The 62,288-nt window shown below is 40.8% G+C and overlaps 3 protein-coding genes, 1 non-coding gene and 1 pseudogene across 5 annotated transcripts; 1 reads left to right on the forward strand and 4 right to left on the reverse strand.

Moving 5' to 3' along the window:
• Positions 1–7,266: 7,266 nt before the first annotated feature.
• On the forward strand, positions 7,267–7,339 carry TRNAR-CCU (transfer RNA arginine (anticodon CCU)). Its single transcript has one exon. It is a non-coding gene; the product is annotated as a tRNA-Arg (tRNA).
• Positions 7,340–16,573: 9,234 nt separating this feature from the next.
• LOC148855031 (multicopper oxidase LPR1 homolog 1-like) lies at positions 16,574–18,980 on the reverse strand. The gene is made up of 3 exons (XM_088986185.1): positions 18,485–18,980; positions 16,928–18,391; positions 16,574–16,808 (listed from the first exon to the last, which is right to left on the reverse strand). The coding sequence occupies exons 1-3, from the start codon at positions 18,707–18,709 to the stop codon at positions 16,758–16,760; spliced, it is 1,740 nt and encodes a 579-aa protein (XP_088842311.1). The 5' UTR covers positions 18,710–18,980; the 3' UTR covers positions 16,574–16,757.
• A 14,543-nt stretch (positions 18,981–33,523) lies between these two features.
• Positions 33,524–40,425, reverse strand: LOC148855032 (multicopper oxidase LPR1 homolog 1-like; annotated as a pseudogene).
• A 9,496-nt stretch (positions 40,426–49,921) lies between these two features.
• On the reverse strand, positions 49,922–52,098 carry LOC148855033 (multicopper oxidase LPR1 homolog 1-like). The gene is made up of 3 exons (XM_088941617.1): positions 51,865–52,098; positions 50,119–51,579; positions 49,922–49,975 (listed from the first exon to the last, which is right to left on the reverse strand). The coding sequence occupies exons 1-3, from the start codon at positions 52,096–52,098 to the stop codon at positions 49,922–49,924; spliced, it is 1,749 nt and encodes a 582-aa protein (XP_088797743.1).
• A 4,227-nt stretch (positions 52,099–56,325) lies between these two features.
• LOC148855034 (multicopper oxidase LPR1 homolog 1-like) lies at positions 56,326–59,781 on the reverse strand. 2 transcript variants are annotated; one of them, XM_088982886.1, is made up of 4 exons: positions 59,591–59,781; positions 58,802–59,060; positions 56,864–58,324; positions 56,326–56,778 (listed from the first exon to the last, which is right to left on the reverse strand). In XM_088982886.1, the coding sequence occupies exons 2-4, from the start codon at positions 59,033–59,035 to the stop codon at positions 56,728–56,730; spliced, it is 1,746 nt and encodes a 581-aa protein (XP_088839012.1). In that variant the 5' UTR covers positions 59,036–59,060; positions 59,591–59,781; the 3' UTR covers positions 56,326–56,727. The 2 variants fall into 2 exon arrangements, with proteins under 2 accessions (XP_088839012.1, XP_088839013.1); XM_088982887.1 differs by having other exon boundaries at positions 59,398–59,669.
• Positions 59,782–62,288: the final 2,507 nt, after the last annotated feature.

Genomic DNA, 62,288 nt, shown 5'->3' on the forward strand with positions numbered 1-62,288 from the left:
GCAAGGCAAACCTGCCCCAGGTGGTTCAGTGCACGGTAGCTCGACAGACTGCAGGGAGATTTTCCTGACATCCGTACTTGCCAGATCTGATGGCAGTGCTCGGATCCCTTGCCAGGCGGCGTTCTGCCTGCCGTTTCTAAAAGGCATGGCCCGCTTGACGTTCGTGCCCTGCAGTAGCAGCCTGCACCTGCCATCTCTGCCCAGTCAGTAACGACTAGGGCAATGACAATTACGCTTGATGTGACCAAGCTCTAGTATAAAATGACCTCGACCCTTACAAAGCAAAGGTATTGAAGCTTAAGCATCGGAGTGTTCCCACCAGGAGAGCTCCCTGGGAATCCTTCACCTTCTTCTTCCTCTCAGGTGCTGCCCGTCCGAGCTAGAAGCCAAGTCACAACTAACTAGGAGTGCCCAGATTGTGCAGCATCAGAGAGCGAGGAGAGCATGAGAACGACTGAGAGAGAGAGAGAGAGAGAGAGAGGACTGAGAGAGATTGAGATAGAGAGCGAGCAAATGACTAAGAGAGAGAGATTCGACTGAGATAGAGATCTCAGGAGAGAGATAGAGAGAGCGTGAGAGGTGAAGAGTGTGAGAGAGAGGACTGAGAGAGAGACTACTAGGAGAGGAGAGAAACAAAGAGTGCGTGAAGGAAATGCGCGGGGGAGGAAAAGGTCACCCCGCGCCTTTTCTCTTTTCTGTAGCGGCAGTCGTGGGTCTTTAGTGTCCGTTTTAATTGACCGCCACTGAAAACAATATGTGTACAGATGAAAAATCATGATAGACGTGAATACACTTAAAATCCAAAAAAATATACATATTTTAATGATTTATATAAAGTATAGGACATAATTAGTAACTATTGAAAAAAATGGAAGAACTAAAAGGTGTAATGATATTTATTAATTATAGATTTAAATTATATACACATACAAACCTTACTTTTTAATAAACAAATATAATTCACATTAATATTTATTAGTATATAAATTTTAAAATCATACTATCTAACAGAAGAAAGATGACTAAATAATCAAAATATATACATATTATTAAGACAAGTAATTAAGGTATGGAGTAGTGGTGGACTTATGGGTGTTGTAAATAAATGATTAAGGTTTAAAACATTTTACCTTCAACTTATGTTTTTTAACAAGTTTGTTAAAAGTAATTAAATTAGCATTCAATGATGTTTCAAAGATCTCCATGTACCATGGGGTTTGTGACAAAAACCCCTTACATTGTTTTGCAACAAAGACCCCCCTATATTATGAGTGTAAGACAAATATCCCCTTCCGTTAACTTTTCATCGAAATGTGACTTATAATATTTTTTTAATCCCTATACTACCCTTGTAATAAATATTTGGACAATTGAAAGAAAAACATTGTTCATCCCTGACGATACATGAACAGCATCGGCAATAATCCTTTCTACCTCATATTTCTTCACATTTCTCTCTCTCTCCACTAACCTCTCTTCTTTCCCTTCCCCTTTCTCTCCTCCCCTTTTTTCTTCCCGCTTTCCTCTATTTTCCTTTACTCTTTCTCAATCAACAATCAACACCGTTACCATCAACAACACAACACCAGCGACGACAACCACCACGATCACTAGAAACCCTACAGAGGTCAACATGGTTTCCTCTGGTACCGAAATCCTGGATAATTTGTCCCCTACAACTTCCAACCCTTCATTTGAAACCATTAACCTCGAAAATCAAGCCCCAGAACAGGTCTCAAAACCCTCTATCAACAACGAAACCCTAGAAGGTCAAAACCCAGAAGTTTTGCATGTCCCAGAAGTGAAGGAGAAGGCAAAGAGGAAAAAGAAGAAGGTGAAGAAGATGAGGGAGAATGTGGGTTCTGCCTGTTCATGAAGGGAGGTGGATGTAAAGAAAGCTTCATTGCCTAGGAAAAATGCGACGAAGATACCGAGAAAAGCAAAGAAGATGTTGTCGAAGTGCTTCGAGGTGATGGGATTGCTTAAAAAGTGTATGGACGCCCACGCTGACTACTATGAACCAATACTTCAGGCGGAGAAGGCCATGGAGGAAGAGGCGTCCATGGAATTGGAGCGAGAATCAGATCGAGAAATCGCACCGAAGGAGGATAAATAGGAAAGCTAGAGTTTTTTTTTTTTAATTCACGTTTTATTCCCAAATGCTGTATATTCATAATGATAATGTCTTGAGTAAGCTAGAGTGAAGAAAATTCAAGGGGAGTTTCGGCGGTGTCAGATTATCGGATCTTTAGTGAGGTAACTAAAACTACAGAGATCTCGAGCTTTTCAAGGTTTCGGTTAAGTGAAACAATGGAGTAGGCCTTGTGGTTTGTTTCCAACAATCGAATTAGCCGCTACGATTTTATAATAGTCCGTTACAAATGAAAGAAGCCTTATAACCTTAATAGCTTCTTCCATTTGAGTCACAACCTTTCAAGTTAAACAATCATTATATTTCTTCTACTTTTCCAGAAATCAAATAATAATATATAGTTAACTCAGCTGGTCTATAAACCTCCACTAGCAAGTTCAAAAAACTCATTTTCAATGCTAAAATAAATGAGTCAAGGAACCTGTTCTCATGGTAATGTATACACTCTACTTTCATAATAAACAATTCCAACAATAAATAAAATTTATATATATTTTTTATAACAAGTAAAATAAAATATTTGTATTTATTATTTATATAACAATCATAACATATAAATACGATCAGGTTTGATCAACATGACGAAGGACTAAAGAAAATTCAGATACTGTGCCAAAATCTTTGGCACATATAATTTTTATTATACATAATACATACACACATATATACATATATATGATAAATAATTTTATTATATAATAATTTTTTATGTTTATGTATAATAGTAAATATTTTTAAATTATTTTTGGAATATATAATATTAAATAATTTTTATAGTTCTTAATTTTTTGTCTAAAAAATAAAAAAAATTATACATATAATTTTTATTTTTCAAAAAAACTTGACTTATAGTCAAGCTCGAACTGGTGAGCTATGAATCGAACCAAACTCAAACTCACATCTCTAGCTCGAATTGAACTCAAGCCTAATACTATTCCTGAGAGCCAAGCTCAAATAGCCACGTATTTAAATCGGCTCGGCTGGGCTTGAATCCACCACTAGTTTCAAGGAACTTCACTAGATTAGCTTCCTCTAATACAGGAACACAACAACCTCCACAATCACTACCATGCTCAGCATGGGTTACTTTGCTAGTTCTTTTTATACTTGTCCATAATTGCAGTATTGATTGTTTTCTGATAAATTTCTAAAACCTCACTTAAAAGTTTTAGGTGTGACAGATGACTCCATTGAATTTTTGACACTATTGCATCCACACCCCTCCTATTTAGGCCTGTCAATGAACACTACGGATTTCCTACTAACTTCCCTATACTTCCTTCCCTACTAACCCAATAAAATGAATGCAACTGTTTTTAATCATGTTAGAGGAGTCCAACTTTAGTGTAACGACTAACCAAGAGCTTAACCCCTCCATTAAAATACGCTTTCTAAAATATACCAATTCTTCAAACATTAGTTAACCCTTTCTTAAAAAAATAACTATTTCATTTAAGCCCAAATTCATCTTCTCCATTCTCTCTCTTCTAAGAAATTTTCTATTCTGTGTTTGATTGTTAATATACAAAAAGCCCATTTCAGATTTCTTCAAGGATCAAGAAAAAAATTTCTTTGTAGCTCTAGCCGCAAAATTTGAATCTTCCGTCTCAATTGTTTGCCTTGCCTCTATAGACTATTTGCTTGATCTGAAGGTTTACTATTTTACCACAAGTAATTCAAAATTTTCCTAAAAATCTTATCAATGTTCATAGAAACATAAAAGTTATACTCCTCCCAATATCTTCATCGGCAACAACAAGAAAAACAAGTCCAATGTTTAGGAGGAAATTGAATGTGTACAGTCTCCTTTGCAACAAACTATATATCAATGCCCAAAAGAACCTCTCTGATTCATGGCTCATATGCGGCGTTAAATGCATTAACTAGTATCTAAAAGAACTCAGTTTGATCTTTATATGTTTTAAACCCACAACTTGAATGCTGAACTAGTTAAGAGTTATTTGTTCATCTTGGGGAAATTGAAAAGGGGGCTTTCATTGAATAGAACAACAATAAAGTTTCAATGAATATTATAATGGAAAAAAGAGAATGGGGAATTTGTGTAGAATTAAAATTAGATCTGTTCACAAGCCAAACCTTGCTTTCTCTATGTATCAATAGAATAAATTTAGGCTCGAGCCCAAGCCTGGCCCGATCATCGGACCTAGGTCTTGAGATTGAGCCTGACCCTCAAATCCAGGCCTGAGTCCAAGCTTGGCTAGAAAATTGAAAACATATTTTTTCTTCTTTTTTATTCAATAAAAAGTGTTTTACTTGTACAAAAAACCTTCAAAACTCAAAAATAATAAACATCTCATAATTATTTGTAAAAAAAAGGAAATGAACAAATAAATAAATATATATCTATATATATTTATTTATTAAATAAAGTATGTTTTTTATTATTTAAATCAAGTCAGGCTCGGGCTAGGCCTTTTTTGAGAAAGCCTGAGCCCAGTTAGAAAAAAGTTGGGCTTGGTGTTCTAGGCTCAAGTCCAAGCCCGCAGGCCTAAAATTATGACCAAACCTGACTTAGAATGGGCTGGGCCAGGCTAGCCTGTTGGGCTACCCGACCCATGAACATGTCTAATTTTATTTTTATTTCTTTTTTAAGCTTAGTAAGGCAAATTCATGCATTGACAAAAGATTTACAGATCATCCAAGATTTTTTTTTTCATTTTTGGAAATATTTAATTAATGCATAGAAATAGGTATTTCTTTAAAAGAGTATCTAACGGAGGGATTAAGCCGTTGGCCAATCGTTACACTAGGTAGGACTTAGGGACAACTGGAATCATTTTATTGGGTTAGTAGAGAGGGGAGTATAGGGAAGTTAGTAGGAAATCCATATTGGTCAATGATACCCAAAAATCTGAGGCATAATCCGATTATCTCGGATTTAGATGATGTGCTCATGTATTTGGATTGGATTTGGATTTTGTAATCTACATCCGATTGATAATTGGATGGAATTAAAAAAAAAATAAAAAGGAATCAGATTTTAATATTTTTTGTATTTAAAAAATATAATTAATCTTTTAAAAAATTCCAAGTATGTTAGATTTGAATTCGAATATGAGGCCTAGTTAGGTGATTGTTTAAAAAATTCCACCATTTGGACTAGGTCAATGGTTTGAGTGGTTTCTCACTAGGTCCAGGGAAAACAACACACCTAGGGGTGCCCACGAGCTGAGCTTTTCCAGAGTTGTTCAAGCTCAGCTCGATCTAAACCGAGTTTTGAGCTGAACTCAAGCTTAATATATAGGCTCTTTTGCTAATTGATCCAAGCTCAAACCTAGTAAAACTCAGCTCGTGAGGTTCATGAACCTAATTGAGCTTTTACATGTATACATATGTATATATGTACATAGGGTGTCACCTCAGCAATTAAGGGAGACCTCGACAATTGAGGGAGACCTACAAACAAAGGCAGCCAAGTTCGGCTTGTGAAAAGCTTGGCTCGGTCTAAACTGAGCTTTGAGCCGAATTTGAGCATAATATATAGCATGGTTTTTAAAACCGACCCAGTGACCAAACTGGTTAGGGGTCTAGTTACCAGGTCAAACGGTCCGATTGTTCGAACCGAATGCTCAGCCCATTCTGATAGAAAAATAATAAAAATAAAAATAATTTCAAATAAATGAAAAAATGGTCAAAACCGTTCGAACGGTTAACCGCTCAGTTCAGCGGTTCGCTAACCAAAATCAACGATTTTGGGGAGAAATCTAATTTTTGGGGAAAACGGAACCGATTAATTGACCTGCTCCTAGTTTTTCCAGTCCGACCGTCTGATTTTGAAAACCATGATATATAGTCTTATTTGCTAACCAAATCGAACTCAAGTTTAATAAAATTTGGTTTGTAAGACTTGCGATCCTAATCGAACTTTTAGTTAAAATGATCTAAAACTTCTAAGCTTTTGACTCAAGCTCGAACTCAACTCTCTAGCTCCCGAATAGATCCTAATAGTTTAATAACAAGATCAAGATATTCAGGTAAGCTCAAATCCACCCCCTAAACACAAAGAATAGAGAGAACCTTATGTTAAACGTTGGCTGCTCCGTAATTAGAAGACAAGAAAGGAAAGCTTCAACCGTACTTTTTGTTACTTTGCTTGAAAGCTGCCAAGAAAAGTTCCTCTCTTTCTTACCTGTCAGGTTCTCTGGCCCATAATCCATGTAATAATACAAAAGTAAAGAGGATAGAGAGTAGAGACTTAGTTTTTAACCATCTTAACCTACTAAAATTACTAATTAGAGAAGAAAAGTAAATAACAAAACAGGAATCCGTTAAACCACTTAAACTGAAAAAAGCAATTTCTTAAGTATATTATGTGACATTGTACATAGTAATGCATGCCCGTAGACAAGGTTTTACATATCGATGGGGCACATCGGCTTTGTATCTTTGGCCTCTTATTATTGGGTCGCTGATACGATATGTATCAGCCAATATCCTCCGATATACATTGCGAAGTTTCAATCTTTGGTTCTAGAAATAGCCCAATTCTGAAGAAGATGTTCTCTGATTATTTTGATCTATTTTCAAGTCCTTTCATCACTGTCTTGGATCTTGAAGATAATGTGATGATGAGGCCTTTGAAATTCATCTATTGAATAGTGGGAGTGGGCTGGACCCGCAAAGGGATTGGAGGAAGAGAGAATTAAAAAAAATCAAACTGGATTAGAGTGTATTGGGCCTGAGGCCCATGAATGAGATGCATATCCATATTGGTCTCAACAACAAATTAATAATTTAATCTCTACATAGCTCATAAGTTAGATGTGTCATACACCTCAACATTGTTCTTTGCATTGGCTAAAATAGTAGGGTTTTTTATATGCAAATTTATTGTATGTATAAACTACGGATACATCACATGGTGCCTCGTATTACTAAATCTGCGCTCTGTTTCTTTCAAACGGAACTAGATGGAAAGTTTTTTCATGTTGAATTTTTTATTAGCTTCATTTTCTTCACTTTTACTTTGCAAACAACATTTTTTTTCACTGTCATTTTCATCAAAGCAAATAAAGTAGCTCAAGACAAAGTTTGAATAATATGGGCCGATTCTTGTCTAGTTTTATTTCAAGTCAAATCAAAATAAATGTAAAGCGCCTGTAGCTCAGTGGATAGAGCGTTTGTTTCCTAAGCAGAAGGTCGTAGGTTCGACCCCTACCTGGCGCGTATCTTTTCTTTTTCGTTTTCAACAAAAAAAAGAAAAAAATTCAAAAGTTAGAATAGGGGTTAGGGGCTTGCCTAGAAGCAAGTTATAGCTACACCAACACAATATCTTTGTTATAGATCTCATTAAGTTAATTAAAACCTCAATAGTTTTTGTAAAAAGAAAAAAAAAAAGGGAGAATGACGGTTCAGGTCTGTCCGTACTTCTCCGTAAAAAAGAGTAAAGAATTAAACATCCCTTAAAGTTTCACTTCAATACTCAAACATCTCCTTTTTAAATTGGAAGACCTTTTGTATGAGCGATTTTAGTGGATAAAAAACTAAGGTTTTTTAAATCTGGACCGTCTGCACATGGATGACCCAGAAAACAACCCAACTGGTTTGAACGCAAATGGCCTACTTTGACAAAAAATAAAAATAAAAAAGAAAAACAACCAAAAACTATTGTTCGGGTTGGTTCATCGCCTGGGTCAGTGCCAGTTTAAACATGGACGACCCACTTTGACAAAAAATAAAAAAAATAAAGAAAAAACAAAAAATGGCCAAAAATCGTTGTTCAAGTTGACAATTCGATGATTCGACCGCCCGAGTCAATGAACCAGTCAGATCCGGTTCGTTGTTTCACACCAAAAAGCAGTTTTGGGGTGAAATGGACCGGTTCTCAGTTTTTTCGATTCAGTTTTGAGAACATTGACAAAAACCTCCCATATCATTTCTGTTAGAACATGACATCAGTGCAGTTTAAGTTTTTTAAAAATCCAATTTTGCCCTTGGAGAAAATTTTCCTCTGTAATTCATTGTGTGGCTTGTGTTTTATGTGGATAAAAACGTCCCCTTTCCTGCGAGTTTAGGCCCAATGCTATAAGCACGTTCAATGAGCACTTGAAAATCTTTTTGACACCTATCCCTTAAAATATCATGAGGCCTCAACTCACTCTTGAAAAAGATTAAAAATCACTATTGACAATTGTCAAAATATTTATCAAGTGCTCATTCAACGTGCTTACTTATATTATGCCTACAAGATCAGGCCCCCTTTTCTGCACTTTGCTCTCTATATAGAAAATGTAAGAATAAAAATATTCTGCCTTTCTTTCCTTTACATAGTGAGTCATGACCAAAGATATCGATTGTCGACGTATCAATTTTTGGTGCTGGCCAATTTTTTGTGCTAAGTACCTCGTCATTTGGTCTGCTTCCAAGTGGTTGATGACTTAGAGGCCGAAGTGAACTTTTGCCGGATGAGGACCTGGATGCCAAGCATCAAATGATGTAGCGCAATCCGGCTGCTCCTAGATGGAGGTGACCTAGCTCCCGGTAGACAAGGGACCTGGTGACCTGCAAAAGATGAACTTGAGAACCTGGGGTTGTTTACCTAGCGGGGGGGTCTGATGCTTAAGTTAGCACTTAGTTGTGAGTTGAAAATGATATTGGATTGTGAGAGAGCTAGAGAGCAGAGATTACGCATCTTTTTCTTCTCCCCATCACCCTCGGGGGGTGAAGCCTTTATATACTGGAGTCTTCGCGGGTTTGGTGGAGTAGTTCCTGGATCCCCACTGTGATGGGATCTATTTCCGTGTTAGTTGGGGATAACGCCACCAATCGGTAAGGTTGTCCATTCCCGCTTGAATCGGGGAGTGGGTGAGCTAATACTAGCCGTTACAAGGCATGATCCCGTAAGACGCGAGGTACAATGGTGAGATCCTTGAAATTACCATGCAGTGGTCGGTCTGACTAGGAGTTGAGCTGCTTGTGAAGTGCCGGGTTGCTTGGTGGCGAGCTGCCTGGGAAGTGGCAGGCTGCTTGGTGGCGAGCTACCTAGTGGTGAGCTGCTTGGGAAGTGTCGGGTTGCTTGGTGGCGAGCTACCTAGTGGCGAGTTTCCTGTGAAGTGCTGGGCTACTTGGTGGCGAGTTGCTTGGGAAGTGTCAGGCTGCACCTAGTTGTCATGAGGTGCCATGTGTCACAATATCATTGGAGGGCCAAATTCGCCCTCATCATTTTCCCACGACTACCGATCTGAAAGTAACTCAGCGAAGGGAGTAGATTGCTCCTTTTGGCATGAAATGACTAATTCGATGAGCTCGTAAGCATCGATTCAATTCCTTAGGCTATGTGAGCGACTCGCAGTCCACTCTCCTTACCCTTGATTTTGCCCATGCCGAAGAGGCGACTAGGTCTTATATGGTGCCGAAATCTTTGCCAGTTCAGCACTTTAGCCCTTAGGCTCTAGGAGTGACTCGTAGTCCACTCTCCTTGATCTTTGATTTTTCCCATGCCGAAGAGGCGACTGGGTCTTATGTGGTGCCGAAGTCTTTGCCAGTTCAACACTTTAGCCCTTAGGCTCTGGAAGCGACTTATAGTCCACTCTCGTTGATTTTGTCCATGCCGAAGAGGCAATTGTATCTTATGTGATATTTTAGCCCTTAGGCTGAGGGAGCGACTTGTAGTCCACTCTCCTTGATCTTTGATTTTGCCCATGTCGAAGAGGCGACTGGGTCCTTTGTGAAGCCGAAGTCTTTGCCAGTTCAACACCTTGGCCCTTAGGCTCTATGAGCGACTTGTAGTCTACTCTCATTGATCTTTGATTTTACCCATGCCGAAGAGGCAGCTAGGCCTTATGTGGTGTCGAAGTCTTTGACAGTTCGCGTCTGGGCCAGGCCGCCAGGCCGCGCCTGTGCCAGGCTACTAGGTCGCGCCTGGGCCAGGTCGCCAGGTCGCCACGTTGCGCCTGGGCCAGGCCGCCATGTCACGCCGGAGTTAGGCTGCCAGGTTGCCAAGTTGGTGCCTTAGAGCTATGACTGCGTTGCATCAGCCTCGTGATGCTGGTCACCCGCTCCTACAAGAAGCTACTAGGAGCTCGACCTTCGCCAGCTCGCACGGAAGCCTTGGAAGGCTCGACCAGCAAGGGCGACCATGCAGTCTGTTGGTCGCCAACTCCCGCGGAAGCCACAAAGAGCTCATCTTTGTAGAGGGGACAACGTGAAGAGGACTAACGAGGTTTTATCTGAATTGAAAGTAAAGTCGGTAGAGCTGCTTAGTCTGTTAGCTTCCTGCATAGTCTTTGAGTTCATAAAAAATGGAAACTATAAAGTGAGAACTTTAATTTCTAAAAAGGTGAGAACTTAGCTTTATGGAAGAAGAGGACTTAACCCTTTAGAGGATGAGAACTTGGCTTTTTGTAGCGTTTCCCACAAACGACGCCAAATGATGTATCAATTTTTTGTGATGGGCAATTTTTTGTGCTATGTACCTCGTCAATTTGGTCTGCTTCCAAGTGGCTGATGACTTAGAGGCCGAAGTGAACTTTTGTCGGATGAGGACCTGGATGCCAAGTGTCAAATGATGTAGCGCAATCCGACTGCTCCTAGATGGAGGTGACCTGGCTTCTGGTAGACGATGGACCTGGTGATATATAAGAGATGAACCAGAGAACCCGGGGTTATTTACCCAGTGGTGTTGTTTCGATGCTTAAGTTAGCACTTAGTTGTGAGCTGAAAATGATATTGGATTGTGAGGGAGCTAGAGAGCAGAGATTACGCATCTTTTTCTTCTCCCCTTCACCCTTGGGGGGTGAAGCCTTTATATACTGAAGTTCTCATGGGTTTGGTGGAGTAGTTCCTGGATCCCCGCTGTGATGGGATCTATTTCCGTGTCAGTTGGGGATAATGCCACCAACCAGTAAGGTTGTTCATTCCCGCTTGAATCGGGGAATGGGTGAGCTAATACTAGCTGTTAGAAGGCATGATCCCGTAAGACGTGGGGTACGATGGTGAGATCCTTGAAATTACCATGCGATGGTCGGTCTGACTAAGAGGCGAGCTGCCTGTGAAGTGCCAGGCTGCTTGGTGGCGAACTGCCTGGGAAATGTTGGGTTGCTTGGTGGCGAGCTGCCTGTGAAGTGCCAGGCTACTTGGTGGTGAGTTGCCTAGTGGCGAGCTACTTGTGAAGTGGCGGGCTGTTTGGTGGTGAGCTGCCTAGTGGCAAGCTGCTTGGGAAGTGTCGGGCTGCACCTAGTTGTCATGAGGTGCCATATGTCACAATATCATTGGAGGGCCAAATCTGCCCTCATCATTTGCCATCATGAATGATCAGGCTGATTAACTCTCTGCCAGCAATGGAAGAAAAAATAAAAAAGGAAAACAAGTTGAATAAGAGCACACAAATATAATAATAGAGGAAAGCAAACAGTGATGGAGAGTGAAGCGACTTCTTTACTATTCTCTGACAAATACACAATGCCGTTAAATTATTTTGAAGAGATGAAGGCGAAAGAGAGGAGGGACAAACAGATGGAAGAGAACATAGTGTTGGATATAAATGCAAATGGGATAGCTGATAGGAACACTATTTGGCACTATGGCTCAGTTTGAAAGGAGTACAAATGCAAATTTGTAGAGTGCAAATACATACAAAATACAAGGTTTTACTCTACAAATTTGCATTTGCAAAATATCCGACTCATTCTATCACTCAGAGCTTAATTTCCATAAAGTGACTATATATTAGAGATTTTACGGGTTTTCTCACCTTTTTCTTCTTTTTACTTAAAAGGATATAGTTGAAATTTATTAAAAAAATGAAGATGGATGTACAGATAATTGACAAATTTACAAAAACAATCAAAATGTAATCAAACTCAGAACATATTCTAACTTCCCTAAAAATAGAGAACTGATTTTTTTTTTTTTTGTGGGAAATCCCAAAGAAACACAATAGACTCTGATTTCTCCATATGATTTCCTTATAAATGAACTGATAATGAATCCAAGAGAAATAACAGATTTTTTTTTGTTGGAAAACAAAGAAAATCAAAAGAGATTCTGATTTCTCCGTATGAGTTCCTTGTAAAAGAAATGATAATGAATCCATTATCTTTCGTTAGAGAAACTAAGAAGTAATATAAAAGTCAGTCAAGTTTTCACCATTCCAATGTTGAAGGTGGTGGTTTTTTTTTTTTTTTTTTTAATTTTCTCTAAATTAACTAGACGCATTAAATCTCAAATTTAATGCAGGGTTGTATCAGTCATTTTAATTCTACTATTAGAGAAAACGGTTTATGGATCTGACAGGGGAGGTTTAAGTCCAATACTCAAAATGAGAGAATGTTTCTTAAGAGAGAAATATCAAGGGAGGTTCAAATCTTTTACCCAAAAAAAGCTTCAATAGTTTTAACATTTGAACCTTGAAAAGACTCGAGCTCCTAGAGATTGGGTTTGGATTTAGCCCATCCCAATTGCATACAATGCGGCTAAGATGGATCAGGTGCTCTTCTCGTCTATGAAGCTAAGAACAAGGTTTCTGGGTCTGGTTTGGGGTCAAGGTTTCTGGGTCTGATTTAGCCCATCCCAATTGCATTCAATAGTTTTAAAACTGAACAGAATGTGGAACCGTTTTGGGGTCTGGTTTCTGGGTCGAAAGATTTGATCTTTCAAATCGAACAGATAGCCTGTTCTGACAAAAAATAAATAATAATAATAAAAATAAAAAAGTAAAAAACTGTTATCTGGGTCGACGGTTCGATTGCCTGAATCAGCAATTTGCTGACCAAATCAACAGTTTTTAGTCAAAAAAGTGGTTCTGGGCTGAAACGTGACTGATACCCGATTTTTCTGATCTGGTCCAATTTTGAAAACATTGGATAAAAATATTAAGAAGAACGAGTTAATTAGAAAGCATTGCATACTTGTCGTTTTTGGTTACATCAGATCCATTTGTTCCGTGAAAGATACGAAGAAATATAACTGAAAGAAATTAGATTCAAAAAGTGAAAACAAATGGGACCTTGGTTCCTTAACAAACCAAGCTAAACGTTGTCTATGTATATCTGGGGACTAGGCTTAGTTTAAATTAGCTTCTGCAATTTGCATTCTTTTCACGGGAATATTGGTCTGAAACCAGAACTGGAATGGTCTATTTGGATGTCAATGGTTTGGTGGGGTGAAATCTGAATTCAATTCCAAGTAGAATAGTTTTCCAATTTGAAAAAATGGCCGTTCCCTCTCACTCTGTTGAAAATAAGAATCCATTCCAACTGATCACGATTTCCATCTGAATTAAATAAATAGAAGAATTGACCATTAATTCTGATTCTGATTACAAACCAAACTCGCCTAATACTGAGCACATGTGGGTTTCAACGACTAATATTTTTCATTATCATCGACATCATTACCCTCCCTCGGTGGAATGATTCGCACCGCTACGTGTGTCATTTATTTCTCATGCATGTACGCTGTATGGGTCAACCATGCAATTCAAGCCCCACCTTTTATCTAATCATTACAATTATATAAAATCATTGAATAAATTTAATATATTTTCATTTTTTTTCTTAGGTAGAGAAAGATTCTCTCGTTTAGTAGATATCTCTGATCAATGGATATTATATTTTTATTTGTTTTTTCAACTAAATTGACAAGATTTATCAGAACCCAGTTCGAATCCACGTTTCAGGTCAAGTCTGAAATTGATTTTCTTAATGGGGTTCAGGGGGACATTTATGAACCGGAGGACTCGACCTACCATCACCCTAAGAAAACAATGACAAGCAGTTTCGGGCTAGTTGGAATACAATAAGAAAATACACATCCAAATCAGTTTTGTATTAATTTAAGCTTAGTTTGGAAGGAATATAGATACAAATAAATAGAATTTAAAATCTTGTATTTTATATGTATTTATACTATACATATTTGTGTATTTGTACTGTTTGAGCCTTACATTTTTTTTTTCTACTCTTTCTCATTGTTTGGACTCAAATAATTCCGAAATCCCAATAACTACATTATTTTCAAACTTGGTTACAATTGTTAATCGCAAAGAAGGATTGGTACAATTTGTGCCATCATCAAGCAAGTAAAATTTGTTATTAAAATGAATGAACCAATCTTTATCTCCCGAGTCTTTGTTATCTGCAGTTAAGAAACAAATAATAATTAAGTAATTAATTAGTAATTAACCACAACTGGCCCAAATTAAAATCAAAATTGAGGAAGACTTTACATGACAATGATAGCTAGATATATCATGGAGCCGTAGTAGCGATAAATGAGGCAGCTAGGTCAGAAGAGATGTTGGTACGGAATATAATTAGTCTTCTTCCTTGTGGGATGAGAGCCAACTCTAGCGGACAACAAAGGCTTCATCTTCAAGGTTGCCATCTACAAATCCGATATGCTCTTCGTCCTTAGACTAAGAGTTGTCTGATTGCACCGGAGGGGCTTAGAAGATGTTGGGCTTAATTGGAGTTGGAGTAGGACTGTAGGAGGATTCATTACAGGCTTGGGATTCTACAGCTTCTCCACTTTCCGCGCAATTTGTTCAGCGTCTAGATGTGCGATGCATTGCAGCCAAGAGTTGTGTCAAGCCTGGTTTTAAGTCCCTTAGTGTACTTGGTGACTATGATCCCTTTGGGCTCCTAGAGACTTATTTGTGTTAATAGCCATTGGAACTCAAAGGTATTCATTCATCTACGGTGGCGTAGTAGAGACTGTAACTGGATGAAGAGACTGTGCTGGTAATCCAGCAGTAGGAATTTTCTTTTAATTTTGACCTTCATGGTTCCCACACCCGAATGTTATGCTCGCCTTGCTGGTGACGCATCTGACCTTCATGATTCTCTTGAAGAAGACATGCACAGACGCGCCATTAAACTCTTCTATACTCTAATCATCAAGGAGATCTGGGGATAGACGTTGGGGATTGGCAACCTCACCTAGAAACTCTCCTGTCTCGGAGCTCAAGAACCAGGTTAAGTCACCAATCTGTATTGGTTATTCTTTCTTCAGGATCCTTCCTACATTGAAGGGGGAGTTCCTGTGCATACCTTGAACAGAGCTTTCTTTGGAAGCCATGGAATCTTAGACACTAGATGGTGCTACCGATATTCTGTAATGGAGGAAGTCTCACAGAAAAGGCCAGCAGCAACGATCGATATTGACCCTCTGCTTTTGCAACCCGACAAGGCCCAACAACCTTAATTAACCTGTATGCAAGTAAATGATATTAAGGTTGGAGGCTTTGTGACTCTAGAACAAGACCCTCCAGAGCAAGGTAACGAAGGACTAAAGAAGAGCAGAGAATGAAAAACCCCTTTGGGAGCTTGGTATTCCAAAATATTCAAAGCCGTCTAATACAATATACAAGCAGGCTCATCTTCGCTTATGGAATGCCGAGAGACAAGTCATCCTAAACAGTTAATGACCCAAAATATTTAAACAAAAATCATCAGATGGGTTTGAGATAAAAATGGAAACTGGTGGCTCACGGCGTCAGGGAGTGCAAACATATCTGGCGCTAGAGGCCTCAACAAGATATCCCTTGGATGGTCGGTTATGTAGTTGAGTCACTCTACGTGCCGTGGTGATAACTGATGATAACCCTCTTAGACAACTTCGTGGATATTATTAATTGGAATGAAAAACATGCATGTTAAATCTAATTAAAGATAGAACGCTTAATTTTAAACCCTTCCCTTATGGATGAAGACTTGATCCATCATACACAGCATATTTAGAAACAAATTTTAGGATAGTACAAGATAAATTAAACAAAACTAATTAGCAATAAATTTATGGACTACTCATCAAACAGGAAAAAGCATAAAACCCATTAATTTGAGCCTCTCTGTCGTTAAATGCATGGGTCCCAAGGGAGTTTTATACTGAAGTTGACTGACTAACCAAATTGGGCATACTTAGAACTGACTTAATTATATATTTTTATCATTATCATCAACATCATCATCCTCATCCTCAGTGGAATATGATTCGCACTGTCATTTTTTTCTCATGTACGCTGTATGGATGCAAGCCCTAGCACTACCTTTTATCTTATCATTACAACTACATAAAACAATTGAATAAATTTAGTCTTTTTTTTTTTCCTTTGTAGAGAATGATTCTCTTGTTTAGTAGAGATAATCTCTGATCGATGGCTTATATATTTTTATTTGTTCCTCTGACTAAATTGACAAGATTTACTAGGGGTTCAGGTCAAGCTGGCCTTTCTTAAACCGGTCTGAAATTGATTTCCCTTATTATTTAGGGTTCAAATGGACGCTTATGAACCGGGAGGACTCGACCTACAATCACCCTAAAAAAACAACTACAAGAGTTTCGATCGGCTTCAATTCGTGGAATAGGTACAATAAGAAAATACACTTTCAAACCGGTTTTCATTTACTTACGCATTTCTTTTTCTATTCTTTCTCATTGTTTGGTGGACTCAACCAATTCCAAAATCCCAATAACATTATTATTTTCACACTTGGTTACAATTGCTAATCGCAAATTCGCAATGCAGGATTAAGATACAATTGGTGCCATCATCAAGCTAATACGTAGTACAATTAAAATTTATTACAATGAAAAAAACCAATCTCTATCGATCTCCGAAGCCTCTAGCTTTCTTCTCCTCAAATCAAACCAGCTGCAATGGTCGTATCATTGCGTTATCTTCATGATCCAGAATCTGCATGCAATTACAGAAAGAGATAATTCAGTAGTTAGTAATTGACCACATGCAGCTAGCCCAAATTAAAATCAAAATCCATCCAAATGCATATTTCCGAGAAGCAGAGGAAGGCTTACATGACAATGGTAGACATATCCTGGACCCGTAGTAGCGACGAATGGGTAAGGTGAATTGGTGTCCACCAGATTAAACTTGACGACCACCGTCGTTTGGGTTCCCGGAGTCATCTTCACCACGTTCTTCCATGTCATCTCATTCGCCGGTACGGCGCCCGCTTGCGGTGGCGATAGGTATGAGGCCACGTTGCAGGCAATTGCATCGTTGTTTTGCGTCATGCAGTTGGTGAATTGAGCCTGGTTTGTAAGTGTTCGAACCTGAATCGCTTTAAACGTTGCCAAATGTATGTGCAACGGGTGATTATCGTTGGTTAAGTTGATCACCTCCCATATCTCAGTACTACCCGACTTGGGTGTCTCCGTAACCGGGTCCTCGAATCTTTTACCGTTTATGTACAGGTGTGTGGACGACCCGGATGGTGTCGTATATTCATACAACACAATGTACCTCGTTGTGGTTGCGGGATCCGTCGTTGATGCCTTGTAGCTCACTAGACTCGCCGGGATCGTAGAGGTATCGGGTATGGCCGGGCTTCCGGGTGTGATTATGAACTTCATGACCTTCGAGTTCAGCTTATCCACCGGGTTGCCCGTCGGGAATGGGTAGGCTGCATCATTACCCATAACAATCTCGGGGGTGGTAGAAGTGGAGAAGTCAATGACGACGTCAGCGATCTCGGAAGGGGCCATAAGGATCTTTGACATCTGTACGGGTGCAGGTAGATACGAGGAATCGGATCCAACTTGGGTAAAGGAGAGGCCGTTACTTAGAGAGAGCTGGAAGTAACGGGCGTTTGCAGAGTTGATGATTCTGAGCCGGTACTTGCGTCTCTGGACCCTCATGAAGGGCCAGGCCTTCCCGTTGACGACGATGGCATGGCCGAAGTATTCTGGTTGCCACTGAGGGTGAATGGACGGGGCAATGCCGGTGAAGTTCATGTAGAGGGAACCGTCCCGGCTGAAGCTCCGGTCAAAGATCATGAGGGTCCGGTCGAACTCTGGACCGGATGGAAGGTTTAGGGAGGCATCCAGGGTTGGGTCGCGAATGACATAAGCGCCAACCAAACCGGCCAGCAAATTAACACGTGTCAATCCAATAGCATGGTCATGGTACCAGAGGTTCCCTGAGTGTTGGACATTAGGGTAGGTGTATGTAGATGTGGACCACGAGGACCCGGTCTCTCTAAAACCGGAGGTGAACCAGGCAAGAGCGTGTCCATCATATTGTGATTCATGGACCCCACCGTGCAGATGCACAACTGTTGGGACCCCACCTCTCGTAGCAATGGCGGTGGGGATGGAAGCATCCCAGGGAAGTATGTGGGTTTGGGGAAGATAATTTTGCCACGTCACCGACGTTGGGACTCCTTTGATAGCCTCAATTGTGGGACCGGGTACAGTTGCCGTGAGTTGCGACGTCCCAAATGCGAAGACTGTCGTTGGAGGTAAACTACGATGAAATTTCTGCATGGGAAGAGCAGAGAAACGTCCGTTAATCAGAAGTATTCGAGAGAGAGAGAGAGAGAGAGAGAGAGAGAGAGAGAGAGAGATGAGTACCCATTTCTTCTGATACATGCCAATGGTGAGACTCCCGGGTTTAGGAGAGACGGCTCCATTTGAATACCCCAAGAGTGTCGGTATCTGAGGGAGTTCATCGACGAACATTCGCAGAGAACCAGCCACCTGAGTTAGAATCGCGTCAGTGAGCGGAGGTGGCGGGGCGGCTCCACTACAAATCGTCACGACATAAGATATGAGAACGAAGAACAGTTTAGTCGGCATCTTTTCTTCTTGTTAAGTTGTTATCGACTACTTGTCTGATCAAAAGGTAAGCCGAAGTAACGATATAAATAGAAGGGATGACCCAGGTTGGTGACATGTCTTCCTCTGTGTTGTGTGAAGAAGAAAAACAATGACGTAAACAGAAGAACGCGTGGTCCAAACGGAATCAGCCGGCGACGAAGTTTTCGTCAGATTAGTTCAAACACTGAAATGTCAGTAACGTTTGTTTAATGTTAATTGCTAGCTAGCAGGGAAAAGAACTGCACCAGGCAATTTGATTCCTTGAGGATCAACATATAAATTAACGATGCTTGAGATATTTAGCAGGGGTCAAAGAAAATAAAGTAATTAAGGGATCCCACTGAAGAGGAGAAACGACAAACAATTTCGGTAGAAGGAAAAGAGTGTTGATAAGTATCGCTTTCTTTGGTAGATCAGTTAAATGGTTGGTTTGGTGGTTGAAATTATACCTTGACTTTGTGCGCAGTAAGAGGACCCATCGTCACATTAATAAATCTTCTTTCTTGGTAACGACATTAGTATATGAATTTCTATGTAACAAACATTGAAAACGGGTATGGACTACGGAGTTTAGGAGGATTACTGAAGTTTTGATCTGCAAGAAACCAGCTTGCAAACGAGGATGGACTATGGAATGGTAAACCCATGTGTCATAATTTTTCAATTGGAGCGTAGTTATACCTACCTATACCCTAATGGGTTATCAGGCCCAGCGGCCTTGGCCCATAATGAGATAAATGTTGTTTACCTGGCACTAATAATAAAGGGGCAGAAATATAACTGAAATTTTGTCGATTGAAATTAATTTCTTCAATGTAAACAAGAGCTCAAAGCTCCAATCAAGACTGAAGGAGGCTAAAAAACTAAAACTTGATATTTTTTTTGCTATAATCTGATGCCAAGGCCACTATAGCTAGACTGGCTGGACCACCATCGAGCATATAGAACGTGGCAAGGTTACTAATTTGTCGAAAGTAATTTCCACATACCCCTTTGAATTTGTTTCGACAAAACTGTCATAAGAAAAAAACATACGCACTCACAAACAAATTTGAGGAAGTTAAAAAGGGGTAGTGACTAGTGAGAGACAACATAGCTCCAATATTTCAGCCTGGAAAAATAAGTATAAAAAAAAAAAAAAACTGAGCGCAGATATGCTACGCACAGGAGAGACGCTCCATTGTGTTGCTGTAGTGTTTCGTTGATAACATGCGAACAGCACATCCGGACTCTAAAAAGCAAATACCAAAAAAACCAGCTGACGAGGGTTTATTTGGCCCGACCTAATAAGGAGTGGATACGTGAATACAACTTGGTAATTAGACTTATGATTCAATATCTTTGGTCACCTCGGCAGGTTGTGCCACCTTGGGTATCTTGGTCACCTTGGATAGCACCGAAGCCCAAGTACGTGCGACTACTTGCATACTAGTTCTTTCATTACAAGCTTTCAGCTTGCAATACATTCAGTATTAACTTAAGCATCGAAGCGACCACACCGGGCTAACCACCCCAGGTTCTCTGGTTCCATCTGTCTTGCAATTCGACCGGCCTACTACACAATTCACATCCGAGCTGTCTTCCAGCTAGGAGCAACTAGATCGCACTTCCTCAATTGGCACCGTCCGTGGGAAACGCGACTAAAAGTCCAGTTTCTATTTTCAACTATTCCAAACAAATCACCAATGGCATCTTCAAGCAACACAGGAAAGAGTGTTGAGATGACAGTCTCTGGGCGGTAGGAACAAACCTCCGCCAGTCCAGAGTTCCCCATAGTTTGCATCGGCCAGTTCAACATCCCCCTTATTATATCGGGGGTGCCAACACTGCAAAGCCAGCAATAGTTCCACACCTAGCCGTTTGACGCTCTATTACCCCAGGTGAGCACCACCACTTCGATCCCAGAGCCCTCAGTGGTTCCTCCTAGGGTCGAGCATTAGCAGTTCGACAACCTGGTCCAAAGTGTTCGGGTCTATGAAGCTCTAGATGCAATAGATCCATCAATTCCAACAGTATCAACAATACTATTTCTACTAGCAATATCAGTAGTAGTTTCCACCACTGCAAAACCAGAACCAAAATCAAAACGTTCTGCAAAACCAAAGCTAGATCTAGTAGTAGAATGTGCGTCGATTTCCTCCTCGGGGCATGGGGATATCTCAGATTCCCGGGTCCTAGTTCCTCCTTAGGGTCAGACCCCAACTTAGGACCAGCCAACGGGTCAATGCACACCCCCACCCTTTCACGTAGACAACCAGAAAGATCGGCCCTAAAATAGCCACCACACCAGGACCGATCAATAGTAACACTTGCGGCGTGAAAACCACGATCCCTAGGTTAGTATCCGCTAGCTTGGGGCACAAGGTGCGGACTCGCACCGAGACCCCTTGTCCCCCGTAGCAGCCAACATCAAGTTCGCGATCGTGAAGACGCAGGTAACATGAGCCAGCTACCTCCTTGCGACAACATCTGGGAACAAGAGCGCACCCGGGTCGGGATCCTAGACAACACTGAAGTGAACAACACCAATGTTAAGGCCACGAAGAAGCAACATCACAAAGCACACCAGACACCAGTTAGGAGCAGCCTGTCGTTGGCACCGAGCAGGGTGAGAGAGGAAGTGGGCTTCGTAGCTGTACAATCGGCTCCAATACTATTTAGCCGACCCTCCCCCTTCCACTCGAATTCTCTTGGCCCCAAGGCCACAAGGGTTTAAGACGCCCACACTGGAGTCCTATGACAGAAAGTTTGATTCCAATGATCATGTTGACGGTTTCCAGTCTCCGATGTTGCTCGCTGGAGCAGATGGAGTGAGCATGTGTGTAGCATTTTCCAGAAGATTTAGAGGGTTGGCCATGTTATGGTACAGGAGTTTAGCACTAGGCTTAATCAAGAGCTGGGAGCAGTTCGTAGACTTGTTTACTGCTCACTTTATCTCAAGTAAGAAGTGCCTAAAATCTACAGCAAGCCTTCTGAACGTGGTCTAGAGAGAAAATGAATTGATCAGGAGCTACATCAAGCAATTCAATGAAGAATATTTGCAAATACCCGACCTCGACCTAGAAGTGTGTCTCACCACAGCGCAGGAGGGAGCTCGCCATATTAAATTTTCTTGGCACCTCGGTGTGAACCCACCAAAGACAATGGAGAAGTTCCTTGACGATGCTGACAAGTTTATGCGATCAGAAGAGGCTCTCAGGTCCAAGGCAGAGCTCCAACAAGGAGAGAAGAGAAAAAGAGATGATGAAGGCACCAGTAGTAGTAAACATCGGCGACAAAAAAGCAAGTTGTCGAAGAGAAGTAAGTCCCTAGAAAAGTGAAGCAAGTCACAATCTCGGGGTTCCAGGTCAGGTCGACAATCTAGAACATCTCCAGTCCAGAAGACCGCCGAGCTAGTCAGGGCGCATATTGGAGAGTGGACTATGAGTCGCTCCCAAAGTCTAAGGGCTAAGGTGCCAAGCTGATAAAAGACCTCGGCGCTAAATAAGACCCATCCACCTCTTTGGCATAGACAACATAAGACCTAGTCACCTCCTCGGCATGGGCAACATCAGACCCAGTCGCCTCTTCGGCATGGGCAACACAAAAAATTAGCTTGCGTTCATCCTTATTGGTGCACAGATAGGTCGAGCATATACCCTATAGTGTCTACCCACCTTGGCATACATTGACTTTGGATTATTACTAACTATGCCTAGCTCACCAGCTCAATTCCTCGGGGTAATCTACAATTAGAAATTTGTGTAATTATACACAAAGTTGCAAAAGAAAAGTACTTCATTACTTCATTGCAAAAAGGGAGTTTTGGTACATTCTAAAAAAAAAAAGAGGAGGAAAGAGAAGAGAAATCTACTTATCCGAGCTCGGAGGCTTGGGACATGATGTATTTACGGGGGGTCCAAGAAAAGAGGCAGAATCAATCTTCATGGGGCTCCTTGCCCCCACCTTCATGGCATCTTCGGTAGCAACAACCTCATCAGTCTCTACGACCTCGTTGACTGCAGCCATCTTTGCTCCTCCCTTGTCGAAGTCATCGTCACTTACCTCCTCAGAGTCCAGATCTTGCTCAACCTCCATGGCCATGGCACCGGTGACTCCAATAGTGGTAATGGCGTGGAGGTCAAGGTCGGGGAACTCGTGCCTGGTTAGCCACTAACAAAGCTTGAAGCCCTTCCGATAAGCGCTTGTGTCGACGTCCATCCTCAGCTTACAAAATGTCTCCAAACTCTGGTATTGAGCGACAACGACCTCCCTAGCACCCTTAATCTCCTTGTCAAAGGTGGCCTCTCGTGCCCTCAAGGTCTTCTTTAGCTCATCGGCTTCCTTCATCAAATGCTTGATCAAGTCCTTCTAAGCCCATGCATCATTTTTGAGCTTATGGATGAGGCCACGAGCCTTGGTTTGTTTGACCTGAGTAGTAGCCGCCCTTTGGTCATCTTCTTCAGCCTTCGCCTTGGTAGCTCGGGCCTCCTTCTGGTGCAGTTCTGATTGTTGGGCGAGGGAGTGTATCATGGAATTCACCTACGAAAATGAGAATTAACTCAAGTATTGAAGACCAAAAGAGTTGGAAGAATTCAAGTCGGAGGCATACCAAAATGCAACCACTAGCAGCCTTGGCCAATAGTTGTTCGACAGGCAGCCCAATATACTTCTGGACCTCAGTGGGGAAGACCACATCCCTACTCTTCAAAAGGTTGGGTTGAAGGTTCATGACACTCGGAACCACCTTGGGGCCCTCGTTGGAGGAGCCAACTCCAGGAGTAGTGACCTGGCATGCTGGAGATTGGACCACTTCTGGGTGGGGGGGGGGGGGAGGTGGGCTCCTTTCGTGGTCTTCCTCAACCAGGTTGATGACCGAATTCTCCTTGGTCCCGGTGGTTGTGGGCTCGATTGGTGCCAAACTAGCGGCTTGGTAGGGCGCATTACTTCGCGACGTCGTCCTCTTCTTCTTCTTCTTCATATCCCCAAAGAGCTCGGTGGAAGGGATATTAGACATGGTTCTTGTAGAGATTAACCTTCAGATTAGTCTAAGTAATCAAAAGAGAGAACAAAGGAAACACGTGCATGTCGAGGTGGTGACCTACTCGGAGGACATAGCCCAACTTCAATGAGCATCTTCTCGGCCAAGTACTCCTTTGACGATAGCTCAAGGTCAACTAAGTACACCTCCTCTTGTTGTTCCTCATTGAGTTTGTCTTCAAGGTCCTTAATGCAGATCCTCTAGTGTGTCGAAAAAGGCCACCCCCTTCAGCGGTGATGGTGGAGTACCTCCTTTTCCAGGTCAGGACCTTGTTTGGATACTTGTGGAGGAGTTTATATCCAAGTCAGTAGGAGATGTAATAACTACACTTATCCTCTTGAACGAGGCTGATGGGATTTTTCTTAACACCACAAAGCGAATTGAAAGTATCTAAGCTCAAGGATATGCTAAAGTAATGGAAAACAGAGATGGTCCCTACAATGGTTTGGATCGAGTTCGGGTGTAGTTGGCCTATGATAATGTTAAAATACTTGATGACTTCGACAATGAAGAGATGAAGAGGGAACTATAGCCCGGCAATGAACTGCTCCTCGAAGACTGTGATCTCATCTAGGTTGTGTTACCAGGGATATCCCTCCAAGGGGATAGAGTACCCAAGGTCATCTGGGAGTTTGTAGTTGAGAATAAGGGCTTGGAGTCCTATGGGTGATAGAGTTGAAGGATCAAACTTATCTCAACCTCGGGATTTATTATCATGTTTGGGAGTTGAAGTCTTTTTGGGCGGCCTAGAGGAGGATACCCTCCTACCAGATGACTTACGCTCTTGAACTAAAGGATTATCTTCGGTTGGACTAGAGTCTATAGGGCTTGTCGAGGTGGTCACCTCTGTGGCACCGACTTCATGCTCTTAAGCTGAGGAGGTCACTTTGGCTGTACCGGACTCATATTTGCAAGCTGAGGAGGTTTCTCCAGCTTGGTCAGACTCGTTATCACTAAGAGAGCTAAAATGCTACTACTGCTCACATTGGAACAAGGAAATGAACTGAAGCAAAGAAAGCTTACCAGAAGAGAAGAGAAAATGACCTCAGATAAAAGACTGGACACCACCGACATGGAGTCCAAAGTGCAAGCTCCAAATCATTATAATTCCAAGGCAAGGTGACAAAATGGGACCCCAAGGCCCCTATTTATAGCTGCGATAACCGATCTTGGACGGTTTAGATTGATGCGATCCTACGGATCTTGTAGAAACCGATTGCTTGCCCCTCGAGGCGAAACCAGTTGAGTGCACGTTTTGATGTCCGTAGGCTTTGTAAACCACATGACGTCCGCGCGTCCTTGGTATGCGATTTGGGCTCTCGGTTGAACCGGGCGGGTCGCCAAGGTTTGACCGTCGAATCAGACACCGACCCGGAGGAAGACAAGCTAAATCGACTTAACTTCGTTGTGACCTCCCCGCACCAGGTCAGGACCCCTAGCACGGGTATCTCGGGATGATCAATCCCATCGATTTGACATGTAGCAAATCTCTAGAAGCTTGCTAGTTGTCTCCGAGCCCTTTGGGATCACACCGTGCAACCGTAGGCCTTATCCCCATTCTACCCGAATCGGATGGACACGATAGGCCTTATCAGCTAGCACATTATCCACCTTTCGGAGCGGGACAGAATCCTACGTTTTGACCGAAGATCTCGGGAATGTTTTGTGAGACACATGGCAACTCAGCTATATAAGGGCATCAACCCCTGAGACCCAGGTATGCGCGACTACTTGCATACTAGCTCATTACAAGATTTCAGCTCGCAATACATCCAGTACTAACTTAAGCATTGGAGTGACCACACTGAGCTAGCCACCCTGGGTTCATTGATTCCATCTGTCTTGTAGTTCGACCGGCCTACTATGCAATTGACGTTTGAACTGCCTTCTAGCTAGGAGCAACCGGATTGCGCTCCATCAACAGCCATATATAAAGTCATTCTAAAGACCTAGTCCTGATTTGATCCAACCCTAAGGTTCCATTAGGCTGCGTCTGGAAATGGTTCAAATATGTGTGAATGCAAATATGTAAAGTGTAAAATGGTTCATATAAATTGCAAAATTGGGTTAGTTTTGCATTGACAAATTTACGTTCTTACCAAACGGACTTTTAGCTATAATAGATGCAAACACAAATTCCAATAAAGCATATGCTTTTTTTTTTATCAAAAGCCCACTTGAAAGCAAATTTACTTCTTTTTTATTGATGTACTTTTACATCTTATTATCAATGTAAATATGCATTGGTATGTCATTTGTCAATGCAAAAATGTAATGTTGCCAAACATAGGCAAAAGTAAACCAGAGTGCAAATTTACCCTAAACTGGGATTTATAATCCATTTGCATCATTTCCAAACACAGCCTTAGGTTGTAGTGCCCATTTCATTTGCGATGGTGTAGTTGCGAATGAGCTCATTGGAAATCCTGGTTTAATTTGCTTTTGATTTGTCCTTGTTGAATTTATTTATAAGAAGTAAAATAGGAAGTAAGATGATGCGGTCTCCAATTTATTTGAAAAAGAAATAAGACGGGAGAGTTTATTTATTTTGAAGGAATAAGGTGGAAAGAAAATTGATATACCCCAACTTTATATTAGGGGTGAGCATGTGTTGGTTTTGTTCAATTTTAAAGCAAATTTATATACCCCAGTTTGAGGTTGGTTCCATTCGGTTCCACATAAAACCGACTCATTTGCTCATCCCTACTTCATACGAGAGAGAATTAAGGTAGGAAGAAGTGCAAATTTTGCATCAATTATTCGGATGAAAATTTCTAGTGATAATGGATACAATTAGACATAAAGAAAGGTAAAAGACTTCAACATAACTTGAGATTTCATAAATTGACTTAAATATACCCTAAGCTTTTGAAATAGACTTATACCTTGTGTGCTTATCCCGCTGGAATTAAATATACCTGCATCAACGAAACAACTCATTTAAAAATTTTAAAATCCTACTTTGCACTTCTATGCAAGAAAGAGAAGAAAGAAAAGTGAGTTGAAAGAAGAAGAGTTGGAATTCTTATTTTGAACAAAAAAAGTGAGTTGCAACCAGAGTCTTTCTCTTTCACTCATTTCATCTATTGAAATAGAGTTTATTATCGATGTGGTTTTCTTTCATTTACTTTCATTTTTTAGCTCTGCTCTAGCAAGAGTGGGATGTTCTCTCCATCCCATGCTCTATTGGTGAAACCCAAAGAGACCTAGTTGGTAGGGAAAGAAAAGACAGGTACGAGCATTCCAGCGGGTAAGAGACAGCTCATGAATTTCCTTCTGTTAGGTGTCGTGTCACTCCCCTGCACAGGCATGCCGATTCCCTACCGTCTGATCTCTAATTAAGCATCTAATAATTAAATTCTTTATAATCTCAAATATGTGGAGTGATCCTTGTCAATCTTTACAAAAATATGTTGAGTTAGATAGGAAATGAAATGTATTTAGCAATACCACTTCATTTTTATTATAATAAGCCGCAAGGAATTCATCCGTCTGATTAGCATAGCATCCCTCCTAAAACCAATGAATTTAATAGACCCATATAGTTAAATACGTATAACTCCAAATGCTGTGTGGCTCAAAAGATGTTTTGTTTTTTAATTTTTTTTTGTGTGACTTTATTTGTATGCCATGAATTTATTTGTCATTTAGGTTGTATTTGAAAATGATGCAAATGGAGTGTAAATCTTGGTTTAAGATATATTTGTACTCTGATTCACTTTTATTTGTATTTGACAATAACATATTTATGCATTGTCAATGAATTTAATGCATTGACAAATGGAGTGTAATACTCTGATTCACTTGGAGATGTTAGATACTATGGACGAGAAGATAAGGTTGTACAATAATGACGAGGAGTCAACCGTGATGGCCCAGATTTGGCTGGCGGGAATGATTCGGGCCGATCCCTTGGTAGCAGAGGAATCCTTGGTGTGGGCCAGTCTCAGCCCCGCTCACCTCGGTATGGGCATTCTTGTTGTCGGATATCTACATTATCTTCCTGCTATACTTTGCCCTTGTTCTAACTCGTTTCTTTGTGTGTTGTAGAGATGGACAGTGGCATCAAGGAGCACCTCATGCAAATGGAAAAGTCCACCAAGAGGGGGCCAAGTGAGGGGCCATCAAAGAGGTTTGCCCCAAAGGAATTGCCTCGGGCGAAGGCCCCTACCGAGGCTGAGATGAGGAGGGCGGATACACCCAAGAGACCTGTTAAATTCCCTTAAGCTTCGAGGAGGAAGAGAAAGGTGGTGAGGGACCACCAAGCCGAGGATGTTACTGGGGGCTCTCAGTAGTCGGGGCCCTACTCAGGGATGCTACCAGTAGGGGATAGGCAGTCATGGACCCAAGTGACCATCTAGGGGGTTCGAGATACCCTACTGGATTGGCAAGCTGAGTTGAAGTTTCTTCTCATTACACTTAGCCATTTTCTTCTTCACTTTGCTTTCTCATCTGATAATTGTTTATTCCTTGCAAACGTCTTTTAATGTCATTGGCCAGTGCGACAAGGTAGAAGCCCTTCAACAACTTAAGACCTCTTAGGAGGATCGATCGAGAGGCATTTGTTGTGGTGGCTCGTGAAGAGGTTGAGCACCAAAAGGAGCTAGAGGCCGAGGTTTCGACGAAGAGGGGGTGTCAGCACCTGATTTTTGCTCAATCCACCACATGAATCCCCAATTCATCTTGAACGTCTAATCAGACCCTTCTAATCTCTCCAAAACACACCAAAACCCAAATTTCACATTATGAGCCCTTAGATTTACCATTAAACCTACCTGATACCTATCTGATGGCCCTAATCAACACCCATTTACACCTCAATTCTTAGGTCAGGCACCACCATTAAACCTCAGCCAACCAAAAATATATATCCATAAAATTTCATATCAAGATTGCTCCATTTACCCGTTCATCAAGCAAAGATTCCATTTCGACCTCTCTCATTAGCCTAAACACTCAAAACCTAAATTACCTTGATCTTGACACATCAGAATCGATCAGACCACACCTTTAGAATCCATACAAACCATAACACATGCTCATAAAATTTCACCCCTAGATTCTCCCATTTATCCATCTATCATACTAGGATTTTATTCAGAAACATCTTGTTGACCCAAATTCCTATGATCTTAACCCTCTAAGACTAATCAGACCTCATCTTCAGATCTCGGACACTCCCAAATACTAACTTGTGAAATCTAAGCCCAAAATACCTCCGCTTACCCATCAGCCACACCAACATTCCATTTGGGCCTAGTTGGCTCAATCTAACCTTAGTAGTCACCTCAGAGTACCAAAAAAATCCTAACTTGTGAAATTTCATCCAAAACAGACATTGTTTGCCCTTCGATCACACATATTCTGTTTTCATGCCCCAAATTAATCGAATCGAGCCCTTTCCAGATTTGTCTAATCCTTCCCCAGTTGGGCAATTTGATCCCACCAATCAACTCAGAATTTCCAAAAATCCTACCCCGTAAACTTTCAACTAAAAATACCCTCATTTACCCTTTTATCTAAAAAGATTCCATTCTGGTCAATTTCACTACCCTTGCACACTAACCCACTTTGTGGTCAGACCCATCTCAACCCACCAATTTTTTTACCCGAAACCACCCATCATTGAACCAAGACCCCAATTTGATCCCTTAGACCCGATTTGACCCTTTTTCCAAATGCCCCTATACTTTCCCAAAATTACGGAAATGCCCTTTCACCTACCTATAAATTAAACATAAAGTTTTTTATTCAGAATAATACTCTCGACTTAATTCAAACCGAACCCGTAGAAGCACCTTAAAAAAAACAGAAAAAAAAACCCGTACAAGCGGCGGCCTCAACCAACCAATCTCTAGCCTCCCTCTCCCACTATCTTTCTCTTTCTCTCTCTCTCTCTTCTTCCCTTCTTCCTTTTCTTCTGCTCATCCTCGTCCCTTCGTCTTCCCTCTCTCGTTTCCATTTCGACACCGCTGCTGCAAGTTGTAGTGGCGGATCTGAACCAGGCGGCGTTTCCCATCTCCCTCTTCTGCACAATCTCTTCTCTATCATTCTCCTCTTTCCCTGTTTTTTTTTTCACTCCATTCTTCCATGTCCAACCACCCATTCAACATTTGCGGCGACCCTGTTCTCCAGACACTCCTCACCTATTCGTTATTCTCGGTGAAACGCGACAGTGGTCATTTCTCGCATACAATAGCTTATGTTACCGAATCCAAGTGAGGCCTTCATTCTCACTGAAATCTCCGCTGGCACGAGCTTGGCATTCCCCGGTTCCCTATTGCCAGAGGTAGAACCCCAAATTCGGCCAACAATGATTCGACATTGGTAACATCTCCATCATTACCGGCTCCAACTTCAGCACGAAGGCAACATGGCAAGACTGAATTATCCAATACACAATGATTCGACATTGGTAACATCTCCCTAGAATCGTTTCTTTTTTCCTTCTTTTTTTTTTTTTTTGTAAATACACAACCATTCAACCATTCAACATCATCGAATTCAATCTCCTCCTGAAGTGATCCGATCCCCTTGTTACAGCATCAACGTTCTGGCCGATATATCTTCAGGTGAGTCCGGTTATACTTCACATTATAGTTCATTTGTAGTTTTTTGTTTTCTTTGCTGCGCTTGGAATTTGGAAGAGAAGGAACCGACAAAGCTGGTTTCCCAAACCGACTCTTGTAAGTTTTCAGTATCGACTCAGTCCGGCCATAATCTTCTTGTGTTCTCTTTTTAATTATGCATAAATGGTTGTTCCATATAATGATCGCTTCACATTGTCGTTTCCATCTAATTTGGGATTCATCTCCCTGTGAACAAAAAGCCCTAAGACTTTGGATCTCAGTTCGTCTATTCATTCTAATCAGTTGATCACCATTTTTGCTATGTTTGATAATGATCTTAATTCGTTCTGCTATTTGTCTAGTTAGTGATTGATCTTATCGTGGTTTAGGTCATCAATGTTTACTCTTAGTTATTTGTTTAGCTAATAGTTAGTTCTCATGTTAGTTTATTCTCGTATCGTTTGGCTTGTTAGTGTGTAACTATTTGTTCATGATCATATTTGAACGGAACCACATGTGGGCCCCACCTATTGGATCTGGGAGAGGGGTGCTTGACCCCTTCCCTTTCTCATTGGAGTCTTATCCGGATTGGTGTAGCCTGTGTTTGGGCTTTAAAATCACTAATAAATTGAACACGCTTTCCAATGTTGATCTCAGAGGTCCCATCACCTCCAATTTTGTATCTGATGGGTGGCACCTCCATTCTTAGCCCAAGTGAGCCATTTTCACGATGCTCACAAGGAGCAACTGAGGGCTGCCTGAGCTTCCCTGGATGAGGTGGAGGAGAAGCTCAAGAGGCCGAGCAAAAAGCATAGGAAGTCTTGGCTCGGCCCGTCGAGAAGTGGAAGACCACCGAGGCCTATAAAGACGAGATGGCACGGTTTAGTGTCACTTCATATTTGGAGGGCATCAAAGACACAAGACTTCAAGTGATGGCGCTTTAACCAAACATCGGTGTCAGACTGTTGGGATCCAATCTTCAACCGACCTGACAGCCAAGGCGATGTGGCCATCCGACAGTGTGGACATCAAGGTGTGAAGATGCTTCACGTAGGGCCAAGACCTCCTTCGTACAGCTTTTGTCTATCCTCCTCGTATAGCTCTAAGCTCTTTTCTATTTTGTTAACATATTTGTAAGGGGCTTGGCCTCCCCCGTTAGAGGCCAAAATTTTGTAAAGTGCAAAGGAAAAGGAAGCTTTAACGAAAATGTATGTAGGAGGATTGAGGCTTCTCATCTCCTCTGGGGGCTTGGTTGACAATGTGGTTGTAGATGTCTTCGAGCAGCGAGTACGCTGTAAGGCTTTTCAGTTCTTGCTCCCTACTATTGTGGCATAGCACTGCCTAGCAACTTGTTGGTTTCCCCTAACTACTCCAATGCCATGCTCAGGGGAACTTCATGATGAGGTGATAAGATGAGATAGTCGCCTTGAGTGCATCAAGGGTCAGCCACACTATGATTGCATTATATGAGGAGTCTTTCTTCATGACTAAGAGTTCGATCATTTTGGTGGCTTGCCGAGGCTCTGTCCCTACAGTGACAGGTAGGGTTCTCTTCCCTCTGTGCTTGGTGACTGCCTCAGAGAATCCAACTAGTGTTATGTCTGCAGGTTGGAGCCGATCTGATGTCAGGTGCATCTTCTCATAGGCGTCGTAGAATAAGATGTCGGCTGAGGAGCCGCTGTCTATGAGGACTTTCTTTACCATGTAGTTGGCATTGGTGACATGTATTATTTATGCGTCGTTATGGGGCTGAGGCCCTGTGCAAGTCGTCGTCAGTGAAGGTGACGTGGACAAGGTTGATGCCTTCTGAGCCGAGGTGTTGGGTTTTGGATATTGAACTGTCTAGCATATGCCTTCCGAGCCAAAGTCGATGCTCTGCGTGTGGACAAGGCCTTAACGATTACATCAATTACTCCGACTAGAGGGTGATGAGCTTGGGGCCCAGTTAGTCGTTATTGTTGAGAGGGCAAGGTGGCAACGTTGCCCCAAACATAATCTTTCAGGTACCAGTGGCAGATGAGGAATTTGATCTCATCTTAGAGTTCGGAGCATCCCTTGGTGTCGTGGCCGGTGCCACGACATCTTGGAATTCTTCTTCATCTTGGCTGACCACTTCAAATACTCCTCCTTCCCTACTTGCATAAGTATATGTGTTCAGGTGGAGTTTAGTGGAGTGTACTTCTTAAAGGGAGGGACCGGCGGCTTCTTGTCGCTATCTTTGTTTTTGTGGTTGTGGCCATGGCTGTCTCTTTCCTTCCTCTATTCTTGGAGGCCCCTCGGTTGGGATCGGCCTCAAATTCATGGAGAGGCTCATTGGCCTTGCCTCTTCAGCAACAATGTATTTTTGTGCATTTTTGAAGAACTCGATGACAAGTCACTTTTGCCTGTGTTTGGCAACATTACATTTATGCATCGACAAATGTCAGATCAATACATATTTACATTGATAATAAGATGTAAAACTACATTAATAAAAAAGTGGTAAATTTGCATTCAAGTGGACTTTTAATAAAAAAAATGCATATGCTTTATAGGAATTCATTTTGCATCCATTTCACCTAAAAGTCCATTTGGTAAGAAGGTAATTTGTCTATGCAAAACTAACCCAATTTTGAAATTTATATGAACTGTTTTACACTCTACATATTTGCATTCCTGCTCATTTGCATTATTTTCAAAACTAACACATGATAATTTCTTTTAAGTCTTTACACGAGTTTGAAGATTTAAGTAATTACAATTACAAATTTCTTATTAAAAAACCATTATCTTTCATAATCTTCAAATAACGATATTACAATTCCATTCCAATCCCTCCGAAGGAGAACCCCCATCCGCTAGTAGTATTTTTAATCCGATTTGACGTTGTCTTCGTTCTTATTACAGCCGCATGCAATTTTGCAATTCCGATAGCCAAAATATGTTATCCAATATTACGAGTACAATTGTTGACAGCAAAGCTTAAGCTTAGGACTAAATTAAAACTAACCCCTGCCATATCATATGCAGTACTTATTTCACCTCCTACATTAATTAATTAATTAATCAAATTCTACACACAAAATGTTTATTATCAATGGATCACCACATTTCAGCAACAAATCAACGCAGAGGACGACGACGATAAGCACAATGATCAGCGAGTTTCTTTTCTTTTATTCTTCTTCTTTTCTTTTCTGCTCTCTTTGACATCCATCAAATTAATCATGGTAACACCACCAATGGACGGATCATTGCATTGTCTTCGTGGTCCAGAATCTGGATATAAATGAAAAATGGATTTTAATACAACCAACCCAGGATTAGAAATTTAGTATCAAGTCAGATATTAATCAAGCTTAAAATGGCCATGAATGAACTGATGTGACAGATACTTGAAGGATTAATGAGTGAGAGCTTACGTGACAATGGTATGCATATCCTGGTGCCAAGGTAGGGTCGAATGGATATGGAGAATTGGTCTCCACCAGGTTAAATTTGACGACCACCGTTGTCATAGTTCCGGGGGTCAACTTCACGGTCGTCTTCCATATCTTCTCGTTTGCCGGTATGTCAAGCACCTGGCCGGAGAGGTAAGACGTTACGTTGCAGGCGAGGGCATCGTACTGTTGTGTCATGCAGCTGGTGAATTGGTCCACATTTGTGAGTGGCTGTACCCTGGTTGCTTGATACGTAGCCAAGTGTATGTGCAGTGGGTGGTTATCGCCCGTCAGGTTGATCACCTCCCATATCTCTGTAGTGCCGGATTTCGGTGTCTCTGTTACGGGGTCCTCAATTCTTTTTCCATTTATATAAAGGTGTGTGGGTGACCCTGAAGGGTCTGTTTACTCGTACAGCGCAAGGTATCTTGTCGTAGCTATGGGATCTGTCGTGGACCCCTGGTAGCTCACTAGATTCGTCCGGATGGTGGAGATGTCCGGTACAGAAGGGTTTCCGGTCACGATGACGAACTTCATGACCTTTGAGTTGAGGTTATCCACTGGATCTCCGTTGGGGTAAGGGTAGGGAGCGTCGTTGTTCATTAGAATCTCGGTGGCGGTGGCAGTTGAGAAGTGTTGGATTTTAATCTCATAAGAGATTAAATCCAATGGGTTTGATTGGTCAATTAAATGAGAAATTGCACCAGTACGCTTGTTTAATAAAAAGGTTTTTCTCTTATAAAAACCTAGTTTTGAACTTGTCCCACATTGGAAAATTATAAGTTTTGTTTTCAATATTTCAATAGGAGCTGATTTACACTACTTAGAATTAATAGAGGAAAGTATGGGGATTCGATACCGCGCAACGCATGCACACGCATATGCGCCCGTGTGTGGGGGGCAATGAGTCGCACTTTAGAGGCGCGCGCACGCATGTGCGCGTTTTGCACAACTTGATTATGCTAGTGCAATAGGGAGCTTGATGTATGTTATGTTTTGTACCAGACCTGATATTGCATTTGCAGTAAGTAAACTTAGTCGATTTACAAGTAATCCCGGTGCAGAGCACTGGAAGGCAATTGGGAGAGTTCTTGGGTATCTCAAGAGAACCCTGGAACTTGGCTTGTTTTATTGTGATTATCCAGCTGTACTAGAAGGGTACACTGATGTAAGTTGGATTACCGATAATGGAAATAACAAATCCACATCTTGATGGATTTTTGTCCTTGGTGGGGGTGCGACTCTTGGGCATCCAAGAGACAAACTTGTATATCTCACTCGACCATGGAATCCGAATTCATAGCCTTAGCGGCTGTTGGAAAAGAGGCTGAATGGATTAGGAATTTATTATTGGATATAAAACTTTGTCCTAGTCCTATGCCTCAAATTTCCATTTACTGTGATAGTGAGGCAACTCTGTCAAGGGCCTACAGTGGTACCTACAATGGTAAGTCCATACATATAAGTTTGAGACATGAATTTGTTAGGCAACTGATTCAAGATGGAGTCATCACTATAACCTATGTGAGGTCAAGTAAAAATTTGGCTGATCCTCTTACCAAGGGTTTAGCTAGAGAATTGGTAAGAATGACAACCAAAGAGATGTGATTAAAACCCTTTACTTAGTCACATGTAATGGTAACCCAACCTGAACTGAAAAACCATAAGTATTGGGTTTAATGGGTAACAATAAGTTACAACAATGTGACTGTTAGCACTGACATTGAGAAATTCTCCATCACAACATAAACAGTGATGTCCGTTATGATTAAAGGTTGAGATAAACTCTTAATGAAGTTCTGAAATGTGTCAAATAACGGAGCACATAGTGGAACTTCACCTATGTGAACATAGAAGTTGTGCCGCTTCTCATGAGGGTTTGAGTTTGCTCTCGGGATAGTTCATGAAACCGGGAAAGAAGCACAAGGCCATAACAGTGCTGAGCAAAATTTGAAACTTTTGTAGAGACTGAATTTTTTTATGTGTATAGGTGTCTCCGGTGTGTCTTGAGAGTAGTTGGTTTAAGGTTTTACCACCAATAACTTTGACAAGGCTCTGAGATAACTATATTAACAAGAGGTTTAAGTTGATAAACACCTTTTGTATGCATAACTATGTCATAGTAGTTTGGATTGAGAGAGAACTATGTAATTGATCAATCAATGTGGGGGATTGTTGGATTTTAATCTCATAAAAGATTAAATCCAATGGGTTTGATTGGTCAATTACATGAGAAATTGCACCTGTACACTTGTTTAAAAAAAAAGTTTTTTTCTTACAAAAACCCAATTTTGAACTTGTCCCACATTGGAAAATTATAAGTTTTGTTTTCAATATTTCAATAGGAGCTGATTTACACTCCTTAGAATTAGTAGAGGAGAGTATGGGGATTCGGTACTGCGCAACGCACGCGCACGCATGTGCGCGCGTGTGTGTGGCGCAATGAGGCACTTTAGAGGCGCATTTTGCTCGCACTTCGCGCGCACCTGCGTGGCTTGCGATGAGCGGCTCTAGTTTTGGTATGTTGATGACCGTTGATCACCATTGATGAAATCAACGGTCACGATTCGATCAGGTGTGATCAAGAGGCACAATTCAAAGTTAACAGTCACCAACTATTAACAACTTTTTAAACAATCACAATGGTTGAAATTGTGACTGTTCAATGTGCATTTTCTTAACCAACACCTACCTTTTCCTCATACCTCTTCACAAGTTATTTAAGGAGCATGAATCAGACTCCAAAAACACAATTTCGAAATTCACTATCTCTCTCAGTCCGGCCTGCTACAGTCTCACAAAAGGTTTCTTTGGAGATTCTTCAACTTTGCTGGTTTCAGATTCTCGCCCAAGGCTCTGTTGTATCCTGGGAACGAATTTCCCTGTAACCCAACAGCAAACTCAGTAAAACTGAGTGGGGGCAAATAACGTTCTAAAGACAGTGTCTTCAGACGCGCCTCAGAGCTTCTCCTCTTAAGTTACAGTGATCCCATCTTCTCCAACAATTTTAGAACGTTATTCTGCAATAGAGGCGGAAGCAAGCATGACTTCGATCAAAATAATGAACCAAGATCTTGTTCGATTAGACCAATTCGATGGAGCAAATTTCAGCCGATGGCAAAACAAGATGATCTTCTTTCTGACCACACTAAAGCTATACTATCTGTTGGACCCGAATCTGCAATCACTTCCTGAACCCACTCACAAAGACTCTGAGAAACTAAAGAAGGAAAGAGCAAAACGGGAAGAGAACTCACTTCTGTGTCGATGACACATTCTGAATGCCTTATCAAACCGACTCTACAACTTCTACAAGGAACTTGCATCTCCAAAAGAAATCTGGAAGGCCTTGGAATTCAAATACAAGGTGCAAGAAGCAGGTACGAATAAGTATCTTATTGCATAATACTTTGACTTCACCATGAACGGCCATAAACTTATATTGGAGCAAGTTCATGAACTACAGGTGATAGTCAATAAAATTCGATCCCTTAACATCATCCTTCCTGAATTTTTCCAAGTGGGAGCAATCATTGCCAAACTTCCACCCTTTTGGAAGGATTACAGGAAGAAGCTTCTGCACAAGGCTGAAGAACTTACCTTGGAGAAAATTCAGCAACACCTTCATATTGAAGAAGAGTATCGAATCAGAGACAGTAGGGATAAGACCCTAACCGGTATGCTGAACTCTAAGGTAAATTTTGTGGAAAACGGATCGAAAAAGTCTAACCCTGCATTACAAGTAAATAAGAAGGATGGGAACTTCAAAGAGAGCAGCAATAAGAAAGGATCCTGCTATGTTTGTGGAAAGAAGGTGCATTATGCTCAAGTCTGCCAATATCGGAAAGGCGGAACCAAATCTGCAAACATAGTAAAAGACAATCTCGTAGCCATGATTACTGAAGTCAACATGGCAGAATCGTCTTCTGGATAGTGGTTTGATTCAGACACCACAGTCCATGTTTGTAAGGACAAATCCTTATTCAAGACATATGAAGAAGTGACTGATGGCCAGGAGGTACAGATGAGAAACCAAACATGTGCCAAAGTTGCTGGAAGAGGCAACATAGAGTTGAACTTCACCTCCGGAAAGACACTGGCTCTCCTGAATGTTCTCCATGTTCCTGACATTAGAAAGAACTTGGTCTCAGTAAATCTTGTTTGTAAGAGGGGATTCAAAGTTGTCTTTGAATCCAACAAACTAATCATATCCAAGAATGGGATGTTTGTTGGAAATAGATATAGTTGTAATGATATGTTCAAATTAAGTATTAATGAAGGAAAAGTTTCTGCTTATATTGTTGATTCTTTCTCTTTATGACATGATAGATTAGCACACTTGAATTTTAAATCCATAAAAAACATGAGCAAACTAGGTATAATTGCTTACAGTAATGAATCAACTGGAAAATGTGAAATATGTGTAAATCTAAAATGGCTAAGAAACCTTTCCCTAGTGTTGAGAGAAATTCTCAACTTCTAGAACTAATCCATTCTAACATCTGTGAATTCAATGGTGTATTAATTAGAGGAGGCAATAGATATTTCATAACATTTATAGATGACTTTTCTAGGTACACCTATGTCTACTTTATGAGAACTAAGGATGAAGCCTTTGACATGTTTAAACTATATAAGACTGAAATTGAAAATCAACTAGACAAGAAAATTAAAATCCTTAGAAGTGATAGGGGTACTGAATACTTTAAAAATGAGTTTAATTCTTTCTGTGAAGAATTTGGAATAATACATCAGTGCTCTGCTCCTAATACCCCTTAGCAGAATGGCCTGACTGAAAGGAAAAATAGAACACTTACAGAAATGATAAACTGCATATTGTTAAAAGCTAATGCACCCTTAAACCTGTCGGGGGAAGCACTCCTAACAGCCTGCCATTTACATAACAGAATTGTTTATAAAGTTAATAACAAATGCCCATATGGATTATGGACAGGAAGAAAACATACTTTAACATATCTAAAAGTGTGGGGGTGCTTAGCATATTATAGAGTTCCAGATCCTAAAAGAACCAAATTATGATTCAGAACTAAGAAAAATATGTTTGATGGATATGCAGAATATAGCAAGGCCTATAGGCTTCTAGACTTAGAATCCAACATAATAATTGAAACTAGAGATGTTGAATTATTTGAAAATAAATTGTGTTTTGAACCTGCAGAAAATGACAGAGAAACTCAAATCTCAATACCTGTTGATAATAATGAGACTGAAAGAAAAAATGACACAATATAACACGTACAATAAGACTTAAAAAAAGTTAAAGACAAAGAACAGAGAAACACTTAACTTCAGATTTTATCTCTACTCAGTCAATTGTATTTTTTGTTGAGGCTGATAGAGAGAAGATTTTAAATAAAACACCCATTGTCTTAAATATTGAAAATGATCCAAAAAATAATGTGCCGGGCCTAAGAGAATAGTCTGAAGCTAAAGGGGTGCGGGGAGGTAGGATGCGTCGGCTCCTATTTGGGTGAAGTAGACGCCGTTGCTCAGCGAGAGGTGGAAGTAACGTGCATTTGCAGCGTTGGTCATCCTGAACCTGTACTTGCGTCTCTGGACGTTCATGAATGGCCAGGCCTTCCCGTTGACGATGATGGCGTGGCCGAAGTACTCCGGTTGCCACTGTGGGTGAACCGACGGGATGATGCCTATGTTGTTGATGTAAAGGGAACCATCCGTGTTGAAGCTCCGGTCGATGATCATAAATCTTCGGTCGAACTCCGCTCCGAATGGGAGATCCAAGGGAAGTTCCACGGCCGGTTCACGGACGATGTAAGCACCGATGAGACCTGCAAGGAGGTTTTCACGTGTCAACCCCAGTGCAAGGTCGTGGTACCACATGTTCCCGGCATGCTGGACGTTGGGGTAGGTGTAGGTAGCTTTGGTCCAGGCCGGACCGGTCTCGGAGAAATTGGCGGTAAACCAGGCAAAGGCGCTTCCGTCATTTGTTGGATCATGGACCCCACCGTGAAGGTGGACAACCGTTGGGACCCCACCGTTCATAGGGATAGCGGTGGGGATGGTAGGATCCCAGGGAAGTATGTGGTTTTGAGGGAAGAAATTTTGCCACGTCACGGAAACTGGGACCCCTTTCAGAGCTTCAATTGTGGGACCGGGTACAGTTGCGTCAGCTGCTGACGTCCCATAAGCGAATACAGTCGTTGGAGGTAAATCACGATGGAATTTCTGCATTAAAAGAAGCGGTTCCTCTGCGTGAGTAAGTTTATCACAAGCCAACATTTACATGCTACGTGCACGTAAACCACGTCAATGAAGATTTTGAGTCGCCGGAAAAAGCATAAAACCCGGGTTAAACTTAAACAATAGAGTTTCCTACGGCAAATGATATTGCCATGAAATTTGTTGCAGGGAATTCGCCGATTGTTCCAGTTTGGAACTGACTAGGTGTTAGCAACTCTCCGTGATCGTAAAATAGTGGCAAATATAGCGGAATGAAGAAGTTGTACGTACCCATTGTTTCTGATACATGCCGTTGGTGATGCTGGTGGGCTAAGGCGTGCCAGATGAATTGTTGTATCCATAGATGGTGGGCATCTGTGGGAGTGGATCGACAAACATTTGCAGAGAACCGGCCACTTGAATTAGGGTTGCATCAGTTACAGGAGGCGGAGGTGGTGAGTTGGCGCCGCTACAAAACGAGACGATCAGTAGCGACGACATGATAAGTAACAAGAACTTAGCCATCATCTTTTCTCTTCTGGCTAGATAGCTAGCGACTTATCTGCAACAACTCGTTTAGGAAATGTGGTCAGTATGTAATCATCAATTGATAAACAACCAAGTACTGAACACTACATTAAGTTTAGCGTCTATCGCTTTCTGCCCGTGAGACATGAAGCAACCGGAGATGTGATCTGATCAAGAAGATATATATCCAAGGCAATTCTACAAATACATGGTCATCTACTACAGAAATAGTCACCAATGATAGATGAATTGAGGATGGATGCAGTCACGTAGATATTGATGGTGATGGTTTTGCTGATGGTAGAGCTAATCTTAAGACAAATTAATCAATGATCAAGGTTTCGAAGGTGAGTCGCTTACTATGACAAAGCATTTAGCTATAACAGTTTTGACTTGGGACACCATATATAATGGAAAATAATGGGTTGATTTAGATGTGGACTAGTGGGTTCAATTAATAGGTGATACAATGAGAGAAAGTAGACTAACATTGTTTCTTAATGTGCATAGAACCATCTATACCACCCATAAGAAGATTTGATGTATGCTGAAAGGGCTAGACGGGCTGGAAGCAGATAAAGAAAAGGGTCCAACTTGTATGAACAGATTAAAATGCCATGGTTTAACCATGAATATGATATTGAACATAAGAAAATAATTAATGATTAAACAAGATTCATGTATCTAATCCCATATAATTGCTATAAGACTTAGATGATGGTGATCATCCCATGTACTAAACCCCATATGATGATATGACAATGCGAACATAAGAGAGATGAAGGAATGCTTAGCACACCTGAGCTTAAAGAGACAGACACAAGTATGGAAATTAAGGAAGAGGGGAGTGTGGACGGCACAAGCTTGATGATGAATTGGACGTCCAAAGTCACCCTATAAATAGGGGAGGGATGACTTAGACTCCAATTGGCAACATGTGCTTCCTTGCATCCAGCAATAACTAGAATAAACAACCCAAACGCCATGTGATCCAAGTCATCTGGCAAAGTAATTAGAATGTGGTCAAGTTGAAATTATATATTGTATAATAATGTTTTGATAAATCTTAATTAGAAGTAGCGCTACTATGATGAGGACTACCTCTTATACAAGAGATGTGAAGGTGTCTTCCCTGATTGACACGTATCCAAATGAAGATCTGAGTTTCCCAGCAAAGAGAGGACAATTAAACGTGGAATTACGCTAATTGGCAATAAGGTATTGATTACAATTAAAAATTTCTCTTTTTTTTTTTCATTTTAATTCTCACTTAAATGGTCGGTTTGGTGGTCGTAATTGTCCCTTGACTCGGTGAAGTTTGATCCCGTTTTCACATGAACGTTGTACGATTTATAGATCTCGGTACTGCAATTATTATATGATTTGTGAATTGTGATGCTTCCGTCAACTAAATCAATTGAGTTTTCAGACGTGAGTTGTGATGTCCATTGGTCACGTGTTGAATTTTTCATGAGCTGTTCGACTTCGACACAGATCGTGAAAAGTTTGGTTCGATTCAGTTAAATTGAGTTTTTAGACGAATTTAAGCTTAATATATAAATTTGATTGCTGTTCGAGTGTAGCTCGAGCCTAATAAAACTCAGTTCACGAGGTTTATGAATTTAATGGAGCTTTTACATATATAAATATACATACATGCATATGTACATATATACATATATGTATATACATAAAATTTTAATTTTAATATATAATAATAATTATTTTTTTATATATCAAATAAAAAATAATTTTTAAATATATATTTTTTATTTTTATAAAACATTTAATTTACAGTCGAGCTTGATCCGATCTAGAATCAAAACCATTCTAGCCATCCGTTTTTGGGTCAGCAGTTTGAACGAACGTCCCATTCCAACATAAAAAATAAAATAAAATAAAATACATATTTAAAATGAAAACCAGCCAAAACCATTGTTGAGTCAAATGGATTGATGATTTGACCGTGGACCAGCAGTTCACTGGTCAAATCAATAATTTTTCACCAAGGACCGATTAAAGATGAATCAGAACCGGTTGCCTGATGATTAATTCACAGGCCAAATGGTCCAACTATCCGGGTAAATGACGGTTGAAAAACACTGATGAAATGAACCTAAATGAGAACAGCGAGTAAATTCTGAAGCAAAAATGTGATACAAACAGGGCTTGAAATTGGACGGATGCATGGATCATGGCATTTCCTTCAAACCACGTTAGGCTCTGGATTCTGGAAAGTCAGCCTGCATGCTGTACGTAATTTTTACATCCCTGCACAAGACGCTCTTTCTGCATTCCTCTTTTATTTTTAGAAATATTTAATTAATGCATAAAAATAGGTTTTTCTTTAGAAGAGTATCTGAGGGATTAAGGCGTTGGTCAATCGTTACACTAGATAGGACTAAGGGACAAGTGGAATCATTTTATTGGGTTAGTATAGAGGGGAGTATAGGGAAGTTAGTAGGAAATCCAGATTGGTTAATGATACCCCAGCCAACCAAAAATACATATCCATAAAATTTCATATCAAAATTCCTCTATTTACCCGTTCATCAAGTGAATATTCCATTTCGATCTCTCTCATTATCCTAAACACTCAAAACCCAGATTACCTTGATGTTTACACATCAGAATCGATCAGACCACACCTTTAGAATCCATACATACCATAACACCTGCTCATAAAATTTCACCCACAGATTCTCACACTTATCATTTATTCTGAAACATCTTGTTGACCCAAATTCCTACGATCTTAACCCTCTAAGACTAATCAGACCTCATCTTCAGATCTCGAACACCCCCAAATACTAACCTGTGAAATCTAAGCCCAAAATACCTATGCTTACACATCAACCACACCATCATTCCATTTCATGGTTCCAGATTGACTAGATTACAAATTTGCCCGATCTGGGCCTAGTTGGCTCAATCTAACCTTAGTAATCACCTCAGAGTACCAAAAATATCCTACCTTGTGAAATTTCATCTAAAACAGACCTTGTTTGTCCTTCGGTCAGACATTCTGTTTTCACGCCCCAAATTAATCGAATCGAGCCCTTTCTAGATTTGTCTGATCCTTCCGCAGTTGGGCAATTTGACCACACCAATCAACTCAGAATTTCCAAAAATCCTACCCCGTAAACTTTCAACTAAAAATACCCTCATTTACCCTTTTATCTAAAAAGATTCCATTCTGGTCAATTTCACTGACCCTCACACACTAACCCACTTTGTGGGTAGACCCATCTCAACCCACCAATTTTTTTATCCGAAACCACCCATCATTGAATCAAGACCCCAGTTGGACCCCTTAGACCCGAGTTGACCCTTTTTCCAAATGCCCCTATACTTCCCCAAAATTACGGAAATGCCCTTTCACCTACCTATAAATTAAACATAAAGTTTTTTATTCAGAATAATACTCTCGACTTCATTCAAACCGAACCCGTAGAAGCACCTTCAAAAAAACAGAAAAAAAACCCGTACAAGCGGCGGCCTGAACCCACCTATCTCTAGCCTCCCTCTCCCACTATCTTTCTCTTTCTCTCCTTCTCCCTCTTCTTCCCTTCTTCCTTTCTTCTGCCCATTCTCGTCCCTTCGTCTTCCCTCCTTTCCATTTCCACACGGCTGCTGCAAGTTGTAGAGGCGGCGTTTTGATCTCCCATCTCCCTCTTCTGCACAATCTCTTCTCTATCATTCTCCTCTTTCCCTGTTTTTTTTCACTCCATTCTTCCATGTCCAACCACCTATTCAACATTTGCGGCGACCCTGTTCTCCAGACACTCCTCACCTATTCGTTATTCTCGGTGAAACGCGACAGTGGTCATTTCTCGCATACAATAGCTTATGTTACCGAATCCAAGTGAGGCCTTCATTCTCACTGAAATCTCCGCTGGCACGAGCTTGGCATTCCCCGGTTCCCTATTGCCAGAGGTAGAACCCCAAATTCGGCCAACAATGATTCGACATTGGTAACATCTCCATCATTACCGGCTCCAACTTCAGCACGAAGGCAACATGGCAAGACTGAATTATCCAATACAAGATCTCCTTAGAATCGTTTCTTTTTTTTCTTCTTCTTTTTTTTTTTTTTGGTAAATACGCAACCATTCAACCATTCAACATCATCGAATTCAATCTCCTCCTGAAGTGATCCGATCCCCTTGTTACAGCATCAACGTTCTGGCCGATATATCTTCAAGTAAGTTCGGTTATACTTCACATTATAGTTAGTTTGTAGTTTTTTGTTTTCTTTGCTGCGCTTGGAATTTGGAAGAGAAGGAACCGACAAAGTTGGTTTCCCAAACCGACTCTTGTAAGTCCTCAGTATCGACTCAGTCCAGCCATGATTTTCTTGTGTTCTCTTTTTAATTATGCATAAATGGTTGTTCCATATAATGATCGCTTCACATTGTCCGTTTGCATCTAATGTGGGATTGATCTCAGTTCATCTATTCATTCTAATCAGTTGATCACCATTTTTGCTACGTTTGATAATGATCTTAATTCGTTCTGCTATTTGTCTAGTTAGTGATTGATCTTATCGTGGTTTAGGTCATCAATGTTTACTCTTATTTGTTTGGGTAATAGTTAGTTCTCATGTTAGTTTATTCTCGTATTGTTTGGCTTGTTAGTGTGTTACTATTTGTTCATGATCATACTTGAACGGAACCCCATGTGGGCCCCACCTATTGGATCTCGAAGAGGGGTGCTTGACCCCTTCCCTCTGGGGGCCTGGCTGACAATGTGATTGCAGATGTCTTTGAGAAGCGAGTACGTAGTAAGGCTTTTCAGTTCTTGCTCCCTACTATTGTGGCATAGCATTGCCTAGAAACTTGTTGGTTTCCCCTAACAACTCCAATGCCATGCTCAGGGAACTTCATGATGATGTGGTAGGATGAGATGGCCGCCTTGAGTGCGTCAAGGGTCAGCCACACTATGATTGCATTATATGAGGAGTCTTTCTTCATGACTAAGAGCTCGATCATTTTGGTGACTTACCGAAGCTCTGTCCCTACTGTGACGGGTAGGGTTCTTTTCCATTTGCGCTTGGTGACTGCCTCAGAGAATCCGACTAGTGTCATGTCTGTAGGTTGGAGCCGATCCGATGTCAACTGCATCTTCTCATAGGCATCATAGAATAAGATGTTGGCCGAGGAGCTGCTATCTACGAGAACTCTCTTTACCACGTAGTTGGCACTGGTGACATGTATTACTAATGCGTCGTTATGGGACTGTGAATCCCTGTGCTCGTCGCCAGTGAAGGTGATGGTGTCTTCCGCCCTCAGTTTTTGAGGTGTTGGGTTTTGGATATTGAACTGTCTAGCATATGCCTTCCGAGCCGAGGTCGATGCTCTATCCGTGGACAAGCCCTCAACGATGACATCAATTACTCTGACTAGAGTGTGATGAGCCTGGGGCCCAGTGAGTTGTTGTTGAGAAGGCAAGGTGGTAACGTTGCCGCCAACATAATCTTTCAAGTACACGCGACAGATGAGGAATTCAATCTTATCATAGAGTTCAGAGCATCCCATGGTGTCGTGGCCAATGCCACGACATCTTGGGATTCCTCTTCATCTTGGCTAATCACTTCAAGTACTCCTCTTTCCCTACTTGCATAAGTATATGCGTTCGGGTGGAGTTTAGTGGAGTGTACTTATTGAAGGAAGCGATCGGCATCTTCTTGTCACTATCTTTGTTTTTGTGGTCGTAGCCATGGCTGTCTCTTTCCATCTTCTACTTCTTGGTGGCCCCTCGGTTGGGATTGGTCTCAAATTCATGGAGGGGCTCTTTGGCCTTGGCCTCTTCAGCAATAATGTATTTTTGTGCATTTTTCAAGAACTCGATGGCGTCACTTTTTCCTGTGTTTGGTAACATTACATTTATGCATTGACAAATGTCAGATCGATACATATTTACATTGATAATAAGATGTAAAACTACATTAATAAAAAAGAAGTAAATTTGCATTCAAGTTGACTTTTGATAAAAAAATGCATATGCTTTATTTGAATTCATGTTTGCATCCATTACACCTAAAAGTCCATTTGGTAAAAATCTAATTTGTCAATGCAAAATTAACCCAATTTTGCAATTTATATGAACTGTTTTACACTCTACATATTTGCATTCACACTCATTTGCATTGTTTCCAAACGCAACCTAAAAGTTTATTTGATAAGAAGTTAAATTTGTTAGTTTAAAACTAACCCAACTTTGTAATTTATATGAACCATTTTACACTCTACACTTATTTGACAAGAATTCCCTTCCCTTTGTCAATCATTTTATATCCTCAACTGTTGATATAGGAGAGAGAGAAAGGTAGAGAACCCACCATTACATGAAGTTGAAATTTTTATGGTAGATATTGAAAATGTGAAAGAAAATAAAGGACAAAAGAGTCATGAGGTATTTTTAAGTCTTTTTTAAAACTCATGGTACCTTTAAATCAATTTAAAAAAAAATCAATATATCTTTAAATCTTTGGAAAATCTACAATGTAAGAAAGATATGGTATTGAAAGATTTTGACCAATCAAAACCCATGCATGAATTTTGATAAATAACACTTGATTGGCTATCAAGTTTATGATTCTAAATTGATCAGAATATTTTTTGGATATCCTAGAACATCAAGTTTGCATATCAGATAAAAGTGCAAATCATAGTTAATTAGAAACTAACAGATGGCATATAGTTCAGATTTGTATTACAAACAAGCACAGCCAACCTACCACGTCAGTAATGGTGAACATGCTAGGGATTGTACACCTGGGGTTTGATGTCACGCAATTTGGAATCTCCCTCATGTCTGGTGACTTGGACTCTGACTTGGGCGTCTACCTGGTTGGGCTGAGTTGTATGGGGTGAAGCGAAGTATGACCGAGTGGATGTAAGCTGCAAAGAGAACAGTCTAAAGTATGCTCCCTCAATGCTCAAGGTCCCCTTGGTAACGGGCCTGAACTCCTCGCGGAGCTGTTTCCGTTTTATCTGGTGCGCTAATGCGTCAGTTGCAAGATCCCCGCGGAGGTTACAGTCTGCCTGAGTAAGGTCGAGGCATGCAATATGACAGGCCGTTCTAACAGCCGAGACATCAGCACTTTTGGGGGCGCACTGCTTGGGGTGGTTAGCCAACTCTTCCTCGAAGGTCGTCTTGAATCTCTACAGCTCGACCGGCTCCTTGGACAGGTCACCTTAATCTTACAAGGTCTACCGGTTCGATCTTGCCGAGGTGGAAGTCGGCCTAGGCGAAGTGCTTCAAGCTAATTTGCTGAGCTGTTTTGCTGACTCAACACCGAGGTATCGTCTGAAGGCCACTTATCGCTATATGATTGAGAAGACCAAATTAACCCTCACCAGGGTCCATATCTATACTATCTATAAAAGATTAAATGCCCATTCTTTCTAGAATTTTCATTCAACATTTTATACCATTTTTTCTAAACATTTAGCGCGCATAAAGAGGGTATAGACTATCTATAATTATATGTGATCAGAATAGATTGAGGCAAACGCGTTATTTAGGTTGCGGCAAATATGGAATTTGCACGATGTCATGACACCGAATGATCAATATCCATTTTAATTAATTAGTAGCTGATCTGGATCAAGTTAATTACTTTTTGAAGCACGGTATCTTATATATCTATTGAAGGGATAGGTAGGGGTGGTCTCCCCTTTCGCCAAATGGCAGCCCTTCAATATATATATATATATATATATATGTTATGTCATTCGAATGGGTGATTCATATCATCCAAAAATGAAATTGTTTTGGCCACCGGTTTTTTGGTCGATAGTTCAATTGTCTGTTTCGAATGGATGATTCATTCTGACAACACAAATTAAAGAAATAAAAAATGGCCAAAAACCACTGAACAAGTCAACAGGTTGACGGTTTGACCGCTTGGGTCAATGGGTCATTGGTCGTTTCTACGATTTTTGGCCAGGGATCGAAATTAGGGTAAAATGGAACCAGTTGCCTGGACGGTTCCCAATTAAAAAAAATTGAGTGTGTGTGGTCCATTGAGCAGTATCATACGTATTATGGAATTTGAGCATGTGACTCATGCAACCCGAAATCGGAACCTTTTTGGCTATTGGTTTTCGGGTCGATGGTTCGACCGTCTGGTTCAAAAGGATGGCCCATTCTAACAACAGAAATAAAAATGAAAAAAAGAAAATGGCTAGAAAGCATTGAACGGGTTGGCGGTTTGACCACTGGGTCAATGGGTCATTGACCGATTCAATGGTTTTTGGCCAAGGGCCGGGATTGGGATAAAACTGAACCGGTTACCTGGACGGTTCTCAGCTAAAAAAATTTTTAAAATGGTTAGAACCATTGAACGGGTCAACGGGTCGATAGTTCAACCGCCCAGGTTAATGGGTCGTTGATCAATTCAACTATTCTTGGCCAGGGACCGGGATTGGGGTAAAATGGAACCGGTTGCCTGAACATTTTTCGGGCCGAAATGTCCGTCCATATGGGTCAATGGTGATTCAAAAACCATGGTTTTTTTGTGCTTTTGTATTTTCACTATTCAAAGGTTTCTTCTACTATTGCCTTTATTCGAGCGTGTGCGGTATGTTTATTTTTTTTTATTTTCTTTTTTTGTTTTTTTTTTATGTTTGGTCTTTTTCTTCAAGATCCTCCAAAACGGTCTAGGGTTTACCACAATTTTATTTCCAAAACGGTCTAGGGTCTTCTTCTTCCCTTTTGTGTGTTTCGTCTTTTTTTGATTGAATGTATGTTTTCCAAAATGGAACTGATTGTTTAAATGTTTCTCAAGCCAAACAATCCTATTGTCCGGAATTGAATGAGAGTTATCGATGTAAAACAAGAGAGATATAAAGTAAAACTTAGAACTATTACTGTATGATCGTATTCATTTATATGAGATGATTTAATGAAGTAATATTTAAAAAAGTAACACATGATAATTTCCTTTAAGTCTTTACACGAGTTTTGAAGATTTAAGTAATTATAATTACAAATTTCTTATTAAAAAACCATTATCTTTTTAAATCTACAAGTAACGATATTACAATTCCATTCCAATCCCTCGCAAGGAGAGCCCCCGTCCGCTAGTAGTATTTTTAATCCGATTTGAGGTTGTCCTCGTTCTTATTACAGCCACATGCAATTTTGCAATTCCGATTGCCAAAATATATTATCCAATATTAGGAATACAATTGTTGACAGCAAACTTAAGCTTACGACTAAATTAAAACTAACCCCTGCCATATCATATGCAGTACTTATTTCACCACCTACATTAATTAATTAATTAATCAAATTCCACACACAAAATATTTATTATCGATGGATCACCACATTTGAGCAACAAATCAACGCAGAGGACGACAACGATAAGCACAATGATCAGGAGTTTCTTTTCTTTTATTCTTCTTCTTTTCTTTTCTGCTCTCTTTGACATCCATCAAATTAATCATGGTAACACCACCAATGGACGGATCATTGCATTGTCTTCGTGGTCCAGAATCTGGATATAAATGAAAAATGGAATTTAATACAACCAACCCAAGATTAGAAATTTAGAATCAAGTCAGATATTAATCAAGCTTAAAATAGGCATGAATGAACTGATGTGACAGTTACTTGAAGGATTAATGAGTGAGAACTTACGTGACAATGGTATGCATATCCTGGTGCCAAGGTAGGGTCGAATGGATATGGAGAATTGGTCTCCACCAGGTTAAATTTGACGACCACCGTTGTCATAGTTCCGGGGGGCAACTTCACGGTCGTCTTCCATGTCTTCTCGTTTGCCGGTATGTCAAGCACCTGACCGGAGAGGTAGGACGTTACGTTGCAGGCGAGGGCATCGTACTGTTGTGTCATGCAGCTGGTGAATTGGTCCACATTTGTGAGTGGCTGTACCCTGGTTGCTTGATACGTAGCCAAGTGTATGTGCAGTGGGTGGTTATCGCCCGTCAGGTTGATCACCTCCCATATCTCTGTAGTGCCGGATTTCGGTGTCTCTGTTACGGGGTCCTCAATTCTTTTTCCATTTATATAAAGGTGTGTGGGTGACCCTGAAGGGTCTGTGTACTCGTACAGCGCAAGGTATCTTGTCGTAGCTATGGGATCTGTCGTGGACCCCTGGTAGCTCACTAGACTCGTCGGGATGGTGGAGATGTCCGGTACAGAAGGGTTTCCGGTCGCAATGACGAACTTCATGACCTTTGAGTTGAGGTTATCCACTGGATCTCCGTTGGGGTAAGGGTAGTGAGCGTCGTTGTTCATTAGAATCTCGGTGGCGGTGGCAGTTGAGAAGTCGATGATGACATCGGCTGTCTCGGCGGGGCCTAAGAGGATAGTCTGAAGCTGAAGGGGTACGGGGAGGTAGGAGGCGTCGGCTCCTATTTGGGTGAAGTAGACGCCGTTGCTCAGCGAGAGGTGGAAGTAACGTGCATTTGCAGCGTTGGTCATCCTGAACCTGTACTTGCGTCTCTGGACGTTCATGAATGGCCAGGCCTTCCCGTTGACGATGATGGCGTGGCCGAAGTACTCCGGTTGCCACTGTGGGTGAACCGACGGGATGATGCCTGTGTTGTTGATGTAAAGGGAACCATCCGTGTTGAAGCTCCGGTCGAAGATCATAAATCTTCGGTCGAACTCCGCTCCGAATGGGAGATCCAAGGGAAGTTCCACGGCCGGTTCACGGACGATGTAAGCACCGATGAGACCTGCAAGGAGGTTTTCACGTGTCAACCCCAGTGCATGGTCGTGGTACCACATGTTCCCGGCATGCTGGACGTTGGGGTAGGTGTAGGTAGCTTTGGTCCAGGCCGGACCAGTCTCGGAGAAATTGGCGGTAAACCAGGCAAAGGCGCTTCCGTCATTTGTTGGATCATGGACCCCACCGTGAAGGTGGACAACAGTTGGGACCCCACCGTTCATAGGGATAGCGGTGGGAATGGTAGGATCCCAGGGAAGTATGTGGTTTTGAGGGAGGAAATTTTGCCACGTCACGGAAACTGGGACCCCTTTCAGAGCTTCAATTGTGGGACCGGGTACAGTTGCGTCAGCTGCTGACGTCCCATAAGCGAATACAGTCGTTGGAGGTAAATCACGATGGAATTTCTGCATTAAAAGAAGCGGTTCCTCTACGTGAGTAAGTTTATCACAAGCCAACATTTACATGCTACGTGCACGTAAACCACGTCAATGAAGATTTTGAATCGCCGGAAAAAGCATAAAACCCGGGTTAAACTTAAACAATAGAGTTTCCTACGGCAAATGATATTGCCATGAAATTTGTTGCAGGGAATTCGCCGATTGTTCCAGTTTGGAACTGACTAGGTGTTAGCAACTCTCCGAGATCGTAAAATAGTGGCAAATATAGCGGAATGAAGAAGTTGTACGTACCCATTGTTTCTGATACATGCCGATGGTGATGCTGGTGGGCTGAGGCGTGCCAGATGAATTGTTGTATCCATAGATGGTGGGCATCTGTGGGAGTGGATCGACAAACATTTGCAGAGAACCGGCCACTTGAACTAGGGTTGCATCAGTTACAGGAGGCGGAGGTGGTGAGTTGGCGCCGCTACAAAACGAGACGATCAGTAGCGACGACATGATAAGTAACAAGAACTTAGCCATCACCTTTTCTCTTCTGGCTAGATAGCTAGCGACTTATCTGCAACAACTCGTTTTGGAAATGTGGTCAGTATGTAATCATCAATTGATAAACAACCAAGTACTGAACGCTACATTAGGTTTAGCGTCTATCGCTTTCTGCCCGTGAGACATGAAGCAACCGGAGATGTGATCTGATCAAGAAGATATATATCCAAGGCAATTCTACAAATACATGGTCATCTACTACAGAAATAGTCACCAATGATAGATGAATTGAGGATGGATGCAGTCACGTAGGTATTGATGGTGATGGTTTTTCTGATGGGAGAGCTAACCTTAAGACAAATTAAGCAGTGGTCAAGGTTTTGAAGGTGACTTTCACCACCATATATAATGGGAAAAAATGGGTTGATTTAGATGTGGACTAATGGGTCCAATTAATAGGTGATACGATGAGAGAAAGTAGACTAGAATGCTTTCTTAATGTGCATAAAACCATCTATACCACCTGTATGTTGAAAGGGCTAGAAGGGCTGGAAGTAGATAAAGAAAAGGGTCCAACTTATATGAACAGATCAAGATGTCCATGGTTTAACTATGAATATGATATTGAACATAAGGAAATAATGAATGATGATCATGATCCCATGTACAAAACCCCATATGATGATATGACAATGCGAACATAAGAGAGATGAAGGAATGGTTAGCATACCTGAGCTTAAAGAGACAGACAGAAGTATGGAAATTAAGGATGAGGGGAGTGTGGACGGCACAAGCTTGATGATGAATTGGACGTCCAAAGTCACCCTATAAATAGGGGAGGGATGACTTAGGCTCCAGTTGGCAACATGTGCTTCCTTGTATCCAGCAATAACTAGAATAAACAACCCAAACGCCATGTGATCTAAGTCTTCTGGCAAAGTAATTATAATGTGGTCAAGTTGAAATTATATATTGTGTAATAGTGTTTTGATAAATCTTAATTAGGAGTAGCGCTACAGTGATGAGGACTACCTCTTATACAAGAGATGTGAAGGTGTCTTCCCTGATCGACACGTGTTCAAATGAAGATCCACAGATGAACGTCTGTCATTTTTCAAGTCACCTAAACTGGAAATCTATACAACTATCTGATGATGATGAAGGATATATGTTACCATCAGGGCTCCTCCTCGTTGTAACAGACTTTAGTCCTTGATAACCGGTGAGAATCACAGCAAGATAATGTGATTGCTTATAGTTTAATTTATGTGGGGCAATGATAAGTCAAACACATAAATCAATCCTGAGTTTCCCAGCAAAGAGAGAACAATTAAACGTGGAATTGCGCTAATTGGCAATAAGGTATTGATTACAATCAAAGTTCTCTTTTTTTTTTTTCATTTTAGTTCTCGCTTAAATGGTCAGTTTGGTGGTCGCAATTGTCCCTTGACTCGGTGAAGTTTGATCCCGTTTTCACATGAACGCTGTATAATTTATAGATCTCGGTACTGCGATTATTATATTATCTGTGATGCTTCCGTGAACTAAATCAAAATCATTTCTGGGATTGTTTGTAGGGGTGGCCACTGGTCACGAGTTGAGTTTTTCGTTATCTTTTCGAGTTCGGCATAGCTTGTGAAATGTTCGGTCCGATTCAGTTCAAATTGAGCTTTCAGATGAATTCAAGCTTAATATATAGATCGTTTGTTAATCGAGCCTAGTTCGAGCTTAATAAAGCTCAGTTTCTGAGACTATTTGAGCTTTTATATATATATATATATATATATATATATTATTTTTATAAAATGTTTAATTCATAGTTGGGCTTGAGCCGAACTGAGCTCAAACTTTCAAGCTTTTGACTCATGTCAAATTCGAGCTCAAGTATCTAGTTCAAATCGAGCTTGAGCCAAATAGGCTATTAGAGAGCTGAGCTCGAATAGCCAGATATTCATCTCAGCTTAGCTCAAATCCACCTCTAATTGTTGTCTCATGAAAGAAATTACGTTGGTAATAAATCAATTTCTTAACCATCCTAGTTAAATGGATCATCAAATAAGAAATAAAAAAAAAAAAGATTTAAATCATTGATTGGATGAAACTGTTAAACCAATGTTTTAAAAATTGATCCAGAACCAGAACCACTGTGGCCACTAGTTTCTAGGTCAGTGGTTCGACCATTTAGTTCAAATGGACAGTTGTTTAAACTAAAATATAAAAATAATTAAATTAAAAGGTAAGAAACCGTTCTCCAGATTGAACAAGTTGATGGTTTGACCGTTCGGATCAATGGATCATTGACCAAATCAACCTTTTTGACCAAGGAACAAGTTAATGGTGAAATGGAACTGATTGCCTAGAGGATTTCTAGGCTGAACAGTCCGACCACCTAGGTCAATAATGGTTTGATAACCATGTGTTAAATGGTTCAATCAGCTAAGTTTTTTGGGTCACTGACAAGTCAACTGTTTTTATTATTGAATGGTTTGTGGCTGAATTGCAAGGTTTTGAAAACCGACCTGGAATCAGAACCATTCTAGCCACCAATTTCTGGGTCAGCGGTTTGATCATCCAATTTGAATGAACATCCCATTCCAATTTAAACAATAATAAAATAATAAAATAATAAACAGTCAAAACCATTGATGGGTCAAATGGATTGACGGTTTGACCACCTGGACTAGTGGATCACTGGCCAAATCAATATTTTTTCACCAAGGACCAGATTAAAGATGAGTCAGAACCGGTTGCCTAGATGATTAATTCTTAGGCCAAATGGTCCAACTGTCCGGGTAAATGATGGTTGAAAAACAATGATGAAATGGACCTGAATGAGAGTAAAGTAAATTCTAAAGCAAATGAAGGCGTTGGCGTTTATTGCATATGAAGCAAAATGAAACAATTGTTTGGTTTCACCGTTTATCAAATAAACGGTAAAAAACTGAAACACTTTGATTTTTGTGCATGGGGCATTTGGGTAATTGCCAAATTCTTGTTTCCCTCAACACCCTAGCATTTCTTGATATCAAATGTTGATGTGTCACACTTTAATGGGTATTAATCTGAAGTGGAGAATAAAAAGCGTTTAAAGTGAAGCCCAACCAAATAACAAAAACAGGAAAAAACACAAATAAACGTTTAAAGTGAAAAAACACAAATAAACAGCCACCCATAAATGTAAATGGAACCAAACACCCTGAAATGTGTGGATTGACAAGTCACATGGTGTTTGTGGAAATTTTTAACGTTTTGTTCCCCTCTTTTAATAAGAACCCATTCTATAAGAAACCGGATCTCTTGCCCATAAATTATTTATGCATCCCTACCCACATGACACTGCCGCTATGTAATAAGAAAATCGGAACATTTCTTATTAAGGAACAGCCCTACCTTCACGATAAGGAGTTCAAATCAGCCCCCCACAAGATTGCCCCCAACATCTCACAGTACATCTCTGCCGTATATTGAAAACATCTCCCAATAATAATATCAGAAATAATGATGTCATTATTGGGAGATATTCCCAATTTAGGCGGAGATATACTGTGGGGTGTTGTGGGGGGCTGATTTGATCTCCACGATATTATTCCAATACACCACGGTGGTAGGGTCCTATGGGTAGAGATGTGAAAAGAATTTGTGGGTAGTAGATCCAGACTTATTTATTTACTCGCTGTTGCTGAGATGGTCATTTCTGAACCTGACCTGACCCTGAACCTAGATGATACATCTAAAAGTTTAATTGGGTCAGATTCTGAACTAATCCAGCCATATTCGTGTCCAAACCAAATATTAAAAACAAAATCTAATATCTAATTTTTTGGATGAATTCTGGGTACCAGTTATCATGTTTTTAGCTATGGAATTAACCGTTTAGCACTATCTTGGTTCATTGTAAGAAGCCCATTTCTGGCGGTTTCTTGTGGATCGAGAGCAAAATGGCTGGAATGGTGCTTAGTTGGGCCTTATGGTCCATTTCTATTTTGGATTAATGGGTAAGAAACAAGGCTTGTTTCTTGTCCAAATGCAGCAGGAAATGATTCATTGTGGAAAATTTAATTACATTAAATATATCATAAAAAAAAATCTTTAACTGAAATTAGATTGGGTTGGCTCAATTTAGATGTCATATGGCTCTTTTGTTTCAATTTCACTCAACAAATCCCGTATATCACATGGTACTGACTAATTAAATATGTTATAATAAATACAGCATTATATTATATTTAATTATAGCAAATTTAATATTTCTCAAACCAAACATGTTTGACAAAATGGACTGAATGCTATTTTGCATTTCCTTCCTAGTCCCACAAGTTTACAACCATAAATAGAATTTGCCTCAGGTGACTGTTTGCTCATTCTAATCAAATCCATAGAGGTTCAACATCATTTTTGTTTGTTGGTTTTCAACCAGAGAGAGAGAGAGAGGAACGTACCAACTGAGCCACTCCTCATTTGGCTCCTAGTTCCCAGTCTCAGGTTCAACATCATTTTTCCTTGTTGGTTTTCAATGAGAGAGAGAGAGAAATAAATTACATTATCTTCAAACTTAAGATACAATTGATCAAGAATTGATTTGTGCCACCATTAGGCACTTATTATCACTTAAGCAATATAGTATTATAGCATCAAACTTGTCTCTTCTCCTTTTTTCCCATCAATTCAGACCAATTGAAATGGCCGTATCATTGCATTATCTTCGTGGTCCAGAATCTGCGCACAAGAAATTAAAAAATAGGATTTAGTGTAAAACCCGCTCCGAAAGGAACAAAATATATAGTATTAATTTAGGGCTCACATGACAATGGTAAACATATCCCGGTTGAGTAGTGGAATCAAACGGGTATGGTGAATTGGTGTCGACCAGATTAAATTTGACGACGACGGATGTTTGGGTTCCCGGCGATATCTTCACTGCGTTCTTCCATGTCTTCTCTGTAGCGGGTACGTCGATCAATGACCCGGTTAGGTGGGAACCCACAGTGCACGCGATGGCATCGTTGTTCTGGGTCATGCAGTTGGTGAGTTGGGTGACATTTGTAAGTTTCTGAATCTTGATTGCTTGGAACGTAGCCAAGTGTATGTGTAATGGATGATCGTCTGCTGTCAAGTTGATCACCTGCCATATCTCGGTACTGCCGGACTTGGGAGTCTCCGTTACCGGATCCTCAAATCTCTTCCCATTTATATAGAGGTGTGTGCTCGACCCGGATGAGTCGGTGTACTCGTACAATACAATGTACCTTGTTGCCGCTGCGGCATCTGTTGTCGATGCCTTGTAGCTCACTAGGCTCGCTGGGATAGTGGAGGTATCGGGTACAGTCGGGTTTCCTGGTGTAATGACAAACTTCATGACATTTGAGTTGAGGTTATCCACACTGCTACCATTCGGGTACGGGTAGTTCGCGTTATTTTTCAGAATTATATTAGTGGCTTTGGAGGTTGAAAAGTCAATGATGACATCAGCAATCTCGGATGGTGCCAGGAGGATGCTTTGTGTCTGAACGGGTGCGGGTAGGTACGAAGCATCGGATCCGATTTGGGTAAATGAGAGGCCATTGCTTAGGAAGAGATTGAAGTAACGTGCGTTCGCAGCGTTGATAATCCGGAACCGGTACTTGCGTCTCTGGACCCGGATGAAGGGCCAGGCCTTACCGTTGATGACGATCGCGTGGCCGAAATATTCCGGTTGCCACTGAGGGTGAATGGACGGGACAATTCCCGTATAATTCATGTAGAGGGAACCGTCCGTGCTGAAGCTCCGATCAAAGATCATCAAGTTTCGGTCAAATTTTGGTCCTGATGGGAGGTTCAAGGATGCATCTAAGGTGGGATCCCGGATATTGTAAGCGGCGATCAGTCCCGCCAGCAAATTGACACGTGTTAAACCCACCGTGTGATCATGGTACCATAGATTTCCAGAATGTTGGACGTTTGGGTAGGTGTATGTGGCTTTGGACCAGGTGGATCCGGTCTCTCGGAAACCAGAGGTGAACCAGGCAAGGGCGTGTCCATCATCTCCCGAGGGATGGACCCCACCGTGGAGATGGACTACGGTTGGGACCCCACCATTCTTGGGGATGGCAGTGGGGATGGTCGGATCCCAGGGTAGTATGTGGCTTTGAGGGAGGTAATTTTGCCACGTCACATACGTTGGGACCCCCTCGATGGCCTCAATTGTGGGACCCGGTACAGTTGCCGTAGCTTGAGATGTCCCAAATGCGAAGACCGTCGTTGGAGGCAAATCACGGTGGAATTTCTGCATAACGATAATAAGGCAATCATTGACGTGGATATCACACAGTATGGATGCCACGTGTATGGTGAATAAATAAAATTTATTTTCAATGGAATTTTGATTGGTTAAAATGCTTTAGGTATAAGATACCATAGAAATTGCCCGTTGAGGGTTCAACACTTGTGAGATTGAAACTTTGAAAGCAGGTGAAGCAATCCTTTCATCACCAGTTTATTCTTGACTTTTCTTGAGAAAATAAAGGAGAGAACAAATTTCGGACTGTTGTTAGGTCAAAAGCTCAATGTTTTGCAACTGTACCGGTCGGCCGGAACATATGATCAGTCAAACAGGTCACTCACTCCGGTGAACTCACCGATCATCCCAGTTATATAGGCCAACGGTTCTAAGCTCTAAATTAAACCATAGCGCAACGTAATGAAATAGGGAGTGTTGAGTTGATCATGTGTGTGAGACAAGAAAAAAAGGACGAGGCTATACCCATTTTTTCTCATACATGCCGATGGTGAGACTGCAAGGCTTATAAGAGTCTTCTTCGTAGGAGTAACCCAAGAGCTTGGGCATCTGCGGCAGCTCATCCACGAACATTTTCAGAGAACCGGCCACTTTATTTAGTACCGCGTCTGTTATTGGAGGCGGAGGTGCTGGGGTAGCTCCGTTACACACCGTGATGAGTACTAAAGATGTGAGAGCTAACAAAAGGTTGGTCGCCATCTTTTTTCTTCTCGAATCAGCTTGTCTGCAGAAAAGGAAACTTTCAGAAATCCATTAGTATGCAATCAGATGATAGATAGACGATTCAATAAAGACTATGCTTTATGAGTTGCGCTATTATAAGTCATTGAAACTAAAAAGCTTTCAATGACTTAACCCTATAGCTAGCCACCCTTAAGCTAATTAAGGTATATATAATAATCCAAGATCAGAACAGGGTGGACTGCAGGACTATGAGTAAAGTGAAGATATAAAGGAAGATGGTGGTGGTGGTGGTGCGGCAGAAGTGGTCTTAGCCGTCGTCCATAAATCTTGAACCTCAATTGGATCAAAGGAAGGCTCTCAAAAGCCTAGTTCCATACCTTGAAGCAAAGACCTATGTACTTCTAACCTCTGTCTTCACATCATTGATTATCATCTTCACCAACACCATCATCCTCTATATATAACTACGAGAGGAGAGGTTAAGTGACAGGACACACCTACGAGAGAGAGAGAGAGAGAGAGAGAGAGAGAGAGAGAGAGAGAGAGAGAGAGAGAGAAAAGGAATTATACCAAATTAAGGAGAAGGTGAAAGCTAGGGAGGAGGGGAGAGAGAAGACAAGAGGCGTGTGCCAAGCACAAACTTGATGATGAATTGTAGTCCGAGCCAGTATACTATAAATAGACACAAGGGATGGCTACGTATGGAGACATGCGTCTTCCTTGTATTGAGCACAGAGAGGCGACGCGGGTGACGCAAACCCAACGTGGTGTTGTCCAAGATAAGTAATTAACAAAGCAGCGACGCACTTCTGTTATATTTTAAGCGGGAATTAGTAATCAAAACTGGTAATATCTTCTTAGTAACTAGCTAGTATCTGGAGGTAAGCAACTACCCCAGATGATTTGATTCCTTAATTATGCATGGCAATGGAATGCATACAAACATAGGTCAATCAAAATAATTCAAATAAGAATACGTACCCCACCACCACCAAACAGAAGAACAGGCTAACAATGTGGCAGAAATTGAAGAAGATGTTGGTAACTGTCATCTTCTTTTAAAATGGCTGGTTAACTTTTTGTGATTATCACCTTTACTTAATTAATTAGTGCATTACTACTCATCCCACATTAATTAATATATTGTCTTTTCTTGAATTATTGCTATTAATATTGTAAATGTTGATAGAGTTTTTGACTTTAGAATTACATCACCAACCTCAATTACCTCTCCTGTTTAACGTACTAGCTCTTCTTCCTCTTTTCACCATTACCATTTTCCCTTTCACTTTTTTTGGGTGTGGTTGGGTTTGGCAAAACCAAATAGCCCTGTGAATATATGTTGCAGAAAGTGAAATTTTGTAGGAAAAATTTAGCCGTCTTTGATAGAAATACATTTTATCTTATTAGAAAGATATATCTGTGATAAATGTGATTTATTATTATTATTATTATTATTATTATGGAATGGCTAAAAATAGAAGAAAAAAAAAAGATAAAAGAAAGAGAATTAGTGTTAACTCATTACCCTCTGACCATGTCAAACGGTTCGTGTATGTAGTTAGCTCAGTGTTTGAATGAAAAACCAAAGTATCACATCAACTGATGTTTGATTTAAAACACTGACGTATTCATCAAATTTCATTGGGGTTGCATGTGACAACGGTCGCAGGAAAACTTTTCACGTTTTACAAGCAAATAGTTCAGGGGCTAAACGGACATAGAAATCCTGATTGAATCTTTGGTTAGTCAAGTTTGATCAGCCTTTGTACTATGGATTGAAATTTGAAAAGATTGATTTGGTTACTGGTTACAGTCTTCCCTCCCCAAAAATCAAACGAACACGATAAAAGTATTTAAAAAGAAAGGCCAAGAACGAGCCGTAGTGATTTGTATATATATATGATCAGACTGTGATTAAAGTTAATCTCCTACTCTCCTTGTCGTGTAGCATGACTTGATGGGTTTGGTGCCTTGGTGGTACCTTCCTTTATTAGTGACGATACCGTAGTGATTTGTTTAGATGTGGAAGAGACGAACAGAACAAAAGAAGCACCAACGACCTCACTGTCACTTTTCCATCGTATCGATCTTTCTCTTCAGTCTTCATTTTTCGAATTATATAAGGGCCCCAAGGGAGAAGGCCTTTCCGCAATCAATTTCGTTAGTCTGTGTTTGATTTTCAATTTCGATATCCTCGCTTGTTACTTGAGGCCAAATCGATCGGTTTTGAGTCTTTTGACTGTGAATCCCACTCATGACTCAACCAGCAGAAATCCCAATTCTTATTTGCTAAATCAAAAAGTCATCATTGATCCATGCATGTATTCTTTTTTATGTTTGATGTTTTAATTTGCACTAATACAATTAAGAGTTTCTTCGATCTGAGCACCTAACCACCCATTTAGAAGTTGGAAAGACAATTCCTGGAACTGGAAGCTTAATACGTACCCATAGTTTTGGGTTGGCTGAAAACTGCTAATCCACTATTTTGCCATTAATGGCATACTTAAACAGTTAACGCTTATTTCAAGTGGTTTATCAGTTAAGCAGTCTGCTCTGAGCTGACCGCTGACTCGTTGAGCTAGCTTTGTCATTAGGCAACCCCTAAGATTAATTTATGGTTAAAAAGACCGCCCTTTAATTTATAGTCTGGTATGGTTGAATGAATTTAATCAGTTGAAAACTAAGGTAAGCTTCGCAGATATTCATATTAATTTTGATATTTTATTGTATAAGCCAGGCTTGAGCTCAATTATTCTGAGGGTTATTTGCTAATATGGTTGATTCGGATTTGCGCCATTTCAGAAAATGGAAATCTTCAAATTAAAATGTAATTTCTCGAACTTGGTTTCTGAATTTCTGGAATATAAATATTCCTTTGATTATGGAATTGAAGAAATCAATCGGTTTCCTTCTTTATGGGTCTGCTTCGCCGATGTTTTGTTAAAAAGCAAAAGAATTGATCAACCAAAGCTAATTAAAGAACAAAATATAATATTTTCTTGATATGATTTCAATTTGACAAGTTAACTAGATTCTAAAATCCAATTGTGGACCCAGATTTCATGAAATAGAAAATTGGCAATCTGAAAAGAAAGTGTTCTAATGGGGGAAGGCAACCTTATTAATTTATTCAATGGATGGTAATAGTCAAAACTCAAAAGCGTTTGGTGGTCATCATCGGTCATTACAAGTAGTGAAGATTTAGCAATTAGCCAGCTAATAATAAAGCCTTCTTGGCTCACTTGAATACAGTCCATCTTTT

This window comes from Nelumbo lutea, chromosome 4 (genome assembly GCF_056320005.1).
Source record: "Nelumbo lutea isolate HS-2025 chromosome 4, American lotus-T2T, whole genome shotgun sequence".
NCBI classification, from domain to species: Eukaryota; Viridiplantae; Streptophyta; class Magnoliopsida; order Proteales; family Nelumbonaceae; genus Nelumbo; species Nelumbo lutea.

Bases quoted from the DNA above. Each gene is read 5' to 3' on its own strand.
- LOC148855031 (XM_088986185.1), bottom strand. From the start codon at position 18,709: ATGCCGACTAAACTGTTCTTCGTTCTCATATCTTATGTCGTGACGATT. The intron at 18,392-18,484 runs GTACTCATCTCT...CTTCCCATGCAG, and splicing joins GCATGTATCAGAAGAAATGG to AAATTTCATCGTAGTTTACC. The intron at 16,809-16,927 runs GTAAGCCTTCCT...AATTGCATGCAG, and splicing joins GATATGTCTACCATTGTCAT to ATTCTGGATCATGAAGATAA.
- LOC148855033 (XM_088941617.1), bottom strand. From the start codon at position 52,098: ATGGCTAAGTTCTTGTTACTTATCATGTCGTCGCTACTGATCGTCTCG. The intron at 51,580-51,864 runs GTACGTACAACT...CTTTTAATGCAG, and splicing joins GCATGTATCAGAAACAATGG to AAATTCCATCGTGATTTACC. The intron at 49,976-50,118 runs GTAAGTTCTCAC...ATTTATATCCAG, and splicing joins GATATGCATACCATTGTCAC to ATTCTGGACCACGAAGACAA.
- LOC148855034 (XM_088982886.1), bottom strand. From the start codon at position 59,035: ATGGCGACCAACCTTTTGTTAGCTCTCACATCTTTAGTACTCATCACG. The intron at 58,325-58,801 runs GTATAGCCTCGT...ATCGTTATGCAG, and splicing joins GCATGTATGAGAAAAAATGG to AAATTCCACCGTGATTTGCC. The intron at 56,779-56,863 runs GTGAGCCCTAAA...TCTTGTGCGCAG, and splicing joins GATATGTTTACCATTGTCAT to ATTCTGGACCACGAAGATAA.